Source organism: Thamnophis sirtalis, unplaced genomic scaffold (genome assembly GCF_051295495.1).
Source record: "Thamnophis sirtalis isolate CommonGarterSnake01/CBP01778 unplaced genomic scaffold, rThaSir2_p1.2 scaffold_1, whole genome shotgun sequence".
Classification (NCBI taxonomy): Eukaryota; Metazoa; Chordata; class Lepidosauria; order Squamata; family Natricidae; genus Thamnophis; species Thamnophis sirtalis.
The window spans coordinates 166,325,484-166,396,566 of NW_028261381.1; the positions used below are offsets into that span (position 1 = coordinate 166,325,484).

The 71,083-nt window shown below is 44.8% G+C and overlaps 2 protein-coding genes and 1 long non-coding RNA gene across 4 annotated transcripts in view; 2 read left to right on the plus strand and 1 right to left on the minus strand.

Moving 5' to 3' along the window:
• Positions 1–15,115: 15,115 nt before the first annotated feature.
• MOB3A (MOB kinase activator 3A) lies at positions 15,116–37,847 on the minus strand. Of its 2 annotated transcripts, none has more exons than XM_087702918.1 (4): positions 37,738–37,847; positions 24,086–24,619; positions 19,227–19,429; positions 15,116–16,873 (listed from the first exon to the last, which is right to left on the minus strand). In XM_087702918.1, the coding sequence occupies exons 2-4, from the start codon at positions 24,498–24,500 to the stop codon at positions 16,844–16,846; spliced, it is 648 nt and encodes a 215-aa protein (XP_087559044.1). In that variant the 5' UTR covers positions 24,501–24,619; positions 37,738–37,847; the 3' UTR covers positions 15,116–16,843. The 2 variants fall into 2 exon arrangements, with proteins under 2 accessions (XP_087559044.1, XP_087559051.1); XM_087702925.1 differs by lacking the exon at positions 37,738–37,847 and adding an exon at positions 28,865–29,143.
• Positions 37,848–41,819: 3,972 nt separating this feature from the next.
• On the plus strand, positions 41,820–64,793 carry IZUMO4 (IZUMO family member 4). Its single transcript, XM_087704910.1, has 8 exons — positions 41,820–42,054; positions 43,759–43,839; positions 50,446–50,517; positions 51,575–51,601; positions 52,335–52,410; positions 56,464–56,511; positions 59,851–59,865; positions 64,724–64,793. The coding sequence occupies exons 1-8, from the start codon at positions 41,820–41,822 to the stop codon at positions 64,791–64,793; spliced, it is 624 nt and encodes a 207-aa protein (XP_087561036.1).
• Positions 64,794–64,937: 144 nt separating this feature from the next.
• The window catches only part of LOC148049825 (uncharacterized), a 9,643-nt gene continuing 3,497 nt past the window's right edge, over positions 64,938–71,083 (plus strand). The window contains exons 1-2 of the long non-coding RNA XR_015695219.1: positions 64,938–64,989; positions 68,076–68,093. This is a non-coding gene — a long non-coding RNA (uncharacterized LOC148049825). The remainder of the gene's footprint in view (positions 64,990–68,075; positions 68,094–71,083) is intronic.

Sequence of the window (71,083 nt, forward strand, 5' to 3'; positions counted from 1 at the left end):
GCGGCTCTGGAGCCACATGTGGCTCTTTCATCCCTCTGCTGCGGCTTCCTGTCACCAGTTGGTACCACAACTTTGAGAGGAGCTTCCGGTTAGGAGTGGGGGGAAGCAGGACGCGCCAGGAGTAGACTCTATGGCAAGAGGTGGGTTTCCCGGTCAGCTCCACAATGAGTAGGGCTTTCGGTTAGGACAGGTAGAGGAAAAAGGACGCCATGCTAGGAGGAGACTCTATGGTGGGGAAACCGGATTTCCGGTCGGCTCCAGAATTTAACAGGGGGCTTCCGGTTAGGACCTTTGTGGCTCCTTGAGTGTTTAAGGATTGGTCTAAGGATTCCAAACACACACACACACACACACACACAAATCCCAGAGTCCCAAGGGAGTGGGTGGCATACAAATTTTATTAAATTGAAATTGAAATTATTAAATTGAAATTGTTTTACATACGTTTTTTTTTTCATCTTCCTGTTCAATCATGTCTGATTCTTGGAGAATTTCTGTACACGTCCTTGCAGTTTTCTTGGCAAGTTTTCTTTTTTCAGAAGTGGTTTCGCGTTGCCTGCTACCCAGGGCTGAGGTAAAGTGTCTGACCCGGTGCCATTCAGCAGGCTTTGTGCCTAAGGAGGAACTAGAACTCACAGCTTTGCTGGCTTTTAACCCGATGCTTTCGTTCAGTGCACCAAACTGGCTTTTCACGTAACATTCAAACAAACACCCTGTCTTACTGTGCTCATATATGTACTTTCAACTCATTCTTTTACACAAGCACGTACAATCTAGAGCCGTGATGGCGAACCTATGGCACGCGTTCCAGAGGTGGCACGCAGAGCCCTCTCTGTGGGCACATGCACCGTTGCCCCAGTTTAGTCAGCTGATCGTTGGGTTTCCCATGCGCACATGCATGCCAGCCAGCTGGTCATTGGGTTTCCTATGCTCTGGCGTGCGCGCCTTCTGGTTTGGGCAGTTTGTGCCAAAAGGGTTCACCATTACTGATCTGGAAGAATGGTACCTGCGCATATTTATTTCTACATGGCTGACCATTTAAAATGGGTAAGGGTTGTTTAGATCAGTGGTTCCCAAACTTGGCAACTTTAAGACTTGTGGACTTCAATTCCCAGAATTCTCCAGCCAGCAGAGCTGGTTTAGATCAACATCTAATTTTAAATAAAAGTTCCGGTCACAAAAAACCAATGGGAAGATCAACCAGTGGGAAAGGCTTTTAATCGGTTTTAAAAATGTTCTTGGTTAAATTGCTTTGGGAAAGAGTGGCAGGCAAATACAGTAAACAAACAAATAAGCAAACAGTTAAAATAAAAATGTCCGTCAGGCGCAAGAAATCAGGAATCAGGATTGTTTCAATGCGTACCAGTTGTGGGCACGAAGGGACTCCCAGCTGATGACGTGCTTGATCCCTCCCTCAGGCTAAGCCTGGGCATCTCCTACAATGGCTTCCTTGTACTCATTTAAGCACTTGCAAACATAAATGCCTCTTCCCCGGGACAAAATATCCCTCCTCTCACTGATGAAGGAACCTAATGATTCAAAAGGAGACATTTCGGAGCCCCATACAGAGAATTTTGAATGTCTCTTTCAACTCTGACTTGACATTCCTGTTCTCAGGGTGAGGCATTTTCTATTCTTTCCGCTTGTCAAAGAGAAAGAATGTTTAGGGACGCCTTCTGCCTCCCTCTGCCATTTTGGGGCAAATGTTTTTGCTAAGAATCACATCATTCTTACCCTTATGGAATTGTATGCAGATTTCACTGGTCGTTCAGCGAATCACTGTGGTTGTTGAGAATCATGCAGTTGTTGAGTGAAGCTGGCTTCTCCTATTCACATTGCTTGGCCACAAATGATGATCCTGTTGTAACTCAAGATACCGCAACCATGGTACATACATCCTGTGGTTGCCAAGTGCCCAAATTTTGACCATGTGACCATGGGGATGCTATGATGGTTGTAAATGTGAGGACTGGTTGTAAATCACTTTTTCAGTGCCAGTGTAACTTTGAACAGTGACGGTGGGGAATGCTACAATGGTCATAAGTATGAGGACCAAATCGTTTTTTCACTGCCGCTGTAACTTTAAGCAATTGTTAAGTAAATTGTTGCTAAGTGCCCAAATTTTGATCAAGTGACTGTGAGGATGGTCGTAAATTTGAGGACTGGCCCTCCTAAGTCACTTAGACTGCCTTAGATAACGGAGGCTCCATTTATTCCCGGTAGCTAAAAAGCATCGGCCATTATCACAACACAGCAATAGGATCAGAATAATGTCATAAATTAGTACACATTTTTAACTATCATTACATGTTTGGTTGAACTTTATAATTTCCTAAACATGTACACAACACGCTAGCTGGAAGTAAAGGTCTACAGGTCTTAAAGATGCCAAGTTTGCTAAAGTGAGCAAATAACTTTTAACTATATTTTTTCTGCTTTCTATATTACCATGATGGGCATCGCCCCCTAGAGGTCAACTCGAGATATAACCATTGAAAGTTTGATGGACATAAGCTCTGTCCTTGGAACACCCCTTTTCCCAGAAGCTGAATTATTTAGGATATCAGAGAGAGCTTATCTGTTTACAATTTGGAAGGCCAAAGGATGGAAGGTGGGGTTAAATATCGGTTATGCAAGTAATTTTTTTAAAAAAATACCTCTTTGTTTTCTTTCCGACAGGTTTTTAGTGCGGTTTAGTTATACATGCTTGCTTTCGAATTGTAGTGCTGGGACTGCAAGGGGGGTCAAATCAGTCCATCCTAAAGCATCCCTGACTGCCTTTGGAAGGACAGATCCTGAAGCTGAAGCTCAAATACTTTGGCCACCAGATTGTTCTGACCCAGCCTTAACAGAAACAAGAAACAGAATCCTTGTCACCAAAAGCCCCTCTTTATTTATCTCCTGTGAATTTTTCTTGAAAAACTTTTTACTGTATTTTTCAGAGTATAAGATGCACCGGAGTATAAGACGCACCAAGATTTTGAAGAGGCAAATAAAAAAAAAGTTTTTGCACTCTGCGGACCTCCCCAAAATGGCTCATTTTTCATGAAAACAGCCCTGTTTTTTTTGTCCCCCCAAAAAGGGCATGCATAGCCTTTAGGAGGCTTTCAGAGAACTCCTGGGGGCTGGGGGGGGGGACAAAAACAAGCAAAAAACAGGCCATTTTTCACTCATTTTTGCCCTCCCCAGCCACCAGGAGCACTCTGGAAGCCTCCTAAAGGCTCTGCACAGCCATTTTTGCAAAAGGGGCGGGGTTTCAGGAGGCCAAAAATGCTGTATTGTGTGTAAGACGCACCCAGATTTTCACCCTCTTTTTTGAGGGAAAAAGGTGTGTCTTATACTCTGAAAAATACGGTATTTTTTATTCTCTTACATACAATTATAGCAGTGATGGGTTTCAAATTTTTTTCGAACATCTTCTGTAGGTGAGGCCTGCTTTGTGGGAGTGGCTTGCCAGCCATGTGACTGGGTGGGAGTGGCTTGGGAGTCATGTGACTGGGTGGGTGTGGCCAACTTGTAAAATGTGGTGAAACTCACTTAACAACACTCTTGCTTAGCAACCAAAATGTTGGTTCAGAAGCATGCAAGTCTTAAAGCTGTCAAGTTACAAGACTCTTGCATCCCTAACTCTTTAGGGAAAAAAACCCCAGGGTGTTCAAACTTGATAGCTTTAAGACTTGTGGACTTCAACTCCCATAATTCCTCCTCCAATCATGTTTGCTCAAGAACTCTGGCATTGAAGTGTGCAAGTCTTAAAGCTATCCCCTTGCACCCCTAACCCTTTAGAAAAAAAACCCCAGGGATGTTCAAGCTTGACAACTTTAAGACTTTAAGGTTTAGATAGGACTCTTAGAGGAGGGAGGGGTGATTGGTGAGCCAGCCAATCGGTGAGCGGTGGGCGGGGCAAGCGTGGTGCGGATGGGCGGGGGGAGGGAGCTGGAATCGGTTCTAAATGGCACGGTAGATTTGTGGAGCCTCTTCTATAGAAGAGGTTAGAACTGGCAGGAACCCACCCCTGAATTATAGGTATACATTCACATAGTTATTCTTTTTCTTTACATTTGTCATTCTTATACATTTGTTATTCCATTTAAAAGATTATAATATATAATTTGGGTTGTTTTATTTACCATCCCTTCCACCTGTTTTAACACCACCTGATTTTTCCTTTCTTTTCTCACTCCCTTCCTTCTCTACTTTTTTCCTCCTCTCCTTCCCTTTCCTTCTTCCCTTACCTCTCCCCTACTCCTATTCTTCCTCTTCCCCTTCCTACCCTCTCTCCTTCTCCTTCTCTCCCTTCCATCCTCCTCTCCTTACCTCTTTCTTCCTTCCCTTCTCTTCCGCATTCTCCTCCTCTCTCCCTTTCTTTTTCTGTTATTATAGGTGTCTCTTTCAAATCTCAATTTATGTTTTCTTGGGATGGTATTTCTGCAAACTCAAATATAGTTTAATGTAATTTCTTATTCCCTTACCTTCGCTAATCTATCCTAACTATGTTTTTTCCCCCTTTATATCTCGCTCTTGAATATATATTTGTACATTTAGTACTTTCTTTTCTGTTTTTCCCTTCTTCCCTCCCTTTCTCTTTAATAGTGTACCGTCTGTGTTCTGTATCTTTTTTATCTCACACACACTGAAAAGTTCAGGCAAGAGTCCTTCAAAGAGTTAACTGCAGATCTTATCAGTTCTTTGCAATAATTGCCAGGCTGAAAGGTTGCAAATTAAGTTCTGGCAAGCAATCTCTGTGGCACAAACACGATGAACAAAATCTTCAGAAATCCGAACTGTTGTCTCCTACAACTACTCCCTTTTCCTTCTATTTATTCCCCAGCCAGGGAGGAGCCATTCAGTGCCCACATGTGCCTTGCTTCCCGAGTCGACTCCTTGTCCTCCGTTGTTCTCCTCTCCTAACAGCTCTGCGCATACGTGCCTCTGGAATAGGCCCCAGCTGTTCTTCCTGCTCACTCATAGCAGCCTCCAAAGGCAGCTGCCTCTCTGGTGGCTGAGAAATGTCGCACGGCCCTGGCTCTCTTTTTTTTTTATCTAGGATTTATAGGCCGCCCTTTTCCCTAAGGGGACTCAGGGCGGCTTACAATCATTAGGGAGGGGTTGCAATTCAAAAATAAACAATATGTGAACAAAGTAAAATAATAAAAACACAACTTGCATTCAACACTCAACACTCGGGTGGGGCAAATTAAAAGCTTATCCCCAGGCCTGTTGGGATAGCCAGGTCTTGAGGGCTGTGCGGAAGGCCTGGACGGTGGTGAGGGTGCGTATCTCGACGGGGAGGTCGTTCCACAGGGTCGGAGCTGCAACAGAAAAGACTCTCCTCCGTGTAGTCGCCAGTCGACATTGGCTGGCGGATGGGATTCGGATAGAGGAGGCTCTATCTCAGTGCTGATGCTGAGCATCCATCAGAGCCTTCCCCAGGCCCCAGAACTGGCCCAAGTTCTTCCCCAACCTCCTCATTGTCCGAGTCTGCCGCCAGCTCTGCTGGCAGCTGGCGAGCCACAACACAGATGAGAAGAAAGGACACATTGAAAAAGATCCTGATGTTGGGAAAGATGGAAGCCAAAAGGAGAAGGGGACCAATGGCAGAGGACGAGATGGTTAGATAGCGTCATTGATGCAATGAACATGAATTTGGCAAACTCCAAGAGACAATGGAGACAGGGAGAGGGAGGGGCTGGCATGCTATGGTCCATGGAGTTGCAAGGAATCAGATACGACTTAGCAGTTGAACAACAACAAAAAGTACACTTGCTTTTATATCTGCCTGCTTCTGAGCAGGTCTTACGCTCTGGCAACCCCTGATAAGTTCCTCCAGTTTTCTTGGAAAGATTTTCGGAAGTGGTTCACCCTTAACTCCTTTCTAGGTTTGAGAGAGGGGGACTGGCTCATGATTGCCCAGCTGGCTTCATACTTGTTTTTGTTAGTTGCAAAGTTGTGTCCGACCCACCGTGACCCCATGGACAACGTTCCTCCAGGCCTTCCTGTCCTCTACCATCCCCTGGAGTCCATTTAAGCTCAGGCCGACTGCTTCAGTGGCTCCAGCCTGCCACCTCATTCTCTGTTGTCTCTTTCTTCTTTTGCCCTCAATCTTTCCCAGCATGAGGCTCTTCTCCAGTGAGTCCTGCCTTCTCATTAGGTGGCCAAAGTCTCTGAGTTTCATCTTCAGGATCTGCACTCTGTCACATCAGATAGAACCTAGAATCATAGGGCTGGAAGGCACCTCAAGATCTTCTAGTCCAACCCCATGCTGAAGGCAGATCTTATACCATTCCGGTCAAATGGTTGATAAATACAATCACAACATGGGCGTATCTGATAAAGTTAAGTTAATACTTAACTTAAGTATTTAAGTTAAATATTTAAGGCAGGGCTAAAACCTATGGTCTTTTGGTTTCCAATCTGCTGCCTTAAACCCCTATCCCAAAGTAACTCTTGTTTATCAGATTTTTATCCTGCCTTTATTATTTTATAAGTAACTCAAAGAGGTGAACATGCTTCTTCCTCCTCCTATTTTCCCCACAACTTTTGTGAGATGGGTTGGGCTGAAAGAGAGTGATTGACTCAAAGTTATCCAGCCAGCTTGCAGGCATAAGGTGGGAATAAAACTCACAAGTCTTTTGGTGATTGGCCCAAACTCATCCAGCTGGCTTTCATGCCTAAGGAGCTCACAGGCTCCTGGTTTCTAGGCCAACACCTTAGCCACTACACCAAACTAGCTCTCTGCAAAAAGCCTTTGTTGAACTACTTATAAAATATGTATTAATGTGCATAGAAAATTAATGCAAGCCACTTTGAAAGATGAACTCAAAAAGTGGGGCAATATTATTATAAATCAGTAGATAAAAGGAACAAGATATCCAATTGGGAATAATACTCAGAAGGAAACTATTCCTGACTACAGCTCCAATTTTTCCCAGCTCCAAAACCCAAGGAAAAAGTCATGTTTTTACTGAATTTCTGAAAGTCAACAGGGTTGAGGCTAGCCATAATTCAGGGTTTTGAAACAAGATCATCCTAAAGAGCAGTTACCAAAAAACCAAAAAGGTACCCTGTCACATCAGATAGAACCTGAAATCATAGGGCTGGAAGGCACCTCAAGATCTTCTAGTCCAACCCCCTGCTGAAGGCAGATCTTATACCATTCCGGTCAAATGGTTGATAAATACAATCACAACATGGACGTATCTGATAAAACAACTTCTGGTTTACTGAAATAGAAAAACTTGAGTAATTTTGCACAGAGGTTCCTGAACAGAAAGCAGCAAATTAGTTGTGGCCCGCCAGTGGAGCTGGTGGCAGATTCAGAGAGTGAGGAGGCTGGGGAGGAACATAGGCCAGTCCTGGAGTCTGGCGAAGGCTCTGATGAGGGCTCTGCGTTGGAGGCAGAGAGGGAGCCAGGGCTGTCCAAGTTATCAGCTGCCTTCTGAGTCAGAGATCACTGAGGCAGAAGAACAGATGGAGCCTATTCCCGATGTGCACATGCGCAGAGCTACCAGGTGAAGGGAACAGCTAAAGGACTTGAATTGTGAGCCGCCCTGAGTCCCCTTCGGGGAAAAGGGCGGCATATAAATGTAATAAATCCAAATCCAATCCAACAGGGAGTGACTTGGGAGTAAGGTGACAGGTGGACGGTGAATGGCCCCTCCCATAGGGAATAAAGAGGAGCGAAAGGGGAGGGGAGTTTGCAGGAGACAATTTGTTCGTTTAATTAGTGTGAAGATTTGTTTGCGGCTCTCAGAGATTCCTTGTCAAGTATTTCCTTGGAAGATATCGGCCTGGCAGCTCTCCAAGCCTGATAAGGTCTGTGGTTGTAAATTCACCCTTGAAAGACTGTTTGCCGGGACTGTGCTGGATGTAAATGAAAGGAATTCACATTAGCTTAATAAAAAGGTTTTTTTTTCAGGGAGTCTGCTTTGTGATTTTGTGAAGCCTGGATCAGAACAAAATTTAAATACAGTTAGTCTTTGACTTACAACCATAATGAAACCTGCCCATTACAGCTGTAAGTCATGACAGTTGTAAAAGTGGTCAGTCACATGACCGACCCAATTCTGCATTTTTTTTCTGTGGTGGTCACTAAGCAAATCACCATGATTGTTAAGTCAATCTGAAGTTGTCAAGCGAACCAGTGGTTTACTATGGGCCCAGTTTTGCTGAAAACCAGAAGTGTTGGCTTTAAGTAAAACTGTTGTCGATGCAATTTGTGTGACCATAGGATGCTGTTAATGGAATGAATATGGCCGTGTTGTTGGTCACATGACTGAGAGTGCCATGGCAACCATTGGAACTCTGAACCCAGGCTGTAAGTACAGGTAGTCCTCAACTTACAACAATTCATTTAGTGCCTGTTCCAAGTTACAATGGCACTGAAAAAGTGACTTATGGCTGTTTTTCACACTTGTGACCATTGTAGCATCTCCATGGTCACAAGATTTACATTTGGATGCTTGACAACTGATGCACATTTATGATGGCTAAGATGTCCTGGAGTCACGTGATCCCCTTTTGCAACCTCATTGGGGAAGCCCGATTCACTTAACAACCGTGTTACTAATTTAAGAACTGTAGTGATTCATTTAACAAATGTGATGAGAAATGTCATAAAACGGGACAAAACTCACTTAACGCATTTCTCACTTAATAACATAAACTTTGGGCTCAATTGTGGCCGTAAATCAGTAGTAAGTTTACAAGTATGTTGTAAAGCACCCCCATCATCAACTTTGAATAGTCACTAAAACATAAATTGTAAGCTATTATATCTTGTCACAAAACCAGAATATACCAAACTCGACAATTGAAACACAGTATAGGTATTCCTTGACTTACGACCACAATTAAGCCCAAAATTTATGTTGTTAAGTGAAACATTTTCTAAGTGAGTTTGCCCCATTTTACAACCTTTCTGGCCACATTTGTTAAGTGAATCACTGTAATTGTTAAATTACCATATTTTTCAGAGTGTAAGACGCACCTTTTTCCCTCCAAAAAGAGGGTGAAAATCTGAGTGCATCTTATACACTGAATACAGCATTTTTGGCTTACCGAAACCCCACCCACTTTGCAAAAATGGACATGTAGAGGGTTTGGGAGGCTTGCAAAGTGCTCCTGAGGGCTGGAGAGGGCAAACATGAGCAAAAAAACAGGCCATTTTTGTTCGTTCCCCCTGCCCCCAGCCCCCAGGAGTATTCTTAAGAGCTTCCCAAGCTCTGCATGACCTTTTTTTTAAAAATTGTAAGAAACAAAGCGTGCAGAGGGTTTGGGAGGCCTGCAGAGTGCAAAAACTTTTTTTTTATTTACCTCTTCAAAATCATGGTGCGTTGCATTTTATAGACCGAAAAATATGGTAGTCAAGCTATTGTTAAGTAAATCTGGCTTCCCATTGACTTTGCTTGTCAGAAGGTCACAAAAGGTGATCATGTGTGACTCCAGGTCATTGCAACTATCAAAAATACATGCCAGTTGTCAAACATCCAAATTTTGATCACATGTTCATGGGGATGCAACAGTGGTCATAAGTGGGAAAACTGATCATAACTCACGTTTTTCAGTGCCATTGTAACTTTGTTCACTAAACAAACTGTTGTAAGTCGAGGACTACCTGAATAACCCTCTTCCCCAGCCAGCAGAGATCACAGGTGTGGAAATGATGCTGCTTGCTCAGGAAAGAAAATCAGGCTCACTACTGCTCTCCCAAAAAATAAAGAGCATTTAAAGACTTAGAATAATCCTAGAAAAACAAGTTTCTAAAATGCTTCCAGCTGCCGATTCAGTTAATTACAAGGGACTTCCTCCTAGAAGCTGTTCCTGGTATTGCTACAGCTGCTCCGTTTCCCGAACGAAGCCTTGCTGGCACACAGAAGTGGCCCAGAAGCGTTGATGGGAAATTGGACACTCCTGGCTGGAATGCCCCTGAGTCCGAGAAGTGAGTGGGAGGAGGGGATTTTTCCAGGGGAAAGACCCAAGGAAACCCCCTTCATCTCCCAATGCCCATTCAGATTGCCTCCCAGTGCAATTATTTGAGGAAAGCTGGGTTGGGTTTTCCCAACATCGTATATATAGGTAGCCCTCCACTTATGACCAAAACAGAGCCCAACATTTCTATTGCTAAACGAGACAGTTCTTCAATGAGTTTTGTCCCATTTTAAGTTCATTCTTGCCACACCTGTTAAGTCAATCACGGCAGTTGTTAAGTTAGTATAACATGGCTGTTAAGTGAATCCGGCTTCCTCATTGACTTTGCCAATGGTCAGAAGGTTGCGAAAGGTGATAACGTGACTTCAGGAGAGTGCAACCGTCATAATTTTGATTACATGAGCATGGTGCTGCTATAAAGGCAACAATAGCACTTAGACGTATATACTGCTTCACAGTGCTTTATAGCAATAGCAATAGCAATAGCAGTTAGACTTATATACCGTTTCATAGGGCTTTCAGCCCTCTCTAAGCGGTTTACAGAGTATTGTATTGTATTTTGTATTGTATTTTATTATTTGTATGCCACCCTTCTCCGGGAGGACTCAGGACGGCGAGTCAGCATATTGCCCCCAACAACAATCCGGGTCCTCATTTTACCCACCTCGGAAGGATGGAAGGCTGAGTCAACCTTGAGCCGGTGAGATTTGAACAGCAGAACTGCAGTCAGCTGAAGTAGCCTGCAGTGCTGCATTTAACCACTGCGCCACCTCAGCTCCTTAACAGCCTTTACAACCTTCTCTAAGCAATTTAAAAAATCAGCCAATTTCCCCCAACAATGTGGATCCTCGTTTTATTGACCTCGGAAGGACGGAAGGCTGAGTCAACCTTGAGCCTGGTGAGAATTGAACTGCCAAACTGCTGGCAGTCAGCAGAATTAGCCTGCAATGCTGCATTCTAACCACCGCACCCCATGTCTCTTAAAACTGTAATAAGTTACTTTTTTCAGCGCTGTTCTAACTTTGAATGGTCACTAAATGAAGTGTTGTAAGTCGAGGACTACCTGCAGCGTTTTTCTAGAATATGTAAAGTTTTAAAACCAGTGCAGCTAAATACTAAATGAATGGTTCTAAATTGTTGTTGTTGTTAGTTGCGAAGTTGTGTTTGATTCCATCGCGACTTCATGGACAACGTTCCTCCAGGCCTTCCTGTCCTCTACCATCCTCTGGATTCCATTTAAGCTCACGGCCCAGAGGTGGTAGTTAGCAGGTTCTGACCAATTCTGGAGAACCGGTAGTGGAAATTTTGAGTAGTTTGGAGAACTGGTAAATACCACCTCTAACTGGCCACGCCCCCATGTATTCTCTGCCTCCCGAGTCCCAGCTGATCAGGAGGGAATGGGGATTTTGCAATATCCTTCCCCTGGAGTGGAGAGGGAATGGAGATCTTACAGTCATGCCCACCAAATCATGCCCACCAAGCTATGCCGCGCCCACAGAACCAGTAGTAAAAATGTTTGAATCCCACCACTGGCTCACGCCTACTGCTTAAGTGACTCCATCCAACACCTAATTCTCTGTCGTCCCCTTCTTCTTTTGCCCTCAATCGTTCCCAGCATTCCTTCCTTCTCATTAGGTGGCCAAAGTACTTGAGTTTCATCTTCAGGATCTGGCCTTCTAAAAATCAGTCAGGGTTGATCTCCTCTAGGACTGACCAGTTTGATCACCTTGTTGCGTCTGGCTCCACTGGCTGAGTTTACCAGGATCATGAGCTCTAAATATGATTTTCAAGGCACCACGACTGAAGTACTAACACGAAAGCCACAGTATTTGCTTCACGTCAGGGTAAAGGGAACTGAATTAATGGCCAAATTCAGATTTTAGGAGTAGAATTCCAGTCTCCAACATTCATTAGAATAAAAATAGAGACAATGGAAGTTTTACGGTGGTGCTTCAAAGTATGTGAATCTTTTTGAATTTTCAGTATTTCGGCAAAAATATGACCTAAAATGTGTTCGATTTCAAACACAAATCCTACAACTACACAAGGTAAAGGTAAATGTTACCCTTGCACAGATGTGCTAGCCGTTCCCGACTCTAGGAGGTGGTGCTCATCTTTCAAAGCCGAAGAGCCGGCACTGTCTGAAGACGTCTCCGTGGTCATGTGACCGGCATGACTAAACGCTGAAGGCGCACGGAAAGTTGTTACCTTCCCACCAAAGGTGGTCCCTATTTTTCTATTAGCATTTTTTACATGCTTTCGAATTGATAGGTTGGCAGAAGCTGGGACAAGTAATGGGAGCTCATTCCGTTATGTGGTGCTAGGGATTCGAACCCCCAACTGCTGACCTTTCTAATTGACAAGCTCAGTGTCTTAGCCACTGAGCCACCACGCCCCTAAAACTAGATAGAGAACCTGTTAAACCAATGTGTCAAAAACATTATACTTTTTTATTGATTTATTGAAGAGAGTGATCCAAACTCTATACCAGAGGTGTCAAACCTGCGTCATCACGGCGTCATCCCATGACAGATTGTGACTTTTTCTTCCTTCGTTAAACCAGGCGTGGGCATGGAAGGTCATGAATTTGACAGCCCTACTCTATACATTTAGTTTTAGGACCTGTGTGGATAACAGATCACATTTTGGGCCATATATTTCCAGAAATATTGAAAATTCAAAAGAAGTCACCAACATTTAAGCACATGTAGACATCTGTCATATAACAGATTCATTATTCTAATGAATGAATGAATGTTACATTATATTACAGATATATTACAGACATCTATGCAAGAGTAACATTTATCTTTACCTTGTGTAGTTTTAGGTTTTGTGTTTGAAATCGAACACATTTTAGGTTATATTTTTGCAGAAATACTGAAAATTCACAAAGATTACATACTTTGAAGCACCACTGTAAAACTTCCAATGTCTCTATTTTTATTCTAATGAATGAATGAAGGAATATTACATTATATTACAAATATAATCCTCAACTTGTACCACCTTTCATTTAGTGACCAAAGTTACAAAGACACTGAAAAAAGTGACTTTTCATACTTTCAACTATGGCAGCATCCCATGGTCACGTGATCAAAATTAGGATGCTTGGCAACTGGCTCATATTTATGACGGTGGCAGTGTCTGAAGGTCATGTGATCACCGACAAGCAAATCAAGGGGGAAGTCAGATTCACTTTAACAACCCTATTACTAAATTAGCAACTGCAGTGATTCAATTTACATCTGTGGCAAGAAAGGTCGTAAAATGGGGCAAAATGCGCTCTACATGGGGCAGCCCTTGAAGAGTATTCGGAGACTTCAACTTGTCCAGAATGCAGCCACGCGAGCGATTGTGGATGCACCTCGGTACACCCACGTTACACCTATCCTCCGCGAGCTGCACTGGTTACCGATCAGTCTCCGGATACGCTTCAAGGTGCTAGTCGTAACTTATAAAGCCCTTCATGGTATTGGATCTGGGTACTTGAGAGACCACCTGCTGCCAATTACCTCCCACAGACCCATTAGATCTCACAGGGTTGGCCTCCTCCGGGTGCCATCTACCAGCCAATGCCATCTGGCTATTACCCAGGGGAGGGCCTTCTCTGTGGCAGCTCCGGCCCTCTGGAATGAACTCCCCGCAGGGATTCGGACCCTCACCTCTCTCCAGGCCTTCTGAAAAGCTGTCAAAACCTGGCTTTGCCGGCAGACCTGGGGGTGATGAGTTCCCTCCCCTCTCGACATGTATGGTTGTGCGACTGTTGCCTTTTTTTATTATTTGTATTTCATTTTTATGTTCCCCTTTTGAATTGTTCGCCGCCCTGAGCCCTTCCGGAGAAGGGCGGCATACAAATAATAAAAATTCTATTCAAAAACTCACTTAAAAACCATCTCGCTTGGCAACAGGAATTTTGGGCTCCATTGTGGTCATAAATCAAGGACTCCCTGTAGATCTGAGTTCCCATCTCACATAGCTATGGTTGCTTTAAAAAAAATCCGGACTCTAGGTCTAACATCTTAATTCAGGAATGAACCTGAAAGGTTCATAGAAATGAGAACTGGAAAGCCAGCAACAGGATAAACCACGGTGGCACAGTGGTTAGAGTGCAGTACTGCAGGCTGTTTCTGCTGCTTGCTGGCTGCATGTAATGTGGCAGTTCAAATCTCACCAGGCTCAAGGTTGACTCAGCCTTCCATCCTTCCGAGGTGGGTAAAATGAGGACCCAGATTGTTGGGGGCAATATGCTGACTCTGTAAACCGCTTAGAGAGGGCTGTAAGGCACTGTGAAGCGGTATATAAATCTAAGTGCTATTGTTATCATCGAATTCTCCCCCTTGCAGTGTGCAAAACAGTTAAACAATCCCCCAAAAGTGGCTGTCCACTTCCAACCTCAAGAAAGAAAGGATCCACAATTTTCATCGGTTCATTACTGTCGTTGTGAATCTTTATCACTAGGAAGTTTAGATAAAATCCCAGCAGCTGCAATTTATAAACACCTCGCATAGTCCTTGGCTTACAACCGTAACAAAGCTCGGAATTTCCACTGTACGTCAAACGTACCAAGGTGGCGCAGTGGTTAAATGCAGCACTGCAGGCTACTGCTAGATCAGCAGGTCAGCGGTTCAAATCTCACCGGCTCAGGGTTGACTCAGCCTTCCATCCTTCCGAGGTGGGTAAAATGAGGACCCAGATTGTTGGGGGCAATATGCTGACTCTCTGTAAACCGCTTAGAGAGGCCTGAAAGGCCTATGAAGCGGTATATAAGTCTACTGCTATTGCTATATTAATGCACCCTGTGAAGACAAACACAGGCAAATGGAATAAAATCCTGGGCGGCAGAGTCTGTAACAACCGGTGACCTCTTCAACATGGCATGTCACATGACCTCATTGTGCAAATTATTGTAGTGAGATGATGGCAAGTGAAGTCATGCCATTTCTATAATGACAATAATGACCCATCTATCATCTGTAGCACCCACAATCAGAGCTGGGGTGTTGGGGGGGGGGGAAGTATATTTTGAGGAAGCACTCAGAACAATCTGAACTTCCAGAGGGCACGGAGATGCCTTAGGAGGGCAATGGACTCTTTGACCGAAGATCGTTGAAGCAGATGCTGGGTGGAGTCTACCGTACAAACGAGAGTTTTTAAGGTTTTGCACTAAAGTAATTGCACATCATTTCCAAATCTTTTTTTTATTTTCTGAACATGTAAGACAAAAAAAAAGTGGGGGGGGGTAGGGAGTTAGGCAGAAAATGGGAAAACTCCCATATATAGATAACTTACAACCATTTGTTTAGCAACCGTTCGAAGTTGCAGCACTGCTGAAAAAAAATAATCTTACAACGGGTTCTCACATTTATGACCAACTAGCTGTTAACCCAGCATTGTCCGGTATTTTTTTATCCCAATCCTGTATTAGACATTCACAAATGTCTGGACAAATGTAATTTCTAATGTTGGATTTTCCCTCTTACCAGAGGGAGCCCCTTTGTGGAGTACTGTGAAGCTGTTACCATGGCAACTCCACTGTGCTGTACAGTAGAAGCCATTTTAAGGCACAACAGGCTGTATCTTATCAGAACACACACACCGAGGGGTGTTAGGGGTGTCTTATCCCCACAGTATTTGTTTCCAGAGGGTAAGTCATCGGTGTACCAAATTTGGTTGAAATTGCTAGAGGCTTTCCAGAGTTATTCTGGATCACACACATACACACACACATCCCTGCAGCGTCTTCATAGTCATGTGATCAAAGTTTTAGCATTTGGCAACTGATACCTACTTAAGAGTTGCAGCATCCCATGCTCACATGATCCTCATTTGCTACTCAAAGGTGCTTCTCCCCCCCCCCCACAAAAAAGCCAACAAGACAGTTTTATTTGAGGAAGAAAAGGAAATTATAAGCTTCACCAGTTATAAGTGATATAACCGATATCAGTTATATCAGTTACAACTGATAAGCTTCTTGGAAAAGAAGCAAAACGGTCTCCCTCTTCTTCCTAAAAAATAACAACAATCCAGTTGCCTTTTGAAAGAAAACAAAAGTACCTTTTGAGACAATTATGACTTGGATTACTGAGAATGTTCGTACACATCATTTAAAACCTTTCCAGGGGGGTTTTCTCATAAGCAAAATCAATGGAGGGAGCAGAATTCACTTCATGATCTGTAAAATCAGGCACAACTCAATAACAACCGCACTTGCTTAACAATGGAACTTCTGGCCCCAATTCTGGTCGTTAAGGCGAGGACTACCTGTAAACCATGGGGGACAGTCGCAGTCCATAAATTCCAAGTTCCACGCATAGTTTGGCTTACTGTGCGTGACCCAAAAGAAAAAAGTTAAAGTGCCGCAAGAGCATTTCCTTCCTCTTCTTGGCTATATACACATATGCCAACTGCAGATTTCAAGTGAAAGAAGTGCTAAGATTTTACTTTATTTTATTTGCAACACAGGTGATTCCAAGTCATGGTCCAAGCAGACTCCTAAAACTACTTACAGGTGTGTCAGTGGATTTCTCCTCATTGAAATTGTCGCTCCCATAGGTGCCATAGGTGGTGTCTTCTGAAGCCCAGGTGATTTTGGCAGAAAACCTCAAAATAACACAGGCCTCCCCTCTCCACCCCCCAACCATGTGATGTGAGAAGACATGGAGATCTAAAGGATCACATTTAGCTGTGGTCCTTTTCTTTCTTAAACAAACATACATACTTCAATCATCCAATCAGAGTGATTTTACAAAAAATTCATTACCAGAGCTCCTGAAAGCTCTTTTTTTAAAAAAATAAAAAGATGTATAAAAATGGAAGTCCCTCCAGATCATAAGATCTTGTCTGATGGGCAGGAATGGTCCCCAATCCGGACGGCATTGGCTTGAACGACGGCGGACAGATTCCCAAGATGTCAGTGGCACATCCGCGAAGTCATGTCCTTCTGTCAAAGACAGGAGACTTAAATGTCATTTAGATATCACATTTTCTTAAAAAAAAAAAACACTGGTTACTACAGGTAGTAATACAATACAATACAATAGCAGAGTTGGAAGGGACCTTGGAGGTCTTCTAGTCCAACCCCTGCCTAGGCAGGAAACCCTATACTGTTCCAGACAAATGGCTATCCAACAGCTTCTTAAAGACTTCCAGTGTTGGGGTATTCACAGCTTCTGAAGGCAAGCCGTTCCACTGATTAATTCTTCTAACTGTCAGGAAATGTCTCCTCAGTTCTAAGTTGCTTCTCTCCTTGATTAGTTTCTACCCATGGCTTCTTGTTCTACCCTTGGAGAATAAATTGACTCCCTCTTCTTTGGCAGCCCTGAGATATTGGGACACTGCTATCATGTCTCCCCTAGTCCTTCTTTTCTTTAAACTAGACATATCCAAGTTTCTGATGTTTTTGGTGGTGGCAGTTTTCTCTGTATAAAATAAACCTCACGTACAGCATCCAGAGAACCACAGATGTGGGGCTGCTTAGAAACAGAGTCAATAAGCAAATCCACGCGGTCTGTTCATCATGCTAGGTAAGTTACAGGTTCTGTGTGGAGGCTCTGGGAGGGCAAAAAAATGGCCTACTGGAAGTTCCGGGAATAGGCCGGTTTCCGGCCTCCAGAGCCCAGGGGAGGCCGTTTCGCCCTCCCGGAGGCTTGAGGAAAGCCTCTGGAGCCTGAGGTGTGCAAAAAACAGGCCTACTGGAATCTCCAGAAACAAGCCTGTTTCTGGCCTCCGGAGTGCAGGGGAAGACATTTTCACCCTCCCAGAGGCTCAAGGATAGTTTCTGCAGCCTGGGGAGGGCAAAAATGCCCCCCACCTCTGTGAGGAGGCCAAGTAGGCCACGTCCCCCAGCAACTGTGGAGGTTGCTAAAAATTTTCAATCCCACTCCTGATGGAAATGTACACCATTTTAATTCCTTTCTATTCCAAAGAAGACAATCCACCAAAACAGTGCTGGGTTCAGAGTTCAGAAGAACACACTGCCATCAAAGACCAGGGTTAAATGGGCATCTCTTCCAGTTTTTCCATGAATCCCCCTCCCCCTTCCCAATCTCTCGGCAATCACATAGTCAGGGTAGTTCTGGGTGCAATTCAAGCTGCTGGTTATCACCTTTACAGCCCTGCAAGGTAGTACTTGTGGCGCACTACGGGTGCATTCTGTTAAAACAACATTGTCTTCTGAAACTAGAAGATGTGTCTTCTTTCTTTGGCATTCATCTATGGATCCGTCTCAGAAATGGGGACTTCAACTCCCAGAATCCCTCAGTCACCATACTGGCTGGGGAATTCTGGGAATTGAAGTCCAGACATTGTTATGTTGTTATGATTGAGAAACATTAGGTTATATAGTGTTTCCATTATTACATGACTATTTTCATTCTGTTTTTTTGTTTTGTCTATAGAGATTTTATTGTTTTCTTGCTGACCGTTGCCTAGAATTACCTACCTAAGATAGATAGCCACGTACACGTTCTAAATAAATAAAATGAATAAATGTCAATAGTCCGAGGTCATTTATTCCACCTTGTCTACCATAAAGCTGTGGGAAGGATTGTCCAGCTACAGATGGAAAGCACCTGGGTGTGCCTCCCTTTCCTTCCTTGTTTCTCTTTTCTTTTTAATGTTTATACAACTTTGTTAAACATCTAATCCTAATCATCATAAAACCTCAAGTTGATGGCATGCATTTTATGCATCAGAGTAGTGAAAAGGAATAAACTTAGTTCTATATATTCTTGTTTCTCTTTTTTTTCTGCAGCGATATTAACGTTTATACAACTTGGTTAAATATCTAATCCTAATTGCCATAATAATAAGTAAATGAAACCTCAAGTTGATGACATGCATTTTATCCATCAGCGTAATGAAAGGGAATAGTACAATATATTCTTTTGACATTCATTAAAAAAAAACACTGTTCTATGGTCTTATCTATTTGTAATCTTCCTTATTTTTTAATGGTTCTTTAAGATATGTTTTTATTGTTTTATTGTAAGCCATTAAGAAATGGGCGATTAAATAAATTAAATACCAAGCTTTAAGAATAACACGCCCTAATGAATTTTGTGGCTCTTCATTAAATACAAGCGCACCCTTTTTTCTCTTAAAAACGACCAAACACTTCCAAGGTTGTCAAATCCCTCTGTTCTAGGGTGAAACCTGAAGAAGGAACGGCTGAAAGTGTGCAATATCTGGGGAGCTCAGGGCGGAGAGCTTTCCATCCCACAAAATACCTGTCAAGCAGGTATCTGAGCCAAGACTCCCCAAGCCAGCAAAAGCAGCCCTGACCCTGCACTCACCAGAGGCTCCAATTCCTTGTTGTCTATGAGATTGAACTGTTTTACAAAATAGTAGAAGTGCTTGTAGCATGTATTCACGTGGGCTTCCGAGCCCATTTGGGCGATACGATCAAAGTGGTGGATGTAGACGTGGACAAAGACGCGGAAGAGACGGGAGAGGATCTTTTTCACCACCTGGAGGAAGTTCTTAGGAAATGGAGTACCTGTGGAAGAGCACGACAATTAACCTTCTTCCCTCTATCCTTTTCTTCTTCCCTGCCTTCCCTCCCATCCTCTCATCTCCTTCCTTACTTCCTCCCTCCCATTTCCTCCCTCCCTTCCTTGCATCCTTCCCTCTTCCTTCCCTCCTTCCCATCTCCTCCCTTCCTTCTTCCCTCCCCTCTCCTCCCTCCTTCCCCTCTCCTCCCTCCCTCCTTTGCAACCTTCCCTCTCCTCCCTCCTCCCCATCTCCTCCCTTCTTCCCTTCCCTCTCCTCCTCCCTCTCCTCCCACCATCTCCTCCTTTCCTTCTTCCCTTCCCTTTCCTCCTTCCCATCTCCTCCATCTCCTCCTTCCCATCCCCTCCCTTCCTTCTTCCCTCCCCTCCCTCCCTCCTTTGCAACCTTCCCTCTCCTCCCTCCTCCCCATCTCCTCCCTCCCTTCTTCCCTTCCCTCTTCTCCCTCCCTCTCCTCCTTCCCATCCCCTCCATTCCTTCTTCCCTCCCCTCCCTCCTTCCCCTCTGTTCCTTCCCTCCTTTGCAAAGTTCCCTCTCCTCCCTCCTCCCCATCTCCTTCCCCCCTTCCCTCTCCTCCCTCCATCTCCCTTCCTTCTTCCCCTCCCTCCCTCGCATCCTTCCCTCCTCCCTTCTATCTCCTCCCTTCCTCCTTCCCATCTCCTCCCTCCCTTCCTTGCATCCTTCCCTCTCCCTGCTTCCCATCTCCTCCCTCCCTTCCTTCCTCCCTCCCTCCCATCTCCTCTCTTCCTTCCTCCCATATCTTCCCATCTCCTTCCTTCCCTCCCTCCCTCGATTTCTTTAACCAATTTATCATATCCATGACAAGAAAGATAGCAGACAATTTAGATGACTAGGCCAATATTAACTATGCAAGTTGCATATTCCCAAAATTGGAAGGTATCCCTTTTCAGCACCCAGGAAGAAGAAATAAAATAAGGAAAGGCTACCACAAAAGGAGACTCAGGTTATATACTCAAAATAGTCAACTATAATTTAAGATTTTACCAAGATATGAACTGAGTTTGGAACAGTAATCTGAGAATTCAGCCCATTGCAGCTTAGTTAACAGACTAGAATTAAGCAAGCCAGAGCTGAGCGTGAAGGCAGCTGTAGAGAAGATGAAGCAAAAACAACTGGATTTCAATCAACAGCCATCACGGAGAGCAAAGGCAGCATGGGGCGTGTGGGGAATTAAGAGAAGGGAATGGAGGAGGATGCTAGCTTACCAAATTTGACAAGGAACATCATGGGTTATTATATTGCCCAGTTATCTGATCTTGATTTGAAATTTAATAATTAAATTTATGAAATTTGTCTGCTGTCCAACTCTCAACCGCTGAGCATTTTTCCCCCCCTTTTCATCTCCTGAACTAAAGCCACCCATCTCAGGAATAATCAAAATCTCATGAAACTGAATCCGCTCAAGATTGCAACCATTAAAAAAACAAAAACAACATTTGGGGCCCCACAGCTTTTGCGCAAAGTCACATAATGGAATCAGCACTCAAAATGCAGATATGTAAGTGGCTCCACTCCTGAATGGTTTTCATTGTTCAGAAATTTCTTCTACACATGTTCAGCCAGTATTTTTTTCTTTGGGAATCTTAAGTTCCTTAAGACACCATTTAGGTGTCAATCCACCTGTTTTTATTTTCACCCTTTTTTCCAAAAACTTAAAAAGGGTTCGCATATAGAGTCTCAACCCATTGTATTTCTTCAGCCTCCTATAGGCCTCTTCAGTGACATGCCTAAAAAACAGTTTCAATCACCTCATTCCTGCATTTCTTAACTTTTCTGAACATACCACCAAGCCCACGTACCGTATTTTTTGGAGTATAAGACGCACCAGCCCACTAAGAAAGGGTGAAAATTTGGGTGTGTCTTATACACTGCATGTAGCCCCACCCACCGTCCCCCACCCTTTGGCCTCTGCCTCCCAGCAATTTACCTCCTTGCAGCAAACGGGGAAATGGGGCTTGCGGAGGCTGCAATAGGCTATAGCAATCCCTGCAGCCTGAAACAGCTAATGATCGGAAGCCCGCTCAAACTGAAAGTGAAACTTGCTGTTTGTTCCACAAGGCAATTTGCTGGGAGGCAGAAGCAGAATTTTTTTCTTGTGCTAATCAGGCTGTTTGCTGCAAGAAGGTAAGTCAATAACTATAAATACCTACTGAATGTTCAAATTATTAGACTTATTTTTTAAAGGCTGCTTTATTATTGTTATAGACAACTTAACAAAATGAAGAAGCTTTTTAAAATAAATGCTTCATCTGAAGAGGCCCAGTGCTATTGTATTTTCTTTTAAATAGCAGAGAATAATGTATACTTCCAGAAAGCACATGAATTTTAACAGCATCTGTACAAGTATAGTCTGAAATGAAACACTACAAACAATGTATATTGTCTGTACTGTTTGCTGTTTGTTACAAGGAGGCAAACTGCTGGGAGGCAGAAGCAGATTTCCCCCCCCCCCTTGTTTTCCTCCCCAAAAGCTTGATGTGTCTTATATTTCACAGCGTCTTATACTCCGAAAAATACGGTATGTACTACTTCATCACTGCATCCAAACTGAGAGCTCATCACCCCAACATCTAATTACCATAACATAAAAGCAGAATTTAATGATTACAGATAGTCCTCGACTTACAACAATTCATTTGGTGACTGTTCAAAGTTACAATGGCACTGAAAAAGTGATTTACGATCGGTCCTCACACTTATGACTTTTGTAGCATCCCTCCTATCGTGATTGGAATTCAGGCACTTGGCAACTGGTATTTATTTAGGACAGTCGTAGTGTCACCATTTGCATCCTTTCAAGCTTGATAAGCAAAGTCAATAGAAAAAAAACATGATTTGCTTAAGAACTGCATGATTCATTTAACAACTGTGGCAAAAAGTATAGTGAAATCAAGGGTGAGCCATTTAACCACTGCCTTGTTTAGCAAATTCTGATCCCAGTTGTGGCTGTAAGTTAGAGGACCACAGTTGAGTCCAAAATTCCTATTGCTAAGTGAGACATTCGTTAAGTGAATTTTGCCCCATTTTATGATCTTTCTGGCCACAATTCTTAAGTGAATCACTGCAGTTGTTAATAACACTGTTTTTAAGTGAAGCAGGCTTCCCCCGACTTTGCTTGTCATGAGGTCGCAAAAGGCGATCACCTGACCACAGGATACCGCAACCGTCATAAACACGAACCAATTCCCAAACATCTGAGTTTTGATCATGTAACCATGGGAATGCTGTAAGGGTTGTGTGAAAAACAGTCCTGTCACTTTTTTTTTTAAAGTGGTCTTCAGTAGTCTTTATTTGATACTGAATCTGCTCGACAGGATGGTTCACCTAGAACAGTGTTTCTCAACCTTGGTGACTTTAAGTCCTGTGGACTTCAACTCCCAGAATTCCCCAGCCAGCTGTGCTGGCTGGGGGATTCTGGGAGTTGAAGTCCACAGGACTTAAAGTCACCAAGGTTGAGAAACACTGACCTAGAAGATCTGGATTCCTCCCCTGTCATCACTATGATTATTTTTTTTACTTTTTAAAAAAAATTTTATTAAACAAACAACACACACAAAAAATAATCATCTTACATTACATCTTGTAGAAAGTGTGTCAATTGGTTATAATTAGCTTTCGTGCATCTCTTCCACAGTCATTTCTTACATTCATGTCAAGTGTCAAAGTTCTTAAATGAGTCTTACTTTCAACATATCATAGTTCTGACTGAAATTGTTTTGGTGTCCTTTTGCCGAGAATAATCCATAGTTAAAAAAACACAACCACCTAATGTCATTTCATTCATTATTACACAGTCATCCAATAGCCTTAAACCTTTATAACATATTCTAAATAAAAATTAGTTGACAAAGTTTCTAAGCCCTTTTCCCCATAAGTCACTTTTTCTAGTGCCGTTGTAACTTTGAACAGTCACTAAATGAACTATTGTGAAGTCAAGGACTATCTGAACTTGTAATTCCATGACAATTGAGTTAGCCATTTTTGCAGTGGCACCACTCCATATAGGCTCATGCAGTGGTGGGATCCTGCCAGTTTAACAACTGGCTTGGTGATTAGGTGTTGCGTGCGCCCGCACCCGACGCCAAAACTTACCTTCCATGTTACTTCTTGGGGGGAGGGGGGTAACACAGCCTGAGGTGCAGCAATCCGCTTTGCCACGCTAATCAGCTGAGAGGATATAGTTAAGTAAAGCTCAAGGGCGGGCAGGCCAACCTGATTGTCAGAGAGAACCGGTTCGCTCTCAGCTGATCATGGGAGCTACCGGTTCGCCCAAACCGATCCAAACTGGCTGAATCCCACCCCTGGGCTCATGTTCTTTTTCTGATCAAATTTGTAATTTTCTCCCTGGCTTTTTCAATCCCTTCCCTCCAACTCCAAAAGAGCCGAGGTGGCGCAGTGGGTAGAGTGCAGTACTGCAGGCCACTTCAGCTGACTGCTATCTGCAGTTCAGCGGTTCAAATCTCACCGGCTCAGGGTTGACTCAGCCTTCCATCCTTCCAAGGTGGGTAAAAATGAGGACCCAGACTGTGGGGGTGATATGCTGACTCTGTAAACCGCTTAGAGAGGGCTGAAAGCCCTATGAAGCGGTATATAAGTCTAACTGCTATTGCTCTTGCTAACTCACCGACATTTGTAGGGAAGAGGTCCTCGTTGTTGATCTGCACTTCAATCCAATCCATGAGAAGGTTCATGTATTTAGGTGCAGAAAGGGCAGTGGGCTTGCGGTATTTCTCATCCTGCCACCGATACTCGTACTTTGGACCGCCGGACATGACCGGGCAGGATTTTTCTGTGCAATAATCACTGATTGTCCCGTAAATGAGGTTGATGCGGTTGAAGAAGTCCACCACATGAACAGCCACCCAATCGTTCAGCTCCTCATCGTGAGGGAGATTCACAGCCAGCTTTAAATCCAGCCCAGCATTAAGGGATGCCTGCGCCTTTTTGTGAAGCTCGAAGCGCTGCGTCCCGGGTTCAAATTTCCGTTTAGGCCGGAAGGTCCGATCCTTGTTAAAAACTTGTTTCAAAGGATTGGCCATCCCCGGTTCCCCAAAGTTTCTGAGATCTAGAAATCCACCACCACGTTCCCTCCAGGGGTGTGACTGCTACAACCAACAACCTTTAAGTCTCCTTTCGAATCCCACTGGTGAATTACAATCTGCAAGACAAAAAATGTATAACAAGAAGTTTGAGGGAAGTGGGAAAAGAAAGAAATCTAAAAAAGGAGAGTCTCAAAATAAATGCTAAAATTTGGTTCTTCGGGCACTTCTTTTAAATTCTCTTCAAACTTCCCATTTAAAAAAACAAGGTAGAATTCAGCAGTATTTTTTGACGCCCGAGTCAAAAAAACCTTGCCTTTGTGGAAATGCAAGTTTGAGAAGCATACACAGCAGCAATAGAGGTAGCTCTTTACGATCCTAATAGAGCCTGCTTATGGAGTTGTAACTTGTGACGGTCATAAAGTGGGTCAGCCATGTGACTGATCCAATTTCACAACCTTTTAAAACAAATACTGTGATTGTAAAAGCAAACCCATTGTTTGATAATACCACTTTATAATGCCTTGGTAAGACCACACTTGGAATACTGCATTCAGTTTTGGTCGCCACGATGTAAAAAAGATGTGGAGACTCTAGAAAGAGTGCAGAGAAGAGCAACAAAGATGATTAGGGGACTGGAGACTAAAACATATGAAGAACAGTTGCAGGAACTGGGTATGTCTACTTTAATGAAAAGAAGGACTAGGGGAGACATGATAGCAGTGTTCCAATATTTCAGGGGTTGCCACAAAGAAGAGGGAGTCAAGCTATTCTCCAAAGCACCTGAGGGTAGAATAAGAAGCAATGGGTGGAATCTAATCAAGGAGAGAAGCAACTTAGAACTGAGGAGAAATTTCCTGACAGTTAGAAGAATTAATCAGTGGAACCGCTTGCCTCCAGGAGTTGTGAATGCCCCAACACTGGAAGTCTTTAAGAAGATGCTGGATAGCCATTTGTCTGGAACGGTATAGGGTTTCCTGCCTGGGGGGGAGGAGGGGGGGTTGGACCAGAAGACCTCCAAGGTCTCTTCCAACTCTGCTTTTGTATTGTATTGATATGGGTGGGTTGTTGTTGTTTTTTTGCCAAAAACTGGTTTCAAGAAAATAAAATAATAAAATGGTCACGTTGTCACGTGACTGCAGGGGTGTGGCCATCATAACTTTGGAACCGGGTCATAAAGTAGCTGTGGGGCAGTCCTTTGTTACCTTTGAATTGTCAGTAAGTGACTGGTCATAAGTGGAGAACTAGCCGTACTATGAATGACTCGTGCAAGAAGGAAAGAGTTCTCAGCATCATATTTAAAGAGAAAAAGGGAGACTCTGGTTTCTTAGAATCTTCTCTGACTTGAAGAATCTTCATTGCTTTAAGCTTCATACATCCCCAACTCTCTGCGCATAACACTGAATCAAAATAATAGAAATTACTCTGGAGGGTAATAACTGTGAGGGGAGCTGGATTGAGATTTTATAAAAAGGAGAGGAGCTAAAACCAGCTATTTAATTCCTTGAGAGACCGCCTGCTGCCAATTACCTCCCAAAGACCCATTAGATCACACAGGGTTGGCCTCCTCCGGGTTCCGTCTACCAGCCAATGCCATCTGGCATTGAACGAACTCCCCGCAGAGATTCGGACCCTCACCTCTCTCCAGGCCTTCCGAAAAGCCGTTAAAACCTGGCTGTGTCGGCAGGCCTGGGGTTGATGAGTTCCCTTCCCCTCTCGATTGTGTGTCTGTTGGTTATTTTAAATGCTTGTATTTGTAGTTCTTGTGTTTCCCTTCCCTTTTTGGGTTTGTGAGCCGCCCTGAGTCCCGCTGGGAATAGGGCGGCATATAAATAAAACGAAACCTAAACCTTAAGTTTCCTTTAATTGCTTCCCATTCAGTGGCCTTTTAAGTATCTTGCCCCCATGGATAATTTTCCTGGGCTCTGTATATGTCTGAAGATAGTCATATCCAAAGTCCTTCTCGTCTAGCATTTGGTATCCACCATGGGTTGCTTGCCAGGACACGTGAGTAGAGCCGAGCCTAAAGTTCACTCCTACTACAGATAGACTTCCTCTGAACATGGAGTTTCCTTATCTGTTTCTCAGCCCTGGATGTAGAACCAACCCCAATCAATCCAAGTTCTCTTTGGACTGCCTCCGTTGGCTGCCAAACAGACCTCTGTAAGAAAGCCCCAAGGAGCCAGTTTCTCCTCTCCACAAACTAGTATGGACAGATACCTCCTAATGTTGGATATTCCACTGACCCTGTTTGGGGGGGACGGGACGGACCTATTGGTTATATGTATAAAAATCCCAACAAATTCTTTACCCAATCCTATCCAAAAAGCCACATTTTGAGAAGGCTTCCCTAATTTTCCAAAAGGCCTCTCTGTTATGGCCTGCCAGTGGAGCTGGCAGCAGAGTCAGACAGTGAGGAGGTTGGGGAGGAACATGGGCCAGTCCTGGTGGCTGCTGAAGGCTCGGACGAGGGCTCTGTGTCAGAGGCAGAGATGGGGCCAGGGCCGTCTGGCAGTTCTCAGCTGCCTTCGGAGCTAGACAGCAGTGAGGCAGAGGAACAGCTGGAGCCTGTTCCCAGTGTACGCATGCACAGAGCTGCTAGAAAAAAAGAACAGCTAAGAAATCAGGGTCAAGTTTGGAGTAAAGCTGAATGGTGAATGCCCCCTCCCATAGGGAATAAAAGAGGAGCGAAAGGGGAGTGGGCTTTTGCAGGAAACAATTGGTTCGTATTCATTTGTTTCAGGAGTGTGAAGATCTGTCCGTGAATCTCAGAGACTCTGTGCCCAGTCTTTTCCTTGCACAGCACCGCATTTGGAAAATATTTACATGGCAGCTTTCCAAGCTAGATAAGGTCTGTGGTCATAAATTTGCCTTTGAAAGGCTGTTTACCAGGCTTTTGCTGAATGTGCATGAGAGGAATTCACATTTGTTTAATAAAATTTCCTGGGACCAGGAATCTGCTTCGTGCTTTTTGGGGTAGGCTAGGTCAGAACGCTCTCATCAGAATGCAATGTGGGAGCAAGTATGGAGAAGACAGCATGAAGACAGATGCTGTGACTCTCATATTACTCAGAAACCACTCAGAGGCTGCCATCACCACATCCTGTAAGCACCCATTTCAGTTCTGTTAAGAAAGCGGAAATCCAGTGAGTGTTTACACCCAACTTGCAAAAAAGGAGAAGAGAGCAAAAGAACTCCTTTTGAAGCTCAAGACAACAAATTAATAATTTTCCTCCGAAATGAACTTGTTAAGCTGCAATTTAGCTCAGTCTTTCCCAAGCAAGTTCTCTCTCTCTCCCCTTCCCTCCAGAAAGGCTGATTCCAATCATCCATAATCCACAGCAACATCGAAGAGCTTGGCCAGCTGACATTACGGGATGATGAAGAAGGCAAGGCTGGGCTTAACCTACCTTATAGGGTTGTGGTAATAGGAAAAGAAATAGGGAGGAGTGTCATTTTGAGCTGCTGAAGGAAAGGAAGAATATAAGTTCAGGAAACAAACAAAACCTGTATGATGAAGATTAAATGGGGGTAAGAAAAAAACATATCTCAGTTTACAGTCAGTTTGGTGCTGGGCCTGAGGTTTCCAGGAAATGCATAAGCAAGGATTAAAAGCAATATCCTTCCCTTCTTGCACGATGTGGTAACTAAGATAGACTGCCACTGCTCAGTGGACTATGGACCCATTCCATAGTCAAATCAATACAATACAATAGCAGAATTGGAACGGACCTTGGAGGTCTTCTAGTCCAAACCCCTGCCTACGCAGGAAACCCTTACCATTTCAGACAGATGGCTATCCAACATCTTCTTAAAGACTTCCAGTGTTGGGGCATTCACAACTTCTGGAGGCAAGCTGTTCCACTGATTAATTATTCTAACTGTCAGGAAATTTCTCCTCAGTTCTAAGTTGCTTCTCTCCTTGATTAGATTCCACCCATTGCTTCTTGTTCTACCCTCAGGTGCCCTGGAGAATAGCTTGACTCCCCCTTCTTTGTGGCAACCCCTGAAATATTGGAACACTGCTATCATGTCTCCCCTAGTCCTTCTTTTCATTAAACTAGACATACCCAGTTCCTGCAACTGTTCTTCATATGTTTTAGTCTCTAGTCCCCTAATCATCTTTGTTGCTCTTCTCTGCACTCTTTCCAGAGTCTCCACATCTTTTTTACATCGTGGCGACCAAAACTGAATGCAGTATTCCAAGTGTGGCCTTACCAAGGCATTATAAAGTGGTATTATCAAACAATGGGTTTGCTTTTACGATCACAGTATTTGTTTTAAAAGGTAGGTTTGGCTGACAGAGGGGGATTGTCTCAAAGGCCATTTGATGGTTTTCATGCCTAAGGGAGACTAATACTTACGGGTTTTCCAGTTTCCGGACCAGCATCTTCTCCACTACATCAGGGGTCTGGCCATGCTCCATTGCAACTACGCTGGCTGGGGAATTTTGGGAGTTGAAGTCCACAAATCTTGTGCACAGACCTTTGCACTATACCAAACTGGCTCTGAGTTTGAATAACACCAATGAGAAATTCAGGAAGGAGCGATCCTGATGTAAACAGAGACAGCAGAATTTCTCTCGAGCTGCTGACCAGGCAACACATTTGTTTATTGACTCTGTTTCCAAGCAGCCCCACATCTGTGGTTCTCTGGATGCTGTACATGAGGTTTATTTTATACAGAGAAAATTGCCACCACCAAAAACATCAGAAACTTGGATATGTCTAGTTTAATGAAAAGAAGGACTAGGGAAGACATGATAGCAGTGTTCCAGGGGCTGCCACAAAGAAGAGAGAGTCAAGCTATTCTCCAAAGGACCTGAGGGTAGAAAGAGAAGCAATGGGTGGAAACTAATCAAGGAGAAGCAATTTAGAATTAAAGAGAAATTTCCTGACAGTTAGAACAATTAACCAGTGGAACAACTTGCCTCCAGAAGTTGTGAATGCCCCAACACTGGAAGTCTTTAAGAAGATGTTAGATAACCATTTGTCCGAAGTGGTGTAGGGTTTCCTGCCTAAGCAGGGGGTTGGACTAGAAGACCTCCAAGGTCCCTTCCAACTCTGTTATTCTATTCTATTCTACTCCACTCTATTCTGAAACAAAAACTGATGCAAAAGTAATTATTGTGAGGCACATGCTACAGCACCAATAAAATATAAAAACGTAAGTTCTAAAGATAGATGGTTTTGAACACACTTGAGAACAAAAGGGCCACACTGTAGGTGTCCCTGTGTGCCAATTTGAACTAGTGCAGTATTCCTCAGCCTTGACAACTTTAAGATGCCTGGATTTCAACTCTCAGATTCACCCAGCTGGATGGAGAATTTGGGGAGTTGACGTCTATTGTAAAGTTGCCAAGGTTGAGAAACACTAGTCTAAGTGATGAAAAAGGCTGGATTAGAAATCAGGAGAGCATGAGTTCTAATCCAGCTGGGAGACTTTAGGCCAGTTTTTCTACCTTGGCCTAAGGAAGAAGCCAGTGACAAACTACTTCTGGAAAAGTTGCTAAGAAAATAGCATTTACTTGTCCAGGTAGCTGCCAGGAGACAAGACACCAAAAAATGCTCCTGTAAAACAGAGTTCCCCAACCTTTCCCATTTGGCGGCCCAGAGTGGGTGGGGAGGGGGACAGAGGGGATGATTTTGTGGGAGGAACAGACATGTGTGCACGTGTGCATGCATGCACGTGCGAGTGCGCCTTTCTCCATAGTGAGGGGAGGAACATCCAGGATGGGTTGACCTTATTCTCTCGTTGATTGGACTGAGTCAGATAAGCTCTTGGGATACGCCCCTGGTCCACCACGCACTGCCCAGTTATCGACTCAGTCCCTCAACGGGACGGTTTGCCTTCCTGATAATTTTGATGAATTTTAAAGAAAGAAAAGGATAATCATCTTCCTACAGCAGCAGCTGCACGCGAACTGGACAGCTCCCCGAGCAGAAGAAAGCTCTGCCAAAAGCCCCTTTGGGGGCGGCACGCTGCCCAGGCATCTGAACGAGACAAGTATCACTCAGAAAAGGAAACTGCCGGGCAAGCAGAAAACTTGCTTCCAAAGGCGAGCCCTGCTGCATAGATGCCAGTGGCGCCAGAGCGCTCCGCCGCACCCCATAGGGTCAAGCGGCGAGCCGCGGCTTCCTCAAGCACCGTGGAGCACGAATCGGGCCACCGGCAAACGAGGGCAGCGCTGCATTCCCGCCCAGAAGGTGAGCCTCGCCGCAGGAACTCAACCCGCTGGGTTGAGCAGCGAACCGTGGCTTTCCAAACGCCATGGAGTGCCAGCGCCATTGTCCACGTGGCCCACCTCATTGGACGGGGTACATGGGCAGAGCCAAGCCTCTAACGGCGCCAGAAAGAGGCAGAAGAAGGAAAAACCGGCGGCAGAGGCGCACGGCAGCTCCTCGGAGCACAAGCCGCCAGAAAAGATTTAAAAGAGGCGCCCTTTGTCTCCTGGCACGGGTGCCATTTTGAAGCTGGGAAGAGCCATGTGTTCCAAGATGGTGGCGCCCAGCGGTAACGAGGAGACTGGCAGGACTCAAGTACCTGCAGCAACAACCAGCAGCCCCACTAGAGGGGCAGAGGATCAACCATTTTTAGTGACCATCCCAGAGGCTGTCCAGAAGGGGGTGGGGGGACAAAGGCTAGAGAAAAGAAAAAACACCTTTCCCCCAGGGCGGAGCTGGAGGCAGAGGGTGGTCACAAGCCTTCCAAACCCTCTAAGTATGAAAGGTGAAGACACAAGAAGCTGGAGCAGCTCTACAAAAAGGCAAGTGGCCTTAAATCCATCCCGGGGACAGAAGGGGAAGGCCCCTGGAGTCCCTGCAACAGGCGGGGCCTACAGGGGAGGCGCCCACCAAAACGTCCAGGCAGGAGTCCTGCAAGGAGTTAACTGTAATAACAGACCTTATCAGTTCCTTGTGAGTTCCCAGCCAAAAGGTTGCAAATTAAGTTCTGGCAAGCAGTCTTGTGGCACAAAACACCATGAACAAAATCTTCAGCAATACGAACTGTCGTCTCCTACGACAACCACTGCCTTTTCCTTCTATTTATTCCCCTGCCGGAGAGGGGCCATTCAGCATCCACGTGTGCTTTGCCTCCCGAGTCAACTCCTTGTCCTCCGTTATTCACCTCCCCGAACTGCTCTGCACATATGTGCATCTGGAACAAGCCGCAGCTGTTCTTCCTCCTCACTCATATCAGCCTCCAAAGGCAGCTGCCTTTCCGGTGGCTGGGAAATGTCGGATGGCCCTGGCTCTATCTCTTTGTCCGACGCAGAGCACCCATCAGAGCCTTCTCCAGACTCCAGAACTGGCCCAAGTTCCTCCCCAACCTTCTCATCGTCCGACTCTGCTGACAGGCCGCCAAATGCCCGCAGCATTTCCAGCAATACTCGTGCAAGTGGGGCTTCAAGAGCCTGCAACAAGTCTTGTACGGGTGGGCCCATGCCCGTGCCCGCTCAGCCACTCACATAGCCTGGTGGCAATTAGGCCGTGGCCCGGTAGTGGGCTACGGCCCACAGGTTGGAGACCCCTGTTGTAAAAACTAGGTGAGTTTTCATTCTTGAATCCCAGCTGTGCCCACAGGAGAAATGAAACTTAATCAAATTACATAATTTGTAAGCTGCCCAGAGTCTGTGGTTCCGTGGCCTTATAACGAGACGGGCAGCATAAAAAATTAATTAAATAAACAAACCACAAAGCCATTCCCCTTAATGGCTGGGAAATTCTGGGAACTGAAGAGCTTAAAGCAATTTTGCAAGGTTGACAAATCCTGATCTACAGAGATGATAAGCAGGCAAAGCGGATCAATTTACAAATACACATTCAAAATGCCGGATGGACAGCAGAGGCAAAAGATTTTAAAAGTGGCAGAGGAAGAGTACAAAGTGGTTGGGTTTTTTTTCCCCCCCTTACCAACCCTCAAGCTCGAAGTTCCTCAATTCGCTTGAACTGATGCAAAACCTCGATGAGTAATGCTACTGAAGGGCATTGGCGGGACAGCTGCGCTCCACCAAAAAGCCACTGAAAAGTGGAATTTTAAAAAAAATTAAAAACCTAGTAATCTTATTTATATAGAAGGGCCACTTCCTCTGCCATTTAAACTGTTTGGAAGAGGCTGTGTTGGCCTTTGGCTGCAGGACCCCAAAACAGCAGCAAAGTTGAAGGAGGAAGGGAAGACTGGCAGAAAGAGCCAGTTTAAAGGTGGGGGGAGAGATCACCCTTCTTGCCTTATTTTGTAAGTTAAAGTCCCACCGGAGTGACAGAGTAGAAGGGAGCCTCACGGTCATCCAGGTTAAGCTCCTATCAATAGCATAGCTGAGAGATGGCTGCCCCATCTCAGTTTAAACTGAGTTTAGTGGCACCCAAGGCAGTCTGTTCTACTGCGAAACAGCTCTTAATCCAATAGCTACATAATCCATGTCAGGTCATTGATTGTTGCTTATTCCCATGAATAATAATTAAAAAATTGTAATCAATTCTCTTGGCTTCTCTGGATGAGTTCCCATATTGACAAGAGGGGAACAATCTACCATAATTAGCAGTTATTCTTCCTGTCTCACTACAGGTAGTCCTCAATTTACAACATTCATTTACTGACCATTCAAAGTTGCAACGGCACTGAAAAAAATGACTTAGGACCATTTTTCATACTTATGACATTTGCAGCATCCCCAGGATCACGCGATTTATATGTGGCTGCTTGACAACTGCTTCATATTTATGACGGTTTTCCATGTCCCGGGATGTGATCATCTTTTGTGACCTTCTAACGAGCAAAGTCAATGGGGAAGCCAGATTCACTTAACAAATGTGTCACTAATTTAGCAACTGCAGTGATTCACTTAACAACTGTGACATGAACAGTTGTAAAATGGAGCAAAACTCGCTTAACAAATTTCTCACTTAGCAACATAAATTCTGGGCTCAGTTGTGGTTGCAGGTCAAGGACTACCTATACTAGATTGACTCACTGCATCTGGGGTTAGAGGAAGATTTGAAAACTTCCAGCACATGTACACTTATTTAGGCATCATTACATGTGAATTATGTGCAGATCAAGATCCTTAAACCTGGATTCTTTGGTTGCGTTCACATGATCCATTAATTATCCAACCATTACAGGTAATTATCAACTTATAATCATTTGATTAGTGACCAGTTATGATAGAGTTCAAAAAGTGACTAGTCCTTGCACTTACAAACATCACCAGCATTGATGGGATTCAATTTCTTTTACTACTGGTTCTGTGGGCATGGCGTGGCGTGGCTTGTTGGGCGTGGCAGATGAAGGATACTGCAAAATCCCCATTCCCTCCCCACCCCACTAACCTGCTTTCCAGCTCCGTTCTCCTGTTCAGGGCAACAAAAGAAGCTCAGCTGGGAGGCAGTAAGGGCGGGGCCAGCCAATTGGTTCTCTGAACTACTCAAAATTTCTGCTATCGGTTCTCCAGAACCTGTCAGAACTGGCTGAATCTGATTACCAGGCTCAAGGTTGACTCAGCCTTCCATCTTTTCCGAGGTTGGTAAAATGAGGACCCAGACTGTTGGGGGCAATATGCTGACTCTGTAAACTGCTTAGAGAGGGCTGTAAAAGCACTGTGAAGCACTATATAAGTCTTTGTGCTGTTTCTATCACAAAATCCCCATGGTCATGTGAGCAAAATTTGGACACTTGAGATCCAGCTTGTATTTCTGATGGTTGCTGCATCCCAGGGTAACAGGATCACCATCTGTGACCTTCTTATGGGGCTTCCAACAAGCAAAATTAATGGCTATTTAACGACCATGTGGGTTTTATGGATTTTCCCTTTATCCCTAGTAGATGATCCTGCAACAAGGAGGAGGGGAAGTATTTTAATAGCTCAGTTTTTAAACAAGGAGAAGTAGATACAGGTCATCGGAAAAGTAAAAAAATCTTTGTGCTCTCCCCTTTCAGCATACCCAAATCACGTCTTGTTACTTAAAAGACAAAACTCAGGCTTGGAATAATCAGACTTCTGTCTTCTTAATAGTTCTTTGAAATGATCACATTTTCAAGATGAGTTCCAGCTACAGGAAATTCTTTGTGTATTTCTAAGTGGAACTCAGCCAGGCTTTTCAGAGAAAATCTTATTCCCTCCATCATGTTAGAAATGAGACTCCACCAGGATGTTGGTTTGGATCGATTCTACGCTGCTGCTCCAGAATACAGAGAATTTAGCCTGCAATCTTAAGTTAGCCAAAACTTCTGTGGTGAATTTCCTGATTGCCCTAACTCACCGTCAGGATTCACTACCTGAAAAATAGGGTTACTAGTGAGTATTAAAGAGGCCTCAGCAGAGGTGGTATGCAGCTGGTTCTTACTGGTTTGAGTGAACCGGGTAGCAGCGGCTGCTGGAAGCTCCGCCCCTCCCCACATAATGCACAACCGTCTGCGCATACGAGCGCACTCTCATTTGCAAATCGGTAGTTAAGGGAAGTGAATCCCACCACTGGGCCCAAGGCAGTATGGGGTAATATGAAAGGCTAGGATAAATAATAAGTCACTTAGTAGCAATAAACATTTGTCATCTTTAGAACACAAAACAACAATCTGCTGAAGCTCACAAGGTTCTTTTGAATTGTGTGTACACAAGATAGGATAAGTGCCAAAACTCCAAACTTGGCACTTATGAAGAACACAATAAATAGCATTGAGATAAATAGAAGCGGCCATATAAAGTATAAATATATACTCACTGACTTAATGCACTAGACTACGCTAAGTTGAATAGTTGGCAGAGCAACAAGAATCCAAACACCGTTTTAAGAGGTTGTGGGAACTTTGTATTAAACCAGGCGTATTAGTTCTAGGTTACTAAACTCAAAAAATGATTAGATGTTGTCTAGATTTATGCAGCCCCGAACTGGCAGCCTATGTCAATACACTGAGTATACCAGCGGTTACAAGAAAGCAAACCATATTTGTTAACCTGGTTTCAGTTTGTTGTGTGAAACCCAACAACTGTGAATGAAGGCAGGAAAATCCATTTAAGATTTCCTGGACTTGCAAGAGATATAGAAACTCAGCAACCCTCTTTCCCAATACAGCTCCACCCCAGTGCCAAGGAAATCTGGAAACGTATTAAGCAACAACATTCCCAAGTCGGCTGTCCTCCAGATTTGTTAAACTATAACTCTCGTCATCCTCCACCATCTTGGCTGTCTGACAAGAATGCAGAGCTACCAGGCTGGGATTTTGAGATGACCAGATGTACAACCCATCATGTTTGAGAAGGTGGGGTGGGGGGGATGCTTTTATATGGTGTTTCTTGACCCCTCTTCTCTCATTTGTATTGTATTTGTATTTATTAGTTTTGTATGCCGCCCACTCTCGGAAGACTCTGGGCGGCTTACAATAAAAAAGGGAGGGGAAATATATAAGACAATACAACAATTTAAAATTACAGCAACATTCATACCTTAAAGTGGGGCTGGATACTTCAACAGCCCCAGGCCTGCCGGAACAGCCAGGTCTTAGTTGCTTTACGGAAGGCCGGAAGGGTAGTAAGGGTCCGGATCTCAATGAGGAGGGCCAGAGCTGCAACAGAGAGGGCCCTCACCCGGGGAGTCGCCAGCCGACATTGGCCGGCAGATGGAATCCGGAGAAGGCCTAGTCTGTGCGATCTAATCGGCCTTTGGGAGGTAATTGGCAGGAGGCGGTCTCTCAGGTAGCCAGGTTCGATGCCATGTAGGGCTTTAAAAGTAACGACTAGCACCTTGAAGCGTGTCTGGAGACCAATGGGCAGCCAGTGCAGCTCACGGAGGATAGGTGTAACGTGGGTGTACCTAGGTACACCCACAATCGCTCGCGCGGCGCTCGCTCTCAGGACTTTTCCCCACTTATAAAAATTACAGAAAACCCCCTTTTTGTTGTTAGTTGCGAAGTCATGTCCCATGGACAATGTTCTTCCAGGCCTTCCTGTCCTCCACCATCCTCTGGAATCTATTTAAGCTCAGGCCGACTGCTTCCGTGACTCCATCCAGCCACCTCATTCTCTTTTTCTTCTTCTCCCCTTCTTCTTTTGCCCGCAATCTTTCCCAGCATGAGGCTCTTCTCCAGTGAGTCCTCCCTTCTCCTTAGGTGGCCAAAGTATTTGAGTTTCCTCTTCAGGATCTGGCCTTCTAAAGAGCAGTCAAGATTGATCTCCTCTAGGACTGACCGATTTGATTGCCTTGCAGCCAGAGGTTTTATTTATATGCCTTGTATTTATTGATATTTACCATACTGAAAATTAAAACTGCGGCCACTGCTGCTTCTCATGACAGTTTGTTGGGAATTGTTTAATAGGCTGGCAAATAATTTTGATTTTGTGATCTTCAGGGGTCCCAGGACCACATTTCCATATGTTTCTAAAGATTGCTGAGAGCCTTGGCATCATCCAAGTTAAAAAATAAATAAATCTTTGCACTATTTCAATCAGCAGCCAAAATCATTTTGCCAATGCTGTTAGCTCTGTCGGGGATCATGAAAACAAAAATAACAAAGCAACAGAAATGTTGATTCTTTAAAACAGTGTTTCCCAACCTACTTTTAAAATTGGGGGGTGGGGTGGGGGACGACAACATGCTGGTTGGGGAATTCTGGGAGTTGAAGTCCACCCATCTTTAAAAAGTTCCCAAGGGTGAGAACCAGGGTTTTGGAAAGATCGCCTGAAGGTCAGGAAAGTAACACAACCGCCTGTTTCCAAACCGCCTCCACAAGACGGATATTCACAGCTATTTAACAATCGCAGAAAACCACCTTGTAGAAACTTTCCACACCACGGAGGTAAACCGGCTCAATCCACCGACCCGGAGTAGGAAAGGTGGCGAGGGAGGTCGGGCGCATTTTCCCCGACCAGGTTAGCAATCTCATGAAGAAAAGCGCACGGGGCGGGGGGAGGCGATCCTAGGCGGAAAGCATTTCTTTTTCTTTGTGCCCTTCATCCCTCAAGGGGCCGTTTGGAGCCCCTGTTCCTTCTACTCTGCCTTTACTACGTTGCTCCTCTACTACGCCTTTACTACTCCCGCGGGCAAGGGGGGGCTGATTGGGACAGAAGACAGCGGAAATCCAGCTGCAAGAGGCGCTGCTCTCGATTGCAACACCGGATTAAAGAGAGCCGGCGATCGTGCTTTTGCTGGGGGCAGGGGGGGAAAGAATGCAATATAAGCGAAAGCAAAAGAAAGCAAAGAAAGGGGTTTGCGGACGCGGGGCAGATCCACACGTGCATCCATACCTGCCTCGGTCTTGACGAACCTTCCCAACGCGGGAGAAAAGTCTGGCTCTCTCCGCAGCCCGAAAAGGCGTCCGTCCGCCCTGCAGGCAAGATTTGAACCAAGCGCCACCCCTTCCGCCTCTCCTTCCCCTCCACCCGGCTTCCTTCCCTTAAACGGATAAGACCCGTATCTTTTGCTTGTAAGGATGACACAGGGTGGGGAATTCCCTTCCCGGAAATCCTTCCCTGAAAAAATCAAGCGGTTTTTTTTTTAATTGCCCTCCACGGCCTCTCAAGTGGACAGAGGAGGTAGATGGGTGAAGGTTTATTTTGATTTTGCTAGATTTCTGTTCTGCTTTTTTTTTTCCTTTTTGGCTCACTCTTCCTGATGGCTCTTTCTATTTTTATTCCACCCCCCACCGCAACCGCGAAGGAATAAAGAATAATATCATGGTTAAAAGCACTTAAGTTGCCTCTTCAATTTATCAACACTTACATTAAATTGGTTATATACAAAGATAATATCCAAAGGATACATTAAAAAGCTTGGGCATTTTTCTAGCAATTCCCCACTACAGAATCTACAGAAAATGAAATGAAATAAAGATAAGGTTTCCCTCTGCACGTATGTGCTAATCGTTCCCGACTCTAGGGGGCGATGCTCATCTCTGTTTCAAAGCCAAAGAGCCAATGCTGTCCGAAGGCGTCTCTGGGGTCATGTGGCCGGCATGACTAAACACCAAAGGCGCACAGAACGCTGTTACCTTCCCACCAAAGGTGGTTCCTATTTTTCTACTTGCATTTTTACATGCTTTCGAACTGCTAGGTTGGCAGAAATTGGGACAAGTAATGGGAGCTCACTCCATTAGGGATTCGGACTGCCGACCTTTCTGATCGACAAGCTCAGTGTCTTAGCCACTGGGCCACCACGTCCCTCATCTAAAAATAGAAGATAAAAATTCCGTGACACCTTCGTATTCATATTCATTCTTTTAATTCATATTATTGTACTCTCCTTTATTGTTTCATTGCTTTTGCTACTGTTATGTTAACATTTTCATTATTTTTTCCGTTTTACGGTTGTAAGCCACGACGAGGCGTGGCACGACAAAACTGCGAAGCCCTTATCCGCGGAGACATAAACGCGTCGCTAAAGCCGCAACGTCATCACCGCCACGACAAAGCGCGGCAACAGAAGGGCGCTTTAAAACGGCGCGGTGGCAGAAAGCTGATTTCAATTAAGGTAAGGGTTAGGATTAGGTTTAGGGGTTTGTTTTAGGGTTAGGTTTAGGGTTAGGTAAGGGTTAGGGTTAGGTTTAGGGTTAGGTTTAGGGTTAGGTTAAGGGTTAGGTTTAGGGTTAGGTTTAGGGTTAGGTTTAGGGTTAGGTTTAGGGTTAGGTTTAGGGTTAGGTTTAGGGTACTGAGTGCTTGGGAATGCGCGGATTTGCCCTCCGCAATTATGTCATCGCAGTAGGGTCACGTTTTTCCTTAGTGCTTCGAACGGCGCGAATTAGTCTTCACGCTTATGTCTCCGCGGATAAGAGCTTCGCGGATTTGTGGTGGAACCATGACGAGATAGGCAGCAAATACATTTATCAAATAAATAAATTTAACAAATTCATAGAACCGGAACTAGTGAAAGCATCCAAGGGTGGCAATTTAAGATAGATTTATGGATGGTCATTGAGCAACTGTTCAAAATTATGATGAGCCCCCACCCACCCAAAGCTACTTATGATCTGATTTTGAAGTTATGATATTGTTTCCTCCCCCTGCAGTCAAATGATCATATTTTGGCTTTTCAGCAACCAGCCTTCATGTATGGAACAAATGTCCTTCTGGGTTCGGCTCCAAGTGGGAAAAAGACACTGGAGACATGGAGGCTGCTTGGAAAGATGGTTTATTGTTGGACAGGGCCACATGGCTTGAGCCCTGAACAGAAAAGATGGATCACATGCTTCAATGTTGGTGGAGAAGAAGAGAGAAGGGCTGAGATGCTGAAAGTCCCTGGTTTTATGCCCTCTCTGGCCTTTGATCTTAAGCTTGTATTCTGATTGGTTGTCAGACTCCCATGGGGCCATGCAGGGGCAACTCTCTAGGTTGCATTTTGAATCCAGGTTTGGTTGAGGTCTCAGGTGCCATGTGGCGTGTTGGGTTATGCCTTAATCCCATCACTCTGGAGCGTAATGGGAGAACTCTTTATTATGTAAAGTGGACTAGCTCAGGCTTTAATGGCTCATTGACAAAGGGGGATGGGCAGGAAACTGCAGGCAGCTATTCTGTCTTTTAAAACATGTTTCTTCCTTTTCACATCCAGAGAAATATTCTGCCTTTTCAATATTTCCTAGGATATTTCATTTTTCTGGGAGAAGGCTGGATGATAACTTCCTACAGCTAGATACAGTGCCTGGGGCAAGTAATTACAATTTACTAAGGTTTTGCTGGAAAATGGCATTTACTTCAGTGGTGGGATTCAATTTTTTTTACTACCGGTTCTGTGGCCGTGGCATGACATGGTGGGCGTGGCAGGGGGAAGTTACTGCAAAATGCCCATTTATTCCCAATCAGATGGGACTCAGGAGACAAAGAATAGATGGGGCGAGGCCAGCCAGAAGTGGTATTTACCAGTTCTCTGAACTACTCAAACTTTCCACTACCGGTTTTCCAGAACTGGTGAGAACCTGCTGAATACCACCCCTGATTTACTTCCTGTTTTGGGCAAAACCCACCTAAGCTCCATTACGGTCATATCTCAAGGACTACTTGTGCAACCACAACACACAATTAACCAGTGGAACAGCTTGCCTTCAGAAATCGTGGGCGCTGCATCGCTGGAGGTTTTAAAGAAAAGACTGCACAGTCACTGGTCTGAAATACGTTTTCCTGCTTGAGCAGGGGGCGTGGCATAGGCAATCTAAATTGCCTGGCATAGCAGATCCCTCCTCCCGCTGTTCACCTACCTTCACAGGTGTGCTCTGCGATGCGCAGATGGTCCTGCACATGCGCAGAGGTGGCGTGTGTGAGCGAAGCATGCGAGTGAAGTGTGTGTGTTCACGCACATGCAAATTGCTACCGAACCTGTAGCAAAGGTAAGTGGATTTCACACACACACACACACAACACACACACACACACACGGCCCAGAGACTTTATCTTTGCAGTTGGCACATTAGGTTACAATGGAGCTCCTCTCAGCAGCAATTAACAAAAACTAAATTAGGTTATACTCTGTGTATGCTCTAATCCTTTCACAACCATACAGCTTCATCGTAGCACACAACTAAAGCCGTTCAAAACATCCTAAGTAAAACACACAACCCAATAGCTCAAGCATAAAAATAGGAGTCACCTGCCATGCACAATGTGAGGATTGTAACAACCTCTGTTTTTATTTATTATATTTATATAATATTTATATATTTATAATTTATATATTTATTTATTATATTTATATTTATTACATTTATAGGCCATTTAGGAGAGACAGGCAGAAAACGAATAGAGTGCTTTAGTTTGTGATTAGAATGTGCTAACACCAACTAGAAATCAGAAGGCACAGTGAAAACGCCATAATCTCACAACACAGAAGATCAGAACACATTCCCTCCTGCAGCAAGCAACCAGATAAGCAGAGATTAATACCAGACAAACAGTCAGGCAGAAAACAATACGCTAATCTTTATCTCAATCTTCCTTTAAAAAGAAAAAAGAAACAGCCATATGTTTCAAAATATGTTATTATGTGTGCTGCTAGTTCTTGAAACACCTGACTTCAGCCTACAGAATTCTGGGAGTTCAAGTCCACACAACTTGAAATTACCAAGTTTGAGAAGCATTCATTGAAGGGTTCTTGAATCGCCACGTTCAATTCGGTGACTCCAAAGGCATTGATCTTTTACTACCAGGATTCCTGCCTGACTTCCTTCTTGTGAGGAATTCTGGGAATTGAAGTTCAAAGTTCTTGGAGGACACCAGACTGGGTGTGGCTGTTCTGGAACAGCCGCATCTGTTCTGGAGAGTTCTATGGAAGCAGAATGCCCCACCTGGGCCCCCATTGTCTGGTCTGGGGATGTCATGTTCTGGAATAAGGAACGCAGCCAAGAATGGGTTGCGAAAGCCTCTCTATGGCCTTAGCAATTGTTCTGCTTCTTGAGCCTCGCCTTTCTCTGGCTTGCTTGCAGTGCGACCCCAATTTCGCCAGCCACTTTTCCTCTTATGCCCCAAAGTTGAGTCGCAAGTCTTGGGGGCTCGGTGTTGTGCCAGCGGCAGGACGCAGGCTGCGGGGCTGGGCTCAAGATACTCTTAAGGAATTGAATCTCAAGATTGCACCCGACATCCGTGAGTTGTCTCCCAAGCAGGGCTGGCCCATATATTTATTTCTTCTGGGCATCAAAGCTCAGTCCTAGATTCTCCAAACCAATGTATAATTAGGGTTGCCGACTCATTCTGGCTCATAGAACCAGGTTATTTGGTCCTCCCTTTCTCTTATGAGTCACTGGATCTTTCCCCAATATGGTAACCAAGTCGAAAAGGAGGCTTCACGAGTTGGATTTCTGTTTGTTGCAAGCTACCATATTTTTTAGAGCATAAGACGCTCCAAAGTATAAGACGCACCTAGCTTTTGGGGAGGAAAACAAGAAAAAAAAATCTTCCTCTGCCTCCCAGCAATTTGCCTCCTTGCAGCAAACAGCAAGCAGCCCGTTTCAGTTTCAGTTTCAGTTTCAGCACAGCCTGATTAGCACAGGCAGCTGATTGTCGGACCTTCAGCTGTTTCAGGCTGCAGAGATTGCCTTAACCTATTGCCACCTCCTATTGTGCCCCATTTTCGGCTTCTGCATCCCATTTTCAGCCTCCACACGCCCCATTTTTGGTCTCTGTGCGCCCCATTTTCCATCCATTCCAGGCAACGGGGAATAAAATGGGCAGAAAACGAGGGCGCAGAGGCCGAAAATGGAATGTGGAGGTGGGAAATAGAGCATGCGGAGGGGGCAATAGGCAATGGCAATCCCTGCAGCCTGAAACAGCTGATGGTCGGGAGGCCGATCCAACCGACAATCAGCTGCTTGTGTAATCAGGCTGTGCTGAAGATGAAACTGAAACAGGCTGTTTGCTGTTTGCCGCAAGGAGGCAGATTGCTGGGAGGCAGAGGCCAAAGGGTGGGCTGGATGGGTGGGCGGGCAGGGCTACATTCGGTGTATAAGACACACCCAAATTTTCACCCTCTTTGAGGGGGGGAAAAGTGCGTCTTATATTCCAAAAAATAGGTACTTAAGACATAACAAACCAGCTTAATCTGTAGGAATGGGATGTTCTAAGCCAGTGGTCTCCAACTTTTCTGGTTTTTCAGACTGGCGGGTGAGAGGGGATGGTTCTCTGCGAGCGGCATGCGTGTGTGTGCAGCTTCATTTGCGTGAGTGGCGGACAGCATGCCACGCACTCGCACAAATGGAGCAGCGCACACACTTGCCCACCTTCTCTGTGTGCAAGTGGAGGAGTGTGTGCCTGCATTCGGCTGCCATTTCTGCGTCCCAGTTCTGAACGAGCTGCAGCCCAGTAGTGGGCCGTGGGCCGGGAGCTGGGGATCCCTGTTGACAGTTCAAGGTCTGGGACTATCTGGAGCGTCTTGCTGCCTGTTGAAATAGTCAGCATTCTGCCTCTATAATACAAGAGGCCTTCAATGGAATAACAGTTCAGCTTCTGGAACTCACTGCCACAAGAATTAGTTCCCTGGATTGGGAGAAAAGGAAGGTTTCAAACAGTGGTGGGATTCAGATAATTTAACAACCGGTTTCTCTGCCCTACTGATTTCTTCCAACAACCAGTTCACCAAACTGCTCAGAACATGAACAACTGGTTCTCCCGAAGTGGTGCGAACTGGCTGAATCCAACCACTGGTTCCAAGACAATAAGTAGCATATTGCCACTATTATCAAGCACTGATTGATTTTAGATATTCCCCAAGAAAATCTAGATGGAGATGGGCTGGATGTTTACAATTCTCTTGCTTTTTCTCCTTCCCCCAACCCAACCACCTCTCTCCAGCTGTGGAGAAGTTGCACACCATAGCTACCACGGTGTATGGAAAACTTGATATGTTGTTCAAAAACCACACCTACAAACCAGGTAAAGAGACAGAGACAGATTACTACAGTTCATAATCATTTTCTTGCCTTCCTTGTGAATTACCTTTGCTGTATTTAATCATCAGGTAGATGCAAATGAGGGACACGGTGGCTGAGGGGCTAAGACGCTGAGCTTGTTGATCAGAAAGGCCGGCAGTTCAGCGGTTCAAATCCCTACCCGTTACTTGTCCCAACTTCTGCCAACCTAGCAGTTTGAAAGCATTTAAAAATGCAAGTAGAAAAATAGGAACCACCTTTGGTGGGAAGGTAACAGCATTCCGTGCGCCTTTGGCATTTAGTCATGCCAGCCACATGACCACAGAGAGATCTTTGGACAGTGCTGGCTCTTCATCTTTGAAACGGAGATAAGCATAATCCCCTAGAATCAGGAAGGACTAGCACATATGTGCGAGGGGAACCTTCACCTTTACCTTAGATGCAAATGCTTTTACTTGGATTGGTATGAAATTTACTTAACTCGCCTTTCAACTCACCTGCTCCCCTTCTTTCTGTGGGTATTCACTTTAAGCTGTTTTTCTCTTGTCTTCGTGGGTTTGCAAGACACACAGAACAACAAGCTAGCATCCCGTGCAAATTCAAACCATGGGTCCTCGACTTACAACACTTCACTTAGTGACCGTTCAAAATTATAATGGCACTGAAAAAAGTGACTTATGATCTTTTTTCCACGCCCACGACCATTGCAGCATCCCCATGGTTACATGATCAAAATCCAGATGCTTGGTAATTGGTTCATATTTATGACGGTTGGGGTGTCATGGGGTCATGTGATCCGCTTGTGCGACCTTCTGACAAACAAAGTCAATGGGGAAGCCAGATTCATTTAACAACCATGTTACTAACTTAACAGTTACAATGATTCACTTAATAACAGCAGCAAGAAAAGTCATAAAATGGAGTTTCACTTAACAATATAAATGTCAGGGCTCCAAGTAACACCCCCAATGAAAGAAGACTCCGAGGCTAGAAGTTCCTCAAAGTTCCATTTAATTAGAGATCTCATATTGGCGCATCTGGGAAAACCCGAATCTGAAAGTTTCCAGGTTTTCCCCACCCAAATGAAAGTCCAAGTCCCTGCCCAGCACCCACATGTCCATCACATGGCCCAATCGGGCACCGTCCCAACTGGAGATGCCTCCCAGTCACACCACTCCAGGTGCAGGGCAAGATGTCCTTGACTCTCTGAGAAAGGAATGTTATTATGGCTAGATATCCCTGCAACTCCATGCAATCCCCTCTCTCAGTTTCCCACTAAGTGCAGGGGTGGATTCGGACCAGTTTGGGCAAACTGATAGCTCTGACTATCAGCTGGAGGGAGAACCAGTTCGCTCCGACTTTCTGAAGCCCAGCTGATAGGCATGGCAGAGTGGACATCCTCAGCTGTTTTCCTCCCCAGCAGTAATGCAAAAGGTGATTTCTCTGTAAACACTGCAGGAGCGCACAATGCTGTTGTTAAACCGGTAGGATCCCATCTCTGACTAAGTGTGCAAGCCCTGAAGATCCAAAGAAAAAGATGGCCCCCGGGGCTGACAATAAATTTTGGACTCAATTGTGGTCGTAAGTCGAGGACTACCTTTAATTTTAAAGAGTGATGAGTCAGTACTGACTCCTGGTCACTGCCTTAACCATTCCCTGGCAGTTTTCTCGGTAAGATTTCAGAATTAGTTGCCGTTGACGCCTTCTGAGGACTGAAAGAGAGGGACCAGCCCAAAGTCACTCAGCTGACTTTGTGCCCAGAACCATGATGGCAAACCTATGGCACGCATGCCAGAGGTGGAACGCAGAGCCCTCTCTGCTGGCATGCGCGCCATTGCCCCAGGTCAGATCTCTGAGGCATTTTTTTCATGAGCTTCTGTTTCCCTGCAAATGACAAAACAGAAGCTCACAAAAGAAAAAGATCTTACCTCTTGCCATGCTGCCTGTGTTGGGATGCCCTGCCTCCCGCCAGCCAGCTGGCCTTTGGCTCGCTGCTGCATATGCATGCATGTCCACGCATGTCTGTGCATGCTCACACATGTCCGCGCCAGTGGTGGGTTCCGGAATTACGCCCCGGTATGGGCGTACCGGTTGCAGCTGGGAGCAGCAGCCATCGTACCAGAACAGTGTTTTGGAGGGCCAACCTGCCCGCCCATGGTCCTTACCTGTATTTAAGCCAACCGGGCCATTTGCACACACGCGTGCAACGTACAGCGCCTGCGTGACATCCGCTGAGTAGATGGAGCATCGCAGGGCGGTGGGTGCGCATCAGGAGAGAGTTCCTGTCAGTTCTAGCCTCTTCTATAGAAGAGGTTCCACAAATCTACAGTGCCGTTTAGAACTGGTTCCAGCTCTCACCCCCCCCCCCATCTGCACATCATCAAGATGAAGAGCGAGAGGAGGAATTCTGGGAGTTGAAGTCCACAAGTCTTAAAGCTGTCAAGTTTGAACACCCCTGGGAGTTTTTTTTCTAAAGGGTTAGGGGTGTGAGGGTCTTGTAACTTGACAGCTTTAAGACTTGCGTGCTTCAAATGCCAAAGTTTCTGAGCCAACATTTTGGTTGCTAAGCAAGAGCGTTGTTAAGTGAATTTCACCACATTTTACAAGTTGGCCACGCCCACCCAGTCACATGACTGACAAGCCACTCCCACCTGGTCACATGGCTGGCAAGCCACTCCTACCCAGTCACATGGCCAGCAAGCCACTCCCACAAAACAGGCCACACCTGAGTCTCTTTGAGAGTGGGCGGCATACAAATTAAATCAATCAATCAATCACACCTACAGAAGAGGTTCTAAAATTTTTTGAAACCCACCACTGGTGCGCATGCATGCTCAGTACATGTGCCCAAGGTGGATGCCCAGCCCTGTGGCAGCGTACCGGTTGCAACAGGATCCGGAACCCACCACTGGTCCGCGCATGTCCGTGCATGCACACATTTGCACATGCACGGACCTTTCAGGCATACATGCACATGCAGTTTGAGCACTCGGTGTCTAAAAAGTTTGCCCTCACTGGCCTAGCATTTAGAGTATCTTGGTTTCTAGCCTAGAAATCCAAACTTAAGCAGGATATTTCTATTCAATTCAAACAGTAAAAAATCCTGCCATTCTCAAGACTTGCTGTTTGATGAGCTGAGTGGTTTAAAGAGGTTTGGATTTTTTTTCCTACCTGGAATTATAATTGAATCATCATACAAGAATTCGCAGAATCAGAACAGAAATGACAGCGGAACAGTAATGCTTAAAAAAAAGAGAGAATAGATGGAGAAATCGTATATAGGTACAGCATTGTGTTAAGTCAAAACAAATAAATCATATTATGGCTCAGTATGGAGTGTAATCTCAGCCATTATCTCGCTAAATCAAGGGGATTTTGTAAATCCTGTGGCTGAATTGTCCAAATTCTGGGAGAGCCGAAAATCCTATGATCCAAATATATTCTGCATATTTACTAATCCTTTTACCTTTCAGCAGAGCTGTCCCCAAACATTCATGCATTGGATTGCTTGGCATCAACCACTGAGTCATGTCTGTCACTTGCCATTCTATGGATCAGTATTCTCCATGCCCCACTACTTGCACTGCCTCCTTCAGATCCTCTATGGCAGGGGTGTCAAACTCAAGGCTCAAGGATCCGGCCCGTGGGATGCTTAGATCTGGCCAGCGGGGCTGCCCTGGAAACAATGAAGGACCAGCCCGCAGTGCCTCTGCCAGCGAAAGCGGGCTCCCAATTTCCATTTTCGGCTGGGACGGCCTCCTGCCACCCTCTGCCAGTGAAAACAGAGCTTGGAGCCAACCCTGATGCGGCCCTCCATTAAATTGAGTTTGACACCTCTGCTCTATGGTCATCCCAATGCCATCCTTTATAGAGCCCAATCAAGGTACTAGGGTGGTCCCCTTCTCTTTTGTCCGCTGATCACTTCCAACATGACTTTTCGAGTGAGTCAGCTCACATGACACGGCCAAACTATGATAACCTTTGTTTGATGGTTTTGAGTTCGAGTGTTATTTTTGGGGAGGTTTGGTCTAGAACCGGGATGGCGAACCTATGGCATGTGTGCCACAGGTGGCACGCAGAGCCATTTGCCATTTGAGTTCAGCCTTTTTTAAAGCCATTTTTTGCCCGCTCCAGGCTCCAGAGGCTTTATAGGAGCCTTGGGAGGGTGAAAACAGCCCCCCCCCGCCAAAAACATTTTTTAGAACCTCTTCTGTAGGTGTGGCCTGCTTTGTGGGAGTGGCTTGCTGGCCATGTGACTGGGTAGGAGTGGCTTGCCAGCCATGTGACCAAGTGGGAGTGGCTTGTCAGTCATGTGACTGGGTGGGCGTGGCCAACTTGTAACCCCAGAGGCCCTCTGGAGGCTTCATGAGCTTCCCTGAAGCCCCTGGAGTGCAAAACAACGGCCCTACGGGCAAACCATAAGTTTGGGAACTTCTGGTTTGCTCTTAGGGCCGGTTTAAGCCCTCCGGAGGCTTCCCTGAAGGCTCCAGAGGACAAAAAAATAACCCAACGGACAAACCAGAAGTTACTTCTGGTTTGCTCATAGGGCTGTTTTTAGTCGTCTAGAGCCTTCAGGGAAGCCTCGTGAAGGTCCCTGAAGACTCTGGAGGACTAAAAATAGCCCTACGAGCAAACCGGAAGTCCGTTCCTGAACTTCCGGTTTGCCTATAGGGCCGTTTTTTTTGCACTCCAGGGGCTTCAGGGAAGCTCATGAAGCCTCCAGAGGGCCTCTGGGGTTACAAGTTGGCCACGCCCACCCAGTCACATGACTGACAAGCCACTCCCACTTGGTCACAGGATCTCCAGGGGGGTGGGGGAGGCTGTTTTTGCCCTCCCCAGGCTCCTATAAAGCCTCTGGAGTTTGGGGAGGGCGAAAAAAGCATGCAAAAAATGGGGGATTGCACCTGTCATGCACGCATGCACGATGGGGGGGGGTGTCATGCATTATGGGTGAGACATGCCCGTGCATGACCCCCCTGTGCTCCCCCTGCTTATGTCATGCAAGCCAAAAAAGGTTCGCCATCTCTGGTCTAGAATAATAATGGCTAACTTTTTTGTCACCGCATGCCGAAAGCAATCAAGCGTGTGCGACAGAGTGCCCTCACGTACCTTCACCCATAATGCAATGGGCGCGTGTCACCCTGCATGCACCCTGCCATCCCTGTGCATGCACACGTGCTACCCCATGCTCCCCCTCCCCGCTGCACATGCACATGTGACATGGTGTGAGTTCCTGCCAGCATTACTACCAGTTTGGCACCCATTTTTTTTGCACACGCTCACTTCGCTTGTCCGCATACCAGACACATGCACCACACGCGTGTGCATTTGCATCTAAAAAGGTCTGCGCAAGCGCACATTAGAAAAGGGAAAAAATATATATTTTCAATGAAGATAGTTCTGTGCATGTGCAGAACAGGGTTCACCGACAAAACCGCGCTTGACTAATCCGGGCCCGACTAAACCGCGTCGCTTACGTCATCAACAGAAGCACGCTGTAAACCCTAAACCTAAAATTAACCCCTAAACCTAAATCTAACCTCCCTAAACCTAATCCTAAACCTAACCCTAAACCTAACCCTAAACCTAACCCTTAACCTAACCCTAACCCTAACCCTAACCCTAACCCTAACCCTTAACCTAATCCTAACCCTTAACCTAACCCTAAACCTAAACCTAACCCTTAACCTAACCCTAACCCTTAACCTAATCCTAACCCTTAACCTAACCCTAAACCTAAACCTAACCCTAACCCTAACCCTAACCCTAACCCTTAACCTAATCCTAACCCTTAACCTAACCCTAACCCTAACCCTAACCCTAACCCTAACCCTAACCCTAACCCTTAACCTAATCCTAACCCTTAACCTAACCCTAAACCTAAACCTAACCCTAACCCTAACCCTAACCCTTAACCTAATCCTAACCCTTAACCTAACCCTAAACCTAACCCTAACCCTTAACCTAACCCTTAACCTAACCCTAAAGCTAACCCTAAAGCTAACCCTTACCTTAAGTTGAATCGGCTTGCTTTCAAAGCGCTATTTAAAGCGCCCTTCTTTCTCCCCGCTGGCTGTTGTCGCCCTGTTGACGCAGAACAGAAAATCAAGATGGCAATGCCAAGAATAGAACCGTTTCGGGCACATGTCTAGCCAAGTTATTACCTACTCGGTGAAACTGGGCTGAACCGGCAGGAACCAACATCTATGTGTGACCCCCTGCGCTTTCACTGTGTGGCAGAGACCCGAAAATCACCTTGCCGGTGGGAGGCGCACACATGCGCAGTGGAGTGGAGCTGGGGCAATGGCTCATGTGCCCGCAGAGAGGGTTCCACATGCCACCTGTGGCACCTGTGCCATAGATTCGCCTTCATGGGTCTAGGACTTTGTTGCAGTCTATGGTAATGATTGTCTCCAGCAACACAGTTCAAAGCCTTCTACCCTTCTCCCATCTGCCTTTTTCCGAGTCCAGGTTTTGCAGCCATAAATAGCAATTGGGAAAAAATATTCTGTTGACTAATTGCATTTGATTGGGTGGATGATAGCTTGACAATGCTGGTTTGTTGTTCTGCTCTCATATTTCTGACCTGTTGGATCTCTTGGTTTCCCAGGGGATCTTCCCCAAAAACTGGACTCTGTTTTTGAAGAACAAATCAGAATGCTCCAGGACGCTATCGTTGAAAGTGAGTTTTCATTCTTCTGTTCTGAATTAGTTTGATAGACAATGGGGATGCCTCTTCTAAGGCAGGGCCTGCTATAACATGGACCACGAAGTGGAGATGCCTCTTCTAAAATTGAGCATCCTCTAATGCCAGGCCAGTGGAATCTCCCAAGATGGGTTGCTGATCTTCCCCTTCTTCTAAGATGGCACCAGGTGGGTATGTTTCCCTTAAATAGAGCAACCGGCAATAGCTCTTCAAAGATGAAGATGATGTGGCAGTTGGTGGGAATGCTTCTTCCAAGGTAAAATTTATTGAAGATAATTCCAATAAATGCAACTGAAAAGCACGAATCTTCTGCCTGTTGAGCAGTTCCTCGGTTACCTTAACAGTGGTGGGATTCAAAAGTTTCACTACCAGTTCTGTGGGTGTGGCTTTGTGGGCGTGGCATCGCGTGGCATGGCTTGGTGGGCGTGGCAGGGGAAATACACTGCAAAATCCCCATTCCGACCCCACCCCACTAATCTGCTTTCCAGCTCCAGTCTCCTGTGCAGGGCAACAAAAGAATACCCAGCCGATTAGCTGGGACTCAGAAGGCAGCAAATAGTTTGGAGGCAAGGCCAGTCAGAGGTGGTATTTGCCGGTTCTCTGAACTACTCAAAATTTCCCCTATTGGTTTGTCAGAACCGGCTGAGGAGCCGAGGTGGCGCAGTGGTTAAATGCAGCACTGCAGGCTACTGCTAGATCAGCAGTTCAGCGGTTCAAATCTCACCGGCTCAGGGTTGATTCAGCCTTCCATCCTTCCGAGGTGGGTAAAATGAGGACCCAGATTGTTGGGGGCAATATGCTGACTCTCTGTAAACCGCTTAGAGAGGGCTGAAAGCCCTATGAAGTGGTATATAAGTCTACTGCTATTGCTATTGCTGCTATTGCTGAATACCACCTCTGGTTACCTATCAAAAAGCTTTTTAAAAATTGCAGTGGTGTTTACTTCTGAGTAGATCTGCAAAGGAATACACAGTGAATGGATGGAATGCTTCAGCTTGGTTAACTGTTGAAATCTTTTTCTCCTCTCTCTTAGGCAGAATCAAATGCGAAAACCACTGCGGTAAGTGGGGGAGGAGAGTTATCCTTCAAAACAATGGAGAGATTCTGCACACTCTGTCGCTTTCATTCGTGGTCCCCTCAGAACCATCTTGTGTCTGAAGGTTCAAATGGCACCTTTCTTGCCGTGATTCAGGAGACACTAATGAAGGCAAATATGCATGTTGCGGGATAATGTTGCAGGATCCAATCTGCGTCAGTCATTGGGACCAGAGGTTAAGTCTTCTGAGCTTTTGAACTCGTGCTGGAGCCCATCCTCAGTGAATTTGTCTCTCAGTGAGAAATTCACTGAGGATGGGCTCTAGCACGAGTTCAGAAGACAGCCAAGAGGGGTGTTTAGTGGGGGCAGGGTTGGGTTCTGGCTTCTGCTACTGCCAGTTCACTCAGGGATGCGCTTTAGGTGTGCACGCACTTGATGCACGCTACACACGCATGCACAATAGCAAAAAACTGCTTCTGCGCATGCGCAGAAACAAAAAGGCGCCACCGATAGAACCAGTTCAGGGGTGTGGCAGGCCGAGTTACTACCTACTCGGCCGAACCAATCCAGAAAGCCTTTGTTTCCCAGCTCTGTAACATTTTTGGGTGGGTGGAATATTTATTCTTTTATCGAGCATAGTGTGCATGTATATGTGTGTGCGCGTGCACGTGTGGACATGCCTGTGTATATTTGATATAAAATATTACATCTTTTCTTTTGGTGATTAATTAATTTGCCCTGTTTCTTCTTTTTCCAGGCGTAAACCACTATGAAGCTATCTCCTGTGAGACGTGCAATGTAACCAAACCAACTTGCTTTGGCTATAATTGCGAGTATGGATCATTTTTCCTGCCTTCCTTCCTTCTTTCCTTCCGTCTTTCTTCCTTCCTTTCTTCTGTCCTTCCTTCCTTCCTTCCTTCCTTCCTTCCTTCCTTCCTTCCTTCCTTCCTTCCGTCCGTCATTCCTTCCTTCCTTCTTTGCTTCCTTCCACTCTTCCTTCCTTCCTTCCTTCCTTCCTTCCGCTCTTCCTTCCTTCCTTCCTCTCTTCCTTCCTTCTTCCTTCCTTCTGTTTTTCCTTCCTTCCTTCTTCCTTCCTTCTGTTCTTCCTTCCTTCTGTCCTTCCTTCCTTCTTTCTTTCTTCCTTCCTTCTGTCCTTCCTTCCTTCTGTTCTTCCTTCCTTCTGTCCTTCCTTCCTTCTTTCCTTCCTTCTTCCTCCCTTCCTTCCTTCCTTCTGTTCCTCCTTCCTTCCTTCTGTTCCTCCTTCCTTCCTTCTGTTCTTCCTTCCTTTCTTCCTTGCTTCCACTCTTCCTTCCTTCCACTCTTCCTTCCTTCTTCCTTCCTTTTTCCTTCCTTCCTTCTGTTTTTCCTTCCTTCCTTCTTCCTTCCTTCTGTCCTTCCTTCCTTCCTTCCTTGCTTCCTTCCTTCTTCCTTCTTTCCTTCTTTCTTCCTTCCTTCTGTCCTTCCTTCCTTCCTTCTTCCTTCCTTCCTTCTGTTCTTCCTTCCTTCCTTCCTTCTTTGCTTCCTTCCTTCCTTCTTCCTTCCTTCCTTCTTCCTTCCTTCCTTCTGTCCTTTCTTCCTTCTTTCCTTCTTCCTTCCTTCCTTCCTTCTGTCCCTTCCTTCCTTCTGTTCTTCCTTCCTTCTGTCCTTCCTTCCTTCCTTCTTTCCTTCCTTCTTCCTTCCTTTCTTCCTTCCTTCCTTCTGCTCTTCCTTTCTTCCTTCTGTTCGTCCTTCCTTCCTTCTGTTCTTCCTTCCTTCCTTCTTCCCTCCCTCCCTTCCTGCTAATTGTTGAGAAGTTTGAAGTTTAGGGCTGGCAAAGATAGCCCTTATTCTAAACAATAATAAACAATAGACAGTGAGAAAAATGTCATACTGTATGTGGACTAATATATTGTAAATGTTGCGTTCATCTATTCTATCCCTCCACACTGTCAAACTATTTACTAAGTCTGCACAACTATTAATCTTCTCATCGTTCCTATCAGTCATCTCTTCCCACTTATGACTGTATGACTGTAACTTTGTTGCTTGTATTCTTACGATTTATATTGATTGTTTCCCAATATGATTTGATTGCTTATTTGTACCCTATGACTATCATTAAGTTTTGTACCTTATGATTGGTGACAAATGTATCTTGTCTTTTTATGTACACTGAGAGCATAGGCACCAAAGACAAATTCCTTGTGTGTCCAATCACGCTTGGCCAATAAAGAATTCTATTCTATTCTACTCTATTTTGGCCAAAGGTTTAGTATTGCATGTACCAGTTCTGCCTCTCACTGCTATCAAGTCTCACCCATCTAGGGAAGATCGAGAAAATAAGAATGATTGTTTCCTGCCACCTGGGCTAAGTTGCTGCTTATAAAATAAACCTGCAACACTCTTAGCTTTTATTTCTTGATTATTTCGTCCAGTATTTTTCAAACTCAGCAACTTTAAAGTATATGGACTTTAACTCTCAGAATTCCCTAGCCAGAATTTTGGGAGTTGAAGATCCACACACCTTAAAGTTGTCCAGGTTAAAAAAAGACACTGATTTAGATCTGGCTTCTGGCCCCTCTTTTATTACTTTCCCTGTCTTCCCACAACCTTCACGCTATCAACATAAACATTCCAACAGGCATCATCTTATCTTAGTCATTATGAGGTTCCAGCCTGATATCCACAAACCTCAGAAGTGGGAAAGTCCTCCTAAGGCAGCTTTTGGGCAGTTGTGCAGTTCAATAAATCAAGGATGAAGTGGTCCACAAATATGGTAGATAGGAAGGAAACAGCCGAAGATAACCATGAAATGGTACGAAAAACATGCAAACAAATAGTTTGAGGGAATGATTCAAATGACAAGGACTGATTCCATGTGCTTGTAGGAGTCAATGGTTTCTAAGATATTCTTGTTGTGATGTAAGTACATCAGTGTTATTCTTGTGTTGGTTGCGCTGTCCTGGACTGAGTGGTCAGGGACTTTCTGATAAAGTTGTGTGGATATTTATCAAAGCGTCACTGTGAGTGAGTTGGATGGTCATATTAATTTTCTTAATAAATACCGTATTTTTCGGAGTATAAAACGCACCTTTTCCCCACAAAAAAGAGGCTGAAAATCTGGGTGCGTCTTATACACTGAATACACCTTATTTTTGCCTCCAGAAACCCCACCCCTTTCACCAAAATGGTCATGCATAGCCTTTAGGAGGCTTTCAGAGTGATCCTGGGGGCTGGGGAGGGCAGAAATGAGCAAAAAATGGGCCGTTCTTTGCTCAATTTTGCCCCCCCCCTCAGCCCTCAGAAGCACTCCAAAAGCCTCCAAAAGGCTATGCATGCCCTTTAAAAAAAAAAGTGTCCATTTTCACAAAAAAACAGGCCATTTTGGGGAGGTCTGCAGAGTGCAAAAACCTTTTTTTAAAATTTCCCTCTTCAAAATCTCGGTGTCTTATACTCCGAAAAATAAGGTAAACCAATTTATTAGGTGGTTAATTTAAGATTAAGCTTTTACTTTGTTCCCCTGAAAAATAAGACCCAGTGTTATTTTCTTTTCAGACCCCAAATAAGCACCAGGTCTTATTTTCGGGGGATGTCTTACCCACTTACCTAAGGACCACTGCAGCCATGACTCCTACGCCCTGACACCTGTTGCACCAACATGCAGAAAGCTGTGTGGCCCATTGTGCCATTGTAGCAGAGGTGGGTTCCTACTGATTTGGACCAGTTTGGCCGAGTAGGTAGTAACTCGGCCTGCCACACCCCCGAACCAATTCTCTCGTTCTTGTTTTTTTGCTTCTGTGCATGTGCAGAAGCAATTTTGTTTGTACTGTGCATGTGTGTGTAAGAGTGCGCAGCGCATCCCTGAGTGAACCGGCAGTAACAGCAGCCGGAACCCACCCCTGCATTGCGCGCACAAGTGGCAGCACCAGTGTGATGAGCTATGCAGCGTCCTGTCACAAGCAGTGGCAAAGATGCAATGCGCCACATGGTGTTTGGCCACAAGGAGCCGCAAGCGACTGCAGAAGAAGTTGGGCTACCACACGACAGGTGTCGGGGCATGGGAGGCCTGGCTGCAGCAGTCCTAATGTAAGCGGGTGTGGGGCATATGTGGCAGCTCCATCCCCCCCACACCCTAGCTTGATTTTTACACCTGCACCTCGCCTCACCTCATACAACCAGATTGATGGGAAGGGCTTAACTAGGGCCTATTTTTGGAGGTAGGGCTTATATTAGGTGCAGCCATGAAAATCGGACTAGGCGTTTGTTGTGGCCCAGCAGGAGCCATTGGAGCTGCCGACAGACTCCGATAGCGAGGGATCCTATGAGTCGGCTCTGGAAGATGTGGAGGACCATGGGCAGGGTGCAGACTCCGAGCAGGGACCTGAGAGGCTGGTTGGCCACCAGAAGGCGCCTGAGGCATGGAGCAGCAGTGAAAGCCGAAGGGAGTTTGTCCCTGACGTCAGGCCCTGGAGCAGTGGGGAGGAGCAAAGGGAGTTGGTCCTGGATGCCAGGCAGAGAAGGGCAGAGAAGCGCAGGCAGCAATTACGGAGACATAGACGATAATCAGGCCCAGGTGGTTGTGATTTGGCTTCTCCCAAGAGAGTATATAAGAAGAGACTTTGAGAGGAGACCTTTTGCAGGACACAACCGTTATACTAAGCTGGAAAAGCTCTTGTGTGTATCTCTTATCTGTGGGAGTCTGGGTTGCTGCCAAAGTCTTGTCTGTGAGTAATTACTGTGAATAAAGCATGGCTAACAGTAGTCTTGTGTCGGCGTGACTCATCGTACGGAGGAGGGTCGGAACAGGGTTGTTTTCAGGGTAGGTCGTATTTATGGGGGAACATGGTATATGTCCTTATGATATCCTTCTCGCTTACATTTCCACGTCTTGTGTTCCTTTTCTGCAGGTCCTCAGAAAAATGGAAAGAGGCCTTGAATGAACTCTACAACTATTTGTAAGTCTCATTGTATTATGTTCGGGTCACAAAATAAAACCTTGAAGGTTGAAGGCCCAAAAGACCCTACAGTAGCCATAGCCAAAAGAAAGGATAGAAATGGCCAGTCCAGGGGAGACCATAACATCTGGCAGAATCTCTTTGGATGGTCTGCAGTATTTCAACCTTGAAATAAGGTTTCAGGCACCACCTGCAAACGGATCCTTTTGACTAAAGCTGTCAGAGACTGAATTCCTATTTCCTTTGTATTCATTTATTAATGATTGAACTTTTATCCCATCCTTATTTTGGGAGCTCAAAGCCTCACAGGAGATGAGTTGACATGAGTGATCATCACGTGCCCATAGCATGAACTAGAAGTATAACCTCAGGTCAGTTAATCAAACCAGGCTAGTGGTTTGGGGGAAAATAGGTGGCAAGAGCATTATGAATACTGCCTTGAAATATAAATATGTATGAATTAATTAAAATTAATTGTAATATTTAAATCTAATTATAATAAATGTAATTTAATAATAAAATAAAAATTAAAAGTCATATTGTACATGGGAGCAGAATTCAGTATTTTCATATATATATATGAATGTGTGTGTGGGGTGTGTGTGTGGGGGTGTGTGTGTGTGTTGCATTTTTGCTCATAAATAAATGAAGGGAGACTAGTATAGATCTATTTCAAGCTATTTAGCTCTCATCAACTAGCCATACTCTTACTGAGATTTGAACTTGGGCTGTTTTTACATCTTAGGCAGTTATATTAATCTCTAAGCCACAAGCTCTTCTATTTTATCAGCTGAGCCAGGGGAATGATTAAGTGCTTCCTGGCATGCTCCCTCCCAATTTTAGGCATACCAGGTGCTTTGACAAAAACACTTTAGATAGATGATAGATAGATAGATGGTAGGTAGGTAGGTAGGTAGGTAGGTAGGTAGGTAGGTAGGTAGGTAGGTAGATAGGTAGATAGATAGATAGATAGATAGATAGATAGATAGATAGATAGATGATAGATAGATAGATAGATAGATAGATAGATAGATAGATAGATAGATAGACAGATAGATGATAGGTAGGTAGATAGGTAGGTAGGTAGGTAGGTAGGTAGGTAGATAGATAGATAGATAGATAGATAGATAGATAGATAGATAGATGATAGATAGATAGATAGATAGATAGATAGATAGATAGATAGATAGATAGATGATAGATAGATAGATGATAGGTAGGTAGGTAGGTAGGTAGATAGGTAGATAGGTAGGTAGGTAGATAGATAGATAGATAGATAGATAGATAGATGATAGATAGATAGATAGATAGATAGATAGATAGATAGATGATAGATAGATAGATAGATAGATAGATAGATAGATAGATAGATGATAGATAGATAGATGATAGGTAGGTAGGTAGGTAGGTAGATAGGTAGATAGGTAGGTAGGTAGATAGATAGATAGATGATAGATAGATAGATAGATAGATAGATAGATAGATAGATAGATAGATGGTAGGTAGGTAGGTAGGTAGGTAGGTAGGTAGGTAGGTAGGTAGGTAGATAGATAGATAGACAGACAGACAGACAGACAGACAGACATATATCCAACACCACCAACAAAAGAAAGAAAGAAAGAACATATATCCAACACCACCAACAAAAGAAAGAAAGAAAGAAAGAAAGAAAGAAAGAAAGAAAGAAAGAAAGAAAGAAAGAAAGAAAGAAAGAAAGAAAGAAAGAAAAATTGTGTATAAGGAAAGTCAAGAAAATGACCCAAACATCAAATAAATTTAACATTAAATATCTAGATTCCATTCCTGCTGGATGCTGAAAATAAAAAAAGAACAAAAACTGTGATAAATTCTTCTCCCCTTGACATAACGGGTCTACAATTAGTTATAAGTCTTCCGGATTCCGTATTATCTCATTGTCCCTTAGGATTGGGCTTCTTTTAATTTAAATGTATTTAACCTACTTTAGAGCTAGCATAATAGCGTTTGTTCTTTTCCTGCCTCAGAATAGAATACCTTGTAAGAACGTCCTGTACTGCATTACATTTCTCAAGACTGGAATGGAAGCAATGGATGACATTTATTTAAATAATATAATTTACTGCATTTGTGAGCCCGTTTCCCTTCCTCCCCACTGCATTCATGTGTGGAATGGAGATTTAGTGAGCACCACAAGACCTAGGCTACTCACGAGGACCATCTCCTTGATTTTAATGGTGCTTTTCATGGGTGACATAATTTGAATGCTTTCCCATAGAAAGCAACTATAATATAGTACATTTAAAATGCAGCATGAACAAAAAGAGATGCTAAGCTAAGTCCTCGATTTACAACCATAATTGAACCTAGAATTTATGTTGCCGAGTGAGAAATTTGTTAAGTGAGTTTTGCCCCATTTTACGACTTTTCTTGCCACATTTGTTAAGTGAATCACTGCAGTTGTTAAATTAGTAACCCGGTTGTTAAATGAATCTGGCTTCCCCATTGAATTTGCTTGTCAGAAGGTCGCAAATGGTGACACTGCAACCGTCATAAATATGAACTGGTTGTCAAGCATCCAAATGAAAATCACGTGACCCTGGGGATGCTGCAATGGTCATAAGTGTGAAAAATTGTCACAAGTCACTTTTTTCAGTGGCGTTGTATACTTTGAACCGTCACTAAATGAACTGCTGTAAGTCAAGGATTACCTATAAACCAATTCTAAATTTCTGCAGGTTAAAGTTGTTTTGGGGTAGTTATGGGCCCTGTTGGTGGCTCAGCGTCTTAGCCACTGAGCCTCTCGATCAGAAAGGTCAGCAGTTCGGCGGTTCGAATCCCTAGTGCTGTGTAAAGGAGTGAGCTCCTGTTATTTGTCCCAGCTTCTGCCAATCTAGCAGTTCGAAAGCATGTAAAAAATGCAAGTAGAAAAATAGAGACTTTGGTAGGAAGGTAACAGCGTTCCGTGCGGCTTTGGCGTTTAGTCATGCCAACCACATGACCATGGAGAATGTCTTCAGACAGTGCTGCCTCTTCGGTTTTGAAATGGAGACGAGCACTGCCCCCTAGAGTCAGGAACAACTAGCACGACTTGTGCGAGGGGAACCTTTACCTTTATGGGCTTTGTCTGGCAAGAATGATGATTCTTGTTAACTTGAAGAAGTACGTATATATGTACATGTATTTAATTCTAAAAGAGAAATAAGGAACTGATAGCACACCTAACCATGCAGGCAGAAGATCAGATTTTGCACCTACCATTCTGTGCAAATTTAGCCATTTTTCAATGTTCAAGCAAGTTAGAAACAAGATGCAGTAACATTTCTCACTTACATGCCTTTTTCTTTTCTTTTTTTCCCCCAGGAACAGCTTGAACAAGTAAGTTGAGAATTATCTGCCAATGAGTGTAAGCCAGGGGTGTCAAACTCAAGGCCTAAGGTCAGATCTGGCCTGCAGGGCAAAGGTGGGTCCCTACCAGTTCGGACCGGTTCGGACGAACCGGTAGTAACTTGGTGGACTGGGTCACTGAAACTGGCAGCGACCGAGGCCTGCCACACTCCCGAAACGATTCTCCTCCAGTGCCGCCATCTTGTTTTTCTGTTCTGCACATGCACAGATTTTTGCGTGCACCGAATCAGCAATAATGTAGGCAGCAACCCACCCCTGCCACAAGGTGCTTAGATCAGGCCCACGGGGCCACCCTGGAAACTGCGAAGGACCTTCCTGCGGTGCCTCTGCCAGTGAAAACGGAGCTCGGGAGGGCTGGGAGATCCGTTTTCACTGGCAGAGTTGCAGGAGGCCGTCGTAGCCGAAAACAGAGCTCGGGAGCTCGTTTTCGCTGGCAAAGTGCTCAGGCCACCACAGCCCCCCCCCCCCGACACGAGTGACATTGAGCTGGCCACACCCACCTTGGCCACGGCCACCCAAGCCCTCCGAGGTCAAACACAACCCTGATGCAGCCCTCAATGAAATTGAGTTTGACATCCTTGGTGCAGGCTTTTAACTAAATGGAGAATTTGATTTTATCCCAATTGATTTGGCAAACATCTGCAAAACATATAGCTGCTGAAGATTCCTCTTTACAAAATTTGGACAAGGCAGTGGAGGATGGGTGGAGGTGTTTCGTAGTTGGAAATGGACACGTGGCAGTCAACCACCTTGGCAGCTGGTTAACAGACATACCTTGGCTAAATGGTGCAGACAAGAACAAATCCTCAGGCATAGAAACAATTGGATTCAGAAACTTATGTAGTTCTCTCCCCCCCCCCCCCAACTTGGCGTTTTTCAAACTTGGCAACCTTAAGATATGCAGACTTCAGTTCCCAGCTGTCTAACTGCCAACATCTTAATGTTGCCAAGTTTGAAAAAACATTGGTTTAAACACTAGATGTCTTTGTTTGAAATTGATGGATGCTTGGATGTGTATAGAATGGAGAGAAAAGAAAGAAAGATACTTTACAGTGGTGGGATTCAAACATTTTTACTACCGGTTCTGTGGGCATGGCTTGGTGGGGATGGGAGGGGAAGGATAGTGCAAAATCCCCTTTCCCTCCCCACTCTAGGGGAAAGGATACTGCAAAATCCCCATTCTCTCCTAATCAGCTGGGACTCAGGAGGCAGAGAATAGATGGGGGCGGGGCCAGTCAGAGGTGGTATTTACCGGTTCTCCGAACTATTCAAAATTTCTGCTACCGGTTCTCCAGAACTGGTCAGAACCTGCTGAACACCATCTCTGATACTTTACCCTTGGAAGTAAGTAATCCTACTAATTTAGGATGCTCTTCAGAGATAGCTTTCTTGGGATTACTTAGATCTACTTGGGGTATCTTTGGAGATTATTCGTAACAATACAAAATACAGCCATGTGCTTGCAAATAGCAAGAGAGATATTGTATGAGAGATACAATTCAAACTGCTGCTAGACCTTGACTTACAAGCATAACTGGGATAGGAAATTCCATTTCTAAGCAAGAGGGTTGTTAAGTAAGTTGCACCCAATTTTATGACCTGATTGTCAGAGCTCCTTCGTTTAATAACCAAGAAAGAAACCACTCAACTCCATGTTTCAGAATTAAGTGTACTTTTACTGATTATAAACGATGAGAAGCCAAGCAAAGCTGGAACTGAGTAAAACAGCGCGAAAGCAATAGATATCATTACATGATTCATTCCCCTCTCCTTGGTACCTCAGTCCATAGTCCAATCATATATCACCCAACTGTCAGGTGGGAGACATCTTCAAAAATCATCATCAGGATGGAATGCTGGACAGTTGACCTCGGCGGGAAACTCCCCTTCTCTCACATGCGCAAACGAATGGTGAGAATAACTCCCAATTAACAGTCCTCCTCCACAGATTATTTCCCTCACCCAAATACCATGCCCCCCCTTCCCCGTTTCAATGGCAGCCGAAAGCAAGCAGCAAAACCGAGGCTGACATTCAGCCCTCCTCCAAAAAAAAGGGATGATCATGCCAGCAGAAATGAAAGAGCACAGACAAACAGATGAACAACATGACATAGAAGAAAAAGGGAAATGGAAATAAAAGAGAAATCAATGGAGGTCAAGGCTTGTCCAGGTAGGCAGAGTAGAATTTACGAAGAAGTCGAGGAGCCCGTACATGGGACTTATCGACCCATTCAGCATGAGAGGGAAAGAAATGCTTCCATGCCACAAGATACTGAATACGGTTCCTATGTTTTCGAGAGTCCAAAATTTCTTTAATCTCAAAATGTTGCTCACCCTCAACCAGGAGTGGAGCAGGTGGAGCCGGCAAAGGAGTCCGCAACGGAGAAGTGTGTTCTGGCTTTAGGAGATTAACATGAAATACAGGGTAGACACGGTTGAGATACTTAGGCAGTTCCAGACGTACGGAGACAGGGTTGATGACTTTGACAATCGGGAATGGCCCAATATATTTGGGACCCAATTTCTTAGACTTTTGAGAGGTCTGAAGAAACTTGGTAGATAAATATACATAATCACCAACTTTATATTCTTTTGGCTTTGCCCTCTTTTTATCCGCCTGTTTCTTATGTGCCTGATGTGCAGCATCTAACGCACAGTAAGCCAAAGGCCACATCTCCCAGAGGCGGTCACTCCACTCGGAAAAGGACAGTATCTGTGGTTTCTCGCGAGGGATCTCGGGGATAGGCACAAAATCATGTCCGTACACCACCCTGAAAGCCGTAAATCCCGTGCTATTGTGAACCGAGTTGTTATACGCCACCTCAGCATGAGGCAATAACTCCACCCAATTATCTTGCTGGTAATTGATGAAACAACGGAGATATTGTTCCAGTACAGAATTAGCCCTCTCACAGGCACCGTTAGTCTGAGGGTGGTGGGCGGAGCTTAAGCCCTGGGCGGAGCCAATTAACTTCAGAAACTCCTTCCAAAACAAGGAGATGAATTGGACCCCACCTATCCGAGATGATGCGGTCTGGCACCCCATGCAGATGATAAATATGTGTAATAAATAATTTAGCCAGGGATTTCGCAGACAGGATCTTCGAACAAGGAACAAAATGAACTTGCTAGGAGAACAAGTCAGTAACAACCCAAATTACTGTATTTCCTTAACTTTCTGGCAATTCAACAATGAAATCCATGGAGATCTCCTTCCACGGTGCGTCAGGAGGGGCTACTGCCTGGAGCAACCCTTGAGGCTTTCCTGGTGGACACTTTGCTGCAGCACAAGTGGGGCAACTAGCCACATAAGATTCAATATCTTTCTTCAATGATGGCCACCAAAATTGTCTCTTGACGAGATGCAGGGTTTTTACAAAACCAAAACGACTGGCCATGCGAGAGTCATGAGCACGCTGAAGGACCACGGTTCTAATGGTTGCGGGAACGTATAGTTTAGCCCCAATCCAAAGTAGGCCATCCTTCATGGTGCATTCATTCGCATGTTGGCAGAACCAGTCATCATCTGCAAGAGCTCCTTTGAGCTTTGTAACGAGGTCTTGTGTGACCTCCAATTTGGAAGTGGCCTGGTTTCTGGTGACAACAAGAATGGCCAGGCTTCTCGTTGGCATGACAGGTTGAACAACACTCAGCTTTGAACTGTTATATTGAGGAAGTCTGGACAAAGCATCAGCCATAAAGTTCTTCCCCTCTGGGATATATTTCAAAGTGAAATTAAATCTATTGAAGTGTTGCGCCCACCGCATTTGTTTAGGGGATAGTTTCCTGGGGTTTTTCAACGCCTCTAAGTTTTTGTGATCTGTCCATACCTCAAAAGGGTGTTTTGTCTCTTCCAAAAATTGATGCCAGGTCAGTAAAGCCCACCGGACAGCAAAAGCTTCTTTTTCCCAAATAGCCCATCGCCTCTCAGTTTCTGTAAGCTTATGAGAGGTATAGGCGCAGGGTTGTAACTGCCCCTGTGCATTCGCCTGAAGTAGTACCGCCCCTATTGCAACATCTCTAGCATCTGCTTGGACCACAAAAGGTGAATCCATGTCCAGGTGCTTGAGGACTGGTTCCTCTGGAAACAGTTGTTTCAATTTCTCGAAAGCAGACTGACATTCCATAGTCCAGTTCAAGGGTTTACTAGGTCTGGGTTTCGCCCCCCCCCCCTTCAATTTCAGGAGGTTTGTAATCGGCAGAGCAATCTTGGCAAAAGAAGGAATAAGGTCACAAAAGGGAGTCACATGATCCTGGCCCACAACAGCGGTCATAAATACGAACCAGTTGCCAAGCATCTGAATTTTGATCCCATGAACATGGGGATGCTGCAAAAGTTGTAAGTGTGAAAAATGGATGTAAGTCACTTTTTTCAGTGCCGTTGTAACTTTGAATGGTCACTAAATGAATTATTGTAAGTCACACCTCGAAGGTGTGATTGCGATCCAGTTTCCCCTGATAGCTTTCAGGACAGGAATGTGAGAGAAACTTTCTCTTTGACGGTCTCTATGGCCCTCTAGAAATTCTCTTCTCCCTGACCTAGGATGGAGGGAAGGTAGGTAGGTAGGTAGGTAGGTAGATAGATAGATAGATAGATAGATAGATAGATAGATAGATAGATAGATAGATAGATAGATAGATAGATAGATAGATAGATAGATCGATCTGTATACTGTCGCCCTGCCTATTTAACTTATATGCAGAGTACATTATGAATCAAAAGTTGGAATTAAGATTGCCAGGAGAAATATCAACTGGGGGGGTTGGACTAGATGACCTACAAGGTCCCTTCCAACTGTGTTAATCTGTTAAATCTGTTAAACCTCAGATATGCAGGTGATACCACTCCAGTGGCAGAAATTGAAGAGAAACTAAAGAGCCTCTTGATGCGGGTCTGAGCTTGGATATCCGTTTGTTCTTACAATTTACGTTGGTTTTCATGTTTTCATCACTCTGAATTACCTAGTATCTCTGATTGGGTGGGGTAGAAACAGAGTGAAATAAGCCAGAACTTCTCGTGACAACATCTGATGGTTGTATCCACAGGGAACCAAAGGCGTGGGCGTCGGCCCTAAGGCAGGTCCCTACATTTAGGTAAGTGCCTATTTCTTTGGGAAGCCATGGGGAAAACAGAGAGCTTTTCTCTGTAAAAAAGCTCTTGGTACAAACAGGGAAAAGAGGGAGGAGGAGAACTAAGAACCTTGACCAGAGGATTCTGGGAGAAGGATGAGATGTCAAATAGATACTGCAAAAGCTACAAGACTAGACTGAGACCCCTTGAAGCTGTCAGTGTAGATATATTCATGAACTGGAATAGGGCTTAGTAACAGGGTCAGCCAATGGAAGCTGAAACAGTTTAGAGCCTGGGCGTGGCTAAGCTCTGTAGCTCTGAGTCTGAGCTCAAAACTAGTATGCTGCTCTGGACTGAAATTGAAACTCCTCCTCTCCTCTGCTTGTGTTTTGCTTGCATTTATTATCACATTGGAAAACCTGCTTTTGGTATTGTATATTTATTTCATGTCTTATATTATATAAAGAGAAGTTAATGAATCCTGCTGAATCAGTTACCTGTGAGTGCTTTCTGGATGTGATTGCTGCAACAAACTCTGACAGAATAGACAGATAGAAAAGATGGAGACTGTAGAAAGAGTGCAGAGAAGAGTAACAAAGATGATTAGGGGACTGGAGACTAAAACATATGAAGAACGGTTGCAGGAACTGGGTATGTCTAGTTTAATGAAAAGAAGGACCAGGGGAGACATGATAGCAGCGTTCCAATATCTCAGGGGCTACCACAAAGAAGAGGGAGTCAAACTATTCTCCAAGGCACCTGAGGGTAGGACAAGAAGCAATGGGTGGAAACTAATTAAGGAGAGAAGCAACTTAGTACTAAGGATAAATTTCCTGACAGTTAGAACAATGAATCAGTGGAACAGAAGTTGCCTCCAGAAGTTGTGAATGCCCCAACACTGGAAGTCTTTAAGAAGATGTTGGATAGCCATTTGTCTGAAACAAAGGGTTTCCTCCCTAGGCAGGGGGTTGGACTAGAAGACCTCCAAGGTCCCTTCCAGCTCTGCTATTGTATTGTATTGTGTTGTAGAAGCAACACCAGAATGACTTTCACAATGCAATCTCCTTTCTATGTGATCACCCCATCCAGGAAACAGCTTAGCATACCTAAGGCTCCCTTTCTCTAAGTCTAGGTACCTTGTGCCCCTCCAAAACACATTAGACTGCAACTCCAAGCAGCCAGTGCTATGGGAGACTGGAAGCTGTGGTTCAGGAAAATCTGGAGGGACACAGCATACCTGGCCGGATGCTTTCCTGCAATATGTATTTTGCTGAATGAAGTTCATTTTTAATGCTTCGTACATCAAAAATGTATGATTGTACGTGGGACATGGTGCAGTGATCGGTTGCCAATTTTTTTTATTATTGGTTTGGGTGGCTCCAGCCCGTGTCCCACGTACGGGCGGTGGGCAGAGCCTCCCACCGCTGCTGCTACCGGTTCACCCGATCCGGGAGCAGCCCCCCTCTGATGTGGTGGCTCAGTGGCTAAAACGCTGAGCTTGTCTATCAGAAAGCTCGGCAGTTCAGCAGTTCGAATCTCTACTGCAGCGTAATGAGTGAGCTCCTGTTACTTGTCACAGCTTCTGCCAACCTAGCAGTTCGAAAGCACGTTAAAAATGCAAGTAGAAAAATAGGCGCTACCTTTGGTGGGAAGGTAACAGCGTTCTGTGCACCTTCGGCGTTTAGTCATGCCAGCCACATGACCATGGAGACATCTTTGGACAGCACTGGCTCTTCGGCTTTGAAATGGGAACGACTAGCACATATGTGTGAGGGGAACCTTTACCTTTACATCAAAAATGCTGATGGGCTGACATATATTTTGCCATATGGGTTTAGTTCTCCCAAAAGGTGTTTTTCAAAATGCAACTGGAGTTTGATTTTTTTCTCTCTCCTAAAATGTGTCACTTCTTATCCAAGAAGCTTCTTCAATTGTGACTGAAGTTCTGATTCATTTCTGACTGAAGTGAAAAGTTTTCAAGGAGAGGGAGAAAAAACCCCCAAGAAATCCCACTGCCTTTTGAAAAGCACCTTTGGGACAACCATGACTTGGATGATTTGAAAATCTCTATAGACCTTAATTTAGCAAGGAACATGCATCTTAAAAAGTTGCTAGGTTGAGAAACATTGATTTAAGATGGCCCTTTACAGGTTTTTTTAAAATTAAAGAATTAGGAAAACCTACTCTTTCTTTCAGGTAAATGCAGGTAGTCCTCAATCCATGACAACAATTGGGCCCAAATCTTCTGTTGCTAAATGAGACAGTTCTTCAGTGAATGTTGCCCCATTTTACAAACTTTTTTGTCATAGTTGTTAAGGGAATCACTCAGGGGTGGGTTTCTCGCCCCGTTCCAACCGGTTCGGTTGGAACGGGGCCGGCGGCGTCCTCGTGCACGCGCGCGGTACACGCATGCGTACTAGCGTCTGCGCGATGCTCCAGCTGCTCCTGGACAATCGCGCAGGCGCTGTATGCATCCTGCGCATGCATGGAAGCGCAGAACTCGTCAAAACCGGGTAAGGACCGCAGGCGGGCGGGCACGCCCTTCGCCGTTCCCGGAAGTTACTTACTTCCGGGTTCAGTGACCAACCGGTTCGCAGAGACCGCCGCGAACCGGTTGAAACCCACTCCTGGAATCACTGCAGTTCTGAAGTTAGTAACAAGTTTGTTAAGTGAATCTGATTTCCCCATTGACTTTGCTTGCCAGGTCACAAAAGTTGATCACATGTCCCTGGGACACTGCAACCATCATAAAAATATGAGTCAGTTGCCTAATTTTGATCATGTGACCGTGGGGATGCTGCAATGGTTGTAAGTGTGAAAAACGGTCGTTTTTCCAGTGCTATTGGAACTTTGAACAATCACTAAATGAACCGTTGTAAGCTGAGGACTACCTGTGGAGATGTTTTAAAAACCATAACTATGGAATCTGCTAAGCAGAAATGAGGTCAGTAAATAGTTGAATCAGCCACAAGAAGCCAAAGAAACCAAAACAGCAGCAGCAGCAACAAAATCAACCACCACCACATGGATTCAAAATAGGGGCTGAACTGATATCTCTCTAATGACTCAAATAATTTCTCATGGTTATGTTTCTCTGTTTGTCTTTCAGTCATTGTACTGCCACAAGGTAAGGAGTGATAGCAAGGAGGAATGTGTAGAGCTAAAGGGGATGGGGGTTGTTTCTTAGTTCATGCATTATTCAAGTGATTAGCAGAAATAAAAACAAAATCTAGTTATAGCTTACTCAAGCAAGCAAGCCAAACTGTATAGTATGTATGTATGTATGTATGTATGTATGTATGTATGTATGTATGTATGTATGTATGTATCTATCTATCTATCTATCTATCTATCTATCTATCTATCTATCTATCTATCTATCTATCTATCATCTATCATCTATCATCTATCATCTATCTATCTATCTATCTATCTATCTATCTATCTATCTATCTATCTATCTATCTATCTATCTATCTATCTATCTATCATCTATCATCTATCATCTATCATCTATCTATCTATCTATCTATCTATCATCTATCTATCTATCTATCTATCTATCTATCTATCTATCTATCTATCTATCTATCATCTATCTATGTAATCTATCTATCTAATCTATCTATCTATCTATCTATCTATCTATCTATCTATCTATCTATCTATCTATCTATCATCTATCTATCTATCTATCTATCTATCTATCTATCTATCATCTATCTATCTATCTATCTATCTATCTATCTATCTATCTATCTATCTATCTCGTCTGTCTGTCTGTCTATCATCTATCTATCTATCTATCTATCTCGTCTGTCTGTCTGTCTGTCTATCATCTATCTATCATTTATTATCTGTCTGCCTGCCTGCCTGCCTGCCTGCCTGCCTGCCTACCTACCTACCTACCTACCTACCTACCTACTCCCCCCCCTGTTTTTCCCCAAAACAAGACCTTCCTGGATAATAAGCCCAATTGGGCTTTTGAGCACATGTGCTAAAATAAATCCTCCCCCAAAATATTGCAACACAGCAGCAGCCGTGAGGTGACCACGCTCGCTGCCTCCTGCACCTCAAAAATAAAAAGACCTCCTCGAAAATAAGGCCAAGTGCTTATTTTGGGGGTCAAAAGAAAATAAGCCCCTGTCTTATTTTCAGGAAAACATGATATTATCTGTCTGTCTGTCTATCTCTTTCTTTCTCTCTCTTTCTTTCTTTCTCTACCCATTTCTCTACTATTATCTATCTTTTCTATTATTTCTCTCTCGCTGTCACCTCTCTTTCTCTCTATCATCTCTGCCTGCCTGCCTGCCTACACACCCGCACACCCGTCTGTCCACCCACCCATTCATTCATTCACTGTAGCTGCCCATTTCAGACAACGGACTCTTTGATATATGGTATCCTTAGTGCTCTCTGAGCTTGGCAGTTTTCTTGCAGATGCTTTATCACCCACTTAGGTAATATCATTAGTGCCAGCAGTGCTCTTTGATATGTGCTGTTGTCCTTTATTTTATTTTTTTTAATTGTAAGCCACCCAAGGTTGATGTGGAGGCAAGCAGCCTTGAAAACTGAAAAATAATAAAACAAAATAAGTTATTTGGTAGAAAGAATGTGACACTGCCTCTTGTCCAATCAGATTCTTGTTCCGTGTTTTCTATGCCCAATCAAATCATGTCCTAGTGGGGGTCACACGGACTCCTGAAATCCACGTTGCTCAAATTCCAATGCTGAATATTGGTGGAGTGATTTTCAAATTAACAACAACAACAACAACAAAAGGATGGCTGCAGGAATGAATGCAAAACCCCCTTAAATAAAATAGCTAGTTGGCAGGGTGACTTGCGCTACAAAGGGGCTGGCATAAAGAAGAGGGGGGCAGGTGACAACTTATTGTCCAAAGAACCTGAGGGCAGGAAATAATCAAGAAGAGAAGAAACCTAGAACCAAGGAGAAACTTCTTGAGAGTTAGAACAATGAATAGTGCAATAGTTTGTCTCCAAAAGTTCTTGGTGTTCCATCTCTGGAGGTTTTAAAGAAGAGATTGGACAACCATGTGTGTGAAATGGTATAGGGCAGTGATGGCAAAACATTTTTTCCCTTGGGTGCCAAAAGCGGGCACAGGCACTCTTCTGCATGCCCACTCCCATAATTGAATGCCCTCCCCCACACCGTGCCCCCTGCGCATGCACGCCTAACACTCCCCTCCCACTGTCCCGCACAAGCACGCACAGCTTTCTTGGAGGCAGGGGAGGGCGAAAACGGCCCTTTTTCTGACTTCCGGTGGGCCCAGTAGGTCCATTTTTCACCCACCCCAAGCTCCAGAGGCTTTTTAGGAGCCTGGGGAGAGCAAAAAACAGCCCAACGCGCAAATTAGAAGTTCAGGAACGGACTTCCGGGTTGCCCGTTGGGCCGTTTTTCTCCTTCTGAAGGCTTCAGGAGGCTTCCCTGACGCCTCCAGAGGGCGAAAAACAGCCCAACATGCAAACCGGAAGTCCGTTCGTGAGCCTCCGGCTTGCACATTGGGTTGTTTTTTACCTCCAGGGGCTGCAGGGAAGCCTCCGGAGGGCGAAAAACAGCCAAAAATCAAGGTCGAAAACCAAGGCTGAAAATCACCTGGCCAGAGCATGCATGCACGCTGGGGCTGACAGGACAACGCCTCGCGTGCCCTCAGAAATGGTTCCATGTGCCACCTGTGGCACAGGTGCTATAGGTTCGCCCTCACAGGAACCTATGGGTTGCATGCCACAGGTGGTACATAGAGCCCTCTCTGTGGTTAGGTGAGCCGTTACCCCAGGTCAGCTCTACCGCACATGTGTGCGTGCCTCCCACCAGCCAGCTGGTTTTCATTCTCTGCTGCGCATGCGCTGGGGCGGATGTGCGGGGGTTGTGTGCGCTTGTGGGGTGCTCATGGAAGGCCATGCATGTATGCACAGGGAGTGCACGCAGGGAGTTCCACATACATGCGTGGGGGTGTGGAGAGCGTCACGCACACATGCATGGGGAGCAGGGCGCCCATGGGGGGAAACTTCTTGGTTTTCCCGAATTTCCGCTAGGCCCCTTTTTTGCCCTCCCCGAGCCTCCACGCGCCCTACACTTACCTGCATCCAAAACAGG

What these genes read in the sequence shown, in the direction of transcription:
- MOB3A (XM_087702918.1), bottom strand. Translation starts at nt 24,500, where the DNA reads ATGGCCAATCCTTTGAAACAAGTTTTTAACAAGGATCGGACCTTCCGG. An exon ending in CCTCTTCCCTACAAATGTCG is followed by an intron (nt 19,430 to 24,085) that starts GTGAGTTAGCAA and finishes GCTCTTCCACAG; the next exon opens with GTACTCCATTTCCTAAGAAC. An exon ending in ACAAGGAATTGGAGCCTCTG is followed by an intron (nt 16,874 to 19,226) that starts GTGAGTGCAGGG and finishes TGTCTTTGACAG; the next exon opens with AAGGACATGACTTCGCGGAT.
- IZUMO4 (XM_087704910.1), top strand. Translation starts at nt 41,820, where the DNA reads ATGGGTTGCGAAAGCCTCTCTATGGCCTTAGCAATTGTTCTGCTTCTT. An exon ending in CAAATGCGAAAACCACTGCG is followed by an intron (nt 51,602 to 52,334) that starts GTAAGTGGGGGA and finishes TTCTTTTTCCAG; the next exon opens with GCGTAAACCACTATGAAGCT. An exon ending in TGCTTTGGCTATAATTGCGA is followed by an intron (nt 52,411 to 56,463) that starts GTATGGATCATT and finishes CCTTTTCTGCAG; the next exon opens with GTCCTCAGAAAAATGGAAAG.